General features: G+C 40.0%; 1 protein-coding gene across 1 annotated transcript; it reads left to right on the plus strand.

Annotated features, from left to right (window-relative positions):
* Positions 1-5,946: 5,946 nt before the first annotated feature.
* On the plus strand, positions 5,947-53,424 carry MRPS9 (mitochondrial ribosomal protein S9). The gene is made up of 11 exons (XM_032762520.2): positions 5,947-6,096; positions 13,902-14,081; positions 25,454-25,516; positions 25,593-25,623; positions 28,334-28,413; positions 36,430-36,515; positions 44,840-44,915; positions 47,421-47,589; positions 48,689-48,797; positions 49,639-49,808; positions 53,209-53,424. Exons 1-11 carry the CDS (start codon positions 6,013-6,015, stop codon positions 53,298-53,300), a joined length of 1,140 nt encoding a protein of 379 aa, XP_032618411.1. The 5' UTR covers positions 5,947-6,012; the 3' UTR covers positions 53,301-53,424.
* The last annotated feature ends 15,026 nt before the right edge of the window (positions 53,425-68,450 follow it).

Genomic DNA, 68,450 nt, shown 5'->3' on the forward strand with positions numbered 1-68,450 from the left:
CTAAGTTGAAGAAAGTCACATCCTTGCTTGCATCTAAATTGCACTAAAACAGTGTAATATCGGGCTATTAAGAAGGCACTCCTGTCCTAATAGTACCCACCATCACCAGACAAAGAAATAGATCTCAAGATGTTTGAAGAAAACTTTGTATGATAACATTCTGTCTGGCAAGAAACCACTTATCAACAGTTGTGATTGTGAAATCTATACTTCTGTATTGTTTTGTCTTTATGGTTCTTCTTTTCTATTGTTTATCTGTATGGCCTCTGTCTGATTCTTTAATTGTTTCTGTCTGCTGCATAACTAATTATGCAAGATTTGAATCAATTACGGTGGTGGGGCATGATTGGTTAAAGAATTGTTGCATAATGTTCTGGGATTGGTTAAAGAATTGTTTCGTAATGTGCTAAGATTGGTTAAAAATCCTATTTTGTAATACTTTCATTTAAAATGATTGGTTAAGGTATAGCTAAGTAGGACCCAAGTTTTAACTATATAAACTGGGGTCGAAAAGGAAGATCTAACTCCAGGACACAGCCCAAGATCAAAGCTGCCAGACCTCAACAACCTGCCAACCATACTGTGCAGAAGCTGGAGTCCCCAGACCAGTGGTCCCCAACCTTTTCGGCTGATGCCTGCCAGCCGAAGGACCACTGCGGCAGTGGAGCACCCGCCAAAATGCCGCCGAATTTCAGCGGCATTTCGGCGGTGATGCCTCTCGATGATGCCGCTTGCCATCGACAAGCGACATCATCGAGAGGTGCCCCCCCCCCCCAAAATTCGGGAGTGACACCTCTCAATGACATCACTTGTCAACGGCAAGTGGCATCATCGAGAGGCGTCTCCGCCGAAATTCGGGAGCGACGCCTCTTGATGACATCACTTGTCGACGGCAAGCAGTGTCAGTGAGAGGCATCCCCACTGAAATTCAGGGGTGACCCCTCTCGATGACATTACTCGTTGGCGACAAGCGTCGTCATCGAGAAGCGCTGAAATTCGGCGGCATTTTGGCGGATGCTCTCTCAGGGGCCAGGATGCAGGTGCATTAAGATGTGCCGCCCACGGGCACCGTGTTGGGGTCCATTGCTCCAGATGATCTAATCTTGACTGGCCACCATGAGAAGTTTATCTGTTTTATTGGGAGTGCTGAGCATTGTATGCTTAGCATGTGTATTCTGTTGATTAGCTGTTAATAAATATAGGTTAAGATATTACTGTGTAAGGCTCTCTCATTGGGAAAGGGTCACGCAGACCCATAGAACCCTGAGTCCACCAGGAAGGGGTATTAGCCCTGAGCCCATGGAGGGGTCATGTTGGATCCCTCACTTCCTGAGTACCCAAAGGAGAGGGTAGGAGAGTGAAAGCCCTAAATTGTGCAGGTAACACCTGAAGTTATAGAACCAAATCTAAATGCGAAAAAACAACAACAAAAAGGAAATGGGAAATTCAATTACCTTAATCACGCTCTTGATTTATTTGGCACCTTTCTTCCTAGGATCTCCAAGCACTCTTTAATCATTAATTAATCTTATATGTCCTACATAGTAGGTAAATATTATACCTTCCTTTTTACAGTAATGGTAACTGAGGCACAGACAGATTAACTGACGTGCTCAATGATACACAGCAAGCTAGTTCCAGAGCCAAGAGCAGAACTCGGAGCTGCTAAGTCTTGGTCTTCTGCTCTCACCACTAAGCAGAGCTTTCTCTCTGACTTGGTTAACTAGGGAGGTTTGCATGACAGAATCAATGCACATTAGGGCTTAGCTGGAGTTGGGACACAGAAGTGATGCAGCTAAGTCTGACAAAGTATTCCCCAAATGACAATACTTCCAAATCCAAAACTTAAAATATCAGAAGACAAAACAAAATGCCCCCATGCTTCACCAGCACCTTTTTATAATCTGTAAATGATATTATATTCAAACTTATTGTACAATATAAGGAAATACATGTTTTATCCCAATGCTTTGAAGTAGACAAGTCAAAATTTCATAGAAATTAAAATCAGGATACCAAAAACACTTCATTTAAAATATAATTTATGTGTGTGCTCAAAGGAAACCTCCAATATGTCAGATGCACTTTGCTAGCACATAGGGATTCCACGTTTTAATTAGGAGTTGATGAAGAAAAGTGAATAGCAAGCAAATGGAACAGGTTTTAAAATAAGAGAGAATCAAATACTTGTTGAGAGCTATGTGTGCATGCAGACGTCTAACTACTCCTGTCATCTGGGACTTTCACTGTTTTCTTGATCAAGTTACTCCTCACTTTCTTTCTTACAGCCTTGTAGCTGCTGATGGTCCAGATTCATGGTTGCCCCACACGTTGCGCTGTCATTTACAAAGTGCAAGTTGGATGTAAAACATTGCCATTCTGATTTGGTATTCTTATCAACAGGTCATCTAGACCTGTTCCATGCAAAGGTTACTTAACAGGATTTTAATTATTGTCTTATCTAATCCGTTTCAGAACAGGTCTAGTAATAACACCAGCCCTCAGTCGCACCTCAGGTTTGTCTCAGTGGGGATTTTTGTACTGGTGTGACTATACTAATGGACCTCCTCCGGTGCCGCACGTTGGAAACCCCTACCATATGTACTCCACTGGGTAAAAACCAGGGTAAGTCACGTTGGTGCAAATCCCTTTTACACCACTGCAGCATATCTATACTAGGAGTTGGCACTGGTGCTGCTACGACAGTCTAGCTACACCCTTGCAAAGCTCTAGTGTAAACCTTTTGTCTATGCTAGAGTTCCAACTGTTGCTACCACTGGTGGATCTGCACCAGCGATAACAATCATCATAAATATATGGGGGAGAAGTTTAGGGCAGACAACTGAAGAGCCACCAAATTACATAATCCCAAAATGCTCGCTTTCTAAAATAAGGCCCAGACACTGTATTTGGATCTATATGAAGCACAGCAAATGACTTCAAATAACAGCAAATTCTCCCCATATATCTGCAAATTCTCATTTCTGATGGACTTCATGGGTTCAGACAGGGCTACCCATGTGCATAAACCTGGTGCAGTCCTGAGGACCTAGTACTGAAAAAATAATTACTATTCCCAAGGGAGTTAGAGAATTAAAAAATATTGAAAAAATACAGACAAGGGGAAAAGATATTTTGAAAAAAATGAGATGGAGATTATGGGCCTGATCTAAAGATTTGCATTGATTTCAATGGGTTTTGGGTCACAAGCTTGATGAGGAGGAAAAGCCGTGTGAGGGAAAACACAAAAGAGAGCACTATTTCTAGTAAGATGTTTCTACAGACCTTTTGGCCTGTTTGATTCGCCTTTATAGTTTATGTGCTCGTTTCAAAACACTTTCACCATAAAATAAAATGATGTGATCAGTCTGCATTTGATGTTTTCATGTAAATTTGTTTTATTTTTGTATTTGATAAGTACTGTTGGAGTAATGATTCTTGAAATCTCTCTCAAAACAGACTTGATTGACAGCCCCCTAAGTGCTGAGCCTTTTATAGCAGACATAACTGACAACCCTAGCATGCACAGCCTGTAAATAGTATTGTAGGGTCCACATCTGAGGATAGTCAGACCCACTGGAGGAAGATAGTTGTTCTAATTATTTGTTACAAAGCAGATTAATATACTATGTGTTGTATGCATATTGTTGGGACAACATAACTTGTGGGCAATAATAAATTCATTCCTTTTAATAATCATGAGAAAATAATCAGTACAGAACAGTTTGTATGCCAAAAGGTACATATATGTTGTAAAATGTTTGGAAAATGCCCCAGTGGAACAGAGTTTAAGAACATAAGAACATAAGAATGGCCATACTGGGTCAGACCAAAGGTCCATCTAGCCCAGTATCCTGTCTTCTGACAGTGGCCAATACCAGGTGCTCCAGAGGGAATGAACAGAACAGGAAATTATCAAGTGATCCATCCCCTGTTGCCCATTCACAGCTTCTGGCAAACAAAGGCTAGGGACACCACCCTGCCCATCCTGGCTAATAGCCATTGATGGACCTATCCTCCATGAATTTACAGGCAGTCCTCGACTTTACAACGTTCAACTTATGACAAACGGCACTTACGACGTTTCTGAATTGGCACCCTGATTTGACTTACGACGATTGGTTTAGACTTTATGACGTTTGGTCCCGCACTGGAGTGGATTGCGGTTCTGAGTTATGAGATTTCAACTTAGGATGCAATTTTCAGGAACCAATTGTGTCATAAGTCCGAAGACTGCCTGAATCTAGTTCTTTTTTGAACCCTGTTATAGTCTTGGCCTTCACAACATCCCCTGGCAAAGAGTTCCACAGGTGGACTGTGAGTTATGTGAAAAAAATATTTCCTTTTGTTCGTTTTAAACCTGCTGCCTATTTGTTTGTTACTATTAAATTCCCTACATTCCTCTCCATTTAAAAACATGTATTCTTTTTTCTTACATGCATACCTATCAACTTCTGAAAACACAACACTTTCTATCATGCCCTAAAAAAATGCCCTGTGTTGGGGTGGCATGGAGATGCACTTCCTAGTTGGCACAGTGCTTTACAGAGTTTCAGGGAACATAGAAGTAATGAGGCCTTGAAGAAGTTGTAGGATCTATTCCTTTCTATGCCCAGCCAGATCTGCTGGCAAGCTCAGGACATAAGTCAGTGGGGCTATGACCTCCACTCCTTAGCTTCCCCTTTGAAGAATCAGCACTGGACAAGCACAGGTGCTAGCCAAATGTAGTCCTTACACACTATGAATGCAAGGGCTACCACAAATCCCAGTCCTTGGTCAGGTATGCAATAAGAGGAGCCATTTGGGCTCTCTTCCCTGTTTCCTCACTGCAATAAATGTGTAGAACCTATAAATTTGTCTTAATCTATTCGTATCTCCATATAAAAAAAAAAGTGTGTGCAACTTTTTCACACATCACCAGTCTGTCAGCTCTTAACCATAATAATAAATGTGTCTTTTCACAGGGCTTTCACTAACCCCTCCCACTGCTTGGCTGCCTGCTTTCCCTAGTCCCTCATCAGTTAGTTCTTCTATCCTCTCAGCTGCTTGTATGTCCTGTGAAGGGGACCACATATGCAGCTACAACTAGGTAGGAGGAGACTGTAGCCAGCTACCATCTGATGGGCAGCAAATGGGTGCATAAGGGGAAAGCTGAAGAGCACTGGACTGACCGTTTTGATTCTCCTTGTCTTGGTCAACTGTAAAAGTCATGACAGCAGCTTACTATTGTTTGTGAAGCACTTACAACATGCTCCACACCATAAAGGCACAAGATGAAGAGAATCTGTGCCATAAGGCCTTTGCAACGTGAGGCCACAATCCTCAGCAGATTTATGCACAGGAGTAATTTTATGCCCAAATCCCCTTGTTTCAGAGTAGTTACATGCTACTTGTTTGCAGAATTGGAGGCTTAATAACTGGAACAGGGAAAGGCTAGAGGAATGAGTAAGTAATCCGTGTACACTACAGTCTACAACCCATCAGACCCTCCATGTGAAGACTGTTGAGGTGGGACATCAAGCACCAGCTACAGGGCTGGAGATAAAATAAGGGACAAGCAACAATGCACCAGGTGGTCCCCCTCTCACACTCCAACACCCAGTCATCTCAAGCAGAGCACAGCGAACTGTGCAGCACAAGCTCTGCAATAAGCATTAACCTTGACCACGCCCTTTTAAAGCCAAGCCCACTCCGCATGCGCGCGCACATGCCATTCGGACGAACACCGCAGCTTGAGAGCGACACCGGCCGGTAAAGGGAAACTCGCGCATACGCACGCGCCAGCCCGCTTACGCCACCGCCAAGATCACGCGAGACTAACAAATCCCGCCTTTCCCCGACAGCCAATCTTCAGCGCGAGGGCGGCCGTTCCGTGGCCAAGCTCCTCCCCCTGCAAGTGTCAAGTGTTCCAGTGCGCCTGCCCCAATTCTGGCTGTTTTCACTCCTCTCAATGCGGCCCCTCCCCCCGGATCAGCGCGGCTCAGCGGCGCTGCCAGGGCTCGGGCCGCAAACATGGCGGCCGCCATTAGGCGCGTGCTGCGAGCGAGCCGCGCCTGGAGCGCGGCGCTGAGAGCCAGGGCGGCGCCGGGCGCACAGGTGAGAGCGCGGGAGGGAGGAACCGAGCGGCCCCGCCCCCCGGGCCGTTTAAACGCGAGCTAAGGGGTCTGTGTTTGGCTTGTGTTCGCGAGACCCCGCCGGCCCGCTCTGCGCGGGGGGGGGCTGGTGCAGGAGCTGCCCCCGGGAGGCATCGCTGCTCCCGGGTGCAGGAGGACGCTGGGATCTGGCGGGAGGGCAGAGGGCCTGGCGGCTGTTTTGGGTCCTTGGGGGGTGATCGCAGTGTGCCCGGCGAGCGGTCCCAGCATCGGGCTCGCTGGGGCGGGGGCTTTCTGGCTTCTGGCCAGCCCAGCCCGGGCTACACGGAACAGTTAGATCCAGCCAGCTCGGGGTGTGTGTGTGTGAGAGAGAGCAGGTCACATCCCTGAGCGCAGTGGGTAGGTCACCCTAACCCCGGGTGTAGACACGGCTGGCGATTCCTCTGTCGACCTAGCAACTGCCGTGTGAACGGGTGGATTGAGTAGAGGGATGGTGCTTTTGTCGCTGTAGGCGGTATCCGTCCTAGGGAGCCCGACAGTGTAGTAGCCATGCTCCTGTAGGGCCCTTGGCTTGGGTCTGGGAATTTACCCATGCAGATTAAACCTTTGTCAGCTTGCTTTAAACTAATAGGTGTGTGCACAACAGTTGTGCTGGTTTGAGTAATTCAGTATAAACCAGTCTGTCTCTGTCTGTATACCAGGCTTTGCATATCATCTTCAGTCCCTTTATGATATGCAACTATGGGTACGTCTACCCTGCTCTTTTGTCATTAAAACTTTTGCTGCTCAGCAGTGTAAAAAAAAACCCAAAAAAACAAAAAAAACAAACACACCCCTGACCAAACTTTTAATGATGAAAAGCATGGTGTTGACAGTGCTTTGTGGGACACGCTGTTCTGGCAACGAAGTTATCACCCCTCGGTGGAGGTGTTTTTATTTTGTTGTCAGAAAAGCTCTTTCCTCGCAGCAAAGAGCAGCTACACTGCTTACCTTACAACACCATGGCTGTAACAGCAGACCCATGCTGTTGTAAGGTGCACAGTGTAGACATAGCCTAAGGCTTTGTCTACACTACCACTTTTGTCAGTAAAACATCCCCTCCCCCCCAACTGTGCTGGTATGGACAGTGCTATGTCAGCAGGAGAGCTCTTTTCTGCTGGCAAACAGCAGTTACATAGTGTAAGCACCCTGGTGGGACAGGCCAGTTTGTTTACCTGCTGTGTTAGCAGGTTCGGCCGATTGCGGTTCCCACTGGCTGCGGGTCACTATCCTGGGCCAATGGAGGCGGTGGGAAGCCATGGCCAGCACATCTCTCAGCCTGCGGCATTTCCCGCAGCCCCCATTGGCCTGGGACGGCGAACTGCAATTGGCGGAACCTGCTGATGCGGCTGGTAAACAAACTGGCCCATCCCACCAGGGTACTTACCCTGGTGAGCCGCGTGCCAGAGGTTGCCGACCCCTCATGTAGACATAGCCTAAGACTCTTGATTTTAAGTCTGGGAGGACTAGTATGGTGGTCTGGTTTGGCCTCCTGCCAAGTGTGGCCAAAGAGCTTCACCCAGGGTTTCATGCAGTAGAGAAGGAATTATTCTCTATTATGCAAGCGACTGCTGACCAGCCCAAGAAGTTGGGGCAAACTAGAGCATCTCTTTAAAAATGCCCAAATCTTTGATTAAAAGACTTCAGCGATGATGAGTTGAGAATCTTTTCATTGTTAAAAAGTTGACTTACTTCTAATTTGCATTTCCAGTTTGAAAAGCAAGTATAAATCAACCTTGAGATGTTTTAGGAGCGATGTTGAATACTGTATTATAGATATATTGAAACATACAGTCTGCTCACTAATGATCTAGAAAAAGGGTAGAAGTGGCAGCATTTTCAAATGACAAAATAATTTAGGATGGTGAAAACTGAGAAACTCCTGAGTGACCTAACAAAGCCAAGCAATTAGGCAACAGATGGCAGATGATTCAGAATAGGCAAATGCAAGTTAATGTATATTGGAAAGAGCAATTGGATCTATTTACATACATTGCTTGTTTCTAAATTAACCATATCCATTCAGGAAAGAGACTTGGTGTCCTTGTGGACACTTCAGTGTGCAGCAGTGGTTAGAAACACAAACAAAATATTAAGGTGTATGGTACAGAGAATGGAATAAAAATAATACTCAGAATATTGTAACACTATTATAATGATGGTACACTCTTAGGGTATGGCTACACTTGGAATTTCAAAGTGCTGCCGCGGCAGCGCTTTGAAGTGTGAGTGTGGTCGGAGCAGCAGTGCTGGGAGAGAGCTCTCCCAGCGCTGCACGTAAACCACATCCTCTATGGGTGTAGCGTGCAGCGCTGGGAGCCGCGCTCCCAGCGCTGCCGCCCTGATTACACTGATGCTTTACAGCGCTGTATCTTGCAGCGCTCAGTGGGGTGTTTTTTCACACCCCTGAGCGCGAAAGTTGCAGCGCTGTAAAGTGTGAGTGTAGCCATACCCCCAGTTTGAAAATAGTGTCTGGTGCTGGTCAGCCCATCTCAAAAATGTAGAAGGGCCAAGTGACAGGTACTGAGACTAATTACAGGTCTGGATAGATCTATGTATAAATAGGATTTTCAACCACTGGTTCCAAAACCAAGATGTCATTTATTTTCTAGACTCAGGCAGGAAAACTGAAGAACCTTGACTGCAAACTCTCTTATTTTCTAGGTAGCCCTGTAATTGGAACTTAGTTAACAGTTCTGTTTGGAGAAAAAAACCAATTCACTTCAGTGGTGTGTTGTTTCCAGAGGGCTGACAGTAATGAAAAGTAATATAATTTTTTTTTCTGTTTTCACTGACTTAAGGAGATGTGACAAAATACAAGGAGCAGATAGACTGAGCAGGTTCCATTTTTAGTCACCTTTCAGAGAAGCACTTCGCTTAAATAAATACTGCTCCTTGTGAAGTGGCTTGGAACAGCCAATGTGAAAATTAATATAAAAGTATTTTTGTTGTTGACTCATTGTGAAGGATCCTAAAGTGCTTTACGAAATACATGACAGAAACAAAGACTTGCTATTGATACCCCCATAGACACCCTGGTAAAATGGACAGTATTGACTTTTGGAGTCTGGTGTAGTAAGTCAACTTGGACCATGTTCCAGGGAGCTGATTCTCTACTCAGTATTAATCACTAATTTTATGCCCATTTATCCCCACTGACTTGAGTGGAGTTCGATAGGTGAAAATTGATTTAACAGTAAATAAACAGGCCATAGGTATTTCAAACTTGATACTTAGACCTCTGTGCTATTACTTTCTAAATGAAAATAATCTAAAAGCAATTAGTTTCTGAGTGCTAAAGAATTGTGGTAGGCTGGAGGAAAGGCTGTTTCTTTTCTGGTGGAATATTCTATTGTTTCAGGAGTTTCTTAACTGTTGTTTTAAAAAATGGTAAGAATACTATCTGCAAGAACGCTTTATGAAGTATATAATGAATACAAGCCTCTGATTTCCTTTATGTTATAAAGGAGTATTTTCTAGTTTGGCTTAAATACGAGAAGCATTCAACTTCACTTTGTAGTTCTTACCCAGATGACCCATGAAATTGTACTCTTATCACAGAAAAGGTACCCTATACAATAGGTATTAATTTCCATAAGAGGCTGTTTTCTAATTCTGAACAGTTTGTGTCACGGACTTTTGATAGTGATGAACTTAAACAAGAAGAATGTGAATAACTTGAGGGAAAAGAAAAAATGGGAAAATTACAATAAAAAATTACAGGCATAATACAAAAGTATCCTGTTTAAAGTATGGCAGAGAGAAAGCAATCTTGGGCCTAGTAATGAGGATTCTTATGTTCTTTAAAAAGATTTATAAATAACGAATATACATGGAAAACAAGGCTGAGTGAATAGCATTTTCTCCTGAAGTAAGTGTCTAGGAGATGATGTGTAGAGATACTTCGGTGTTTCTCTCTCCCAGACGTTCACTAGAGCTTGAAACATAGAGCAGAAACTGGGAATAAGCAGGATTTCCAGTACTAAAATTCAGTGCTTGTCTCTAACTCCTTTTTTATCATCTTACTATTGGCAGAGATTTTGTAAGAAACCATGTTCATATACCTCATTTTAAAAAACAACCAAATACTTACATTCATATCATCCTTTTCATCTGATTCAGTATATACAAAGGTTAATTTGCCTACTTCAGGGGTTCTCAACTTCATTGCACCACGACCCCCTTCTGACAACAAAAATTACTACATGTTCCCAGGAGGCGGGAACAAAGCCTGAGCCTGCCTGATCCCTGCCACCATGGATGGGGAGGCCAAAGCCAAAGGGCCTCAGCCCCAGGCAGGGGGCCTGTAATCTCAGCCCCACTGCCCAAGACTGAAGCCCTCAGGCTTTGGCCCCAGACAGTGGGGCTCGGGCATTGGCTTTGACCCCTGGCCCCAGCAAGTCTAAGCCAGCCCTGGTGCAACAGGGTCATGACTCACAGTTTGAGAGCCACTGACCTATTTTATGGGACCTGGGCTGAATTGCAGTAGCTATTTTGAATCACACAGCAATGCTACAAAGAAGTTTAGCACAGGAAATAAAGAATACTATATCCAGTTGAAATTGCAGGTAGATTTTGGGTAGGCAGACTGTAATTACCCTTGTTAGAATTTGGCTTGAGTTAGCAGTGCTGCAAAGAATGTAACAGAAGGACAGATTCTTCCATCTGCTGAAAGCAACAAGGAGTCCTTGTGGCACCTTAGAGACTAGCAAATGTATTTGGGCATAAGCTTTCGTGGGCCAAATAAATTTGTTAGTCTCTAGGGTGCCACAAGGACTCCTCGTTGCTTTTGCTGATGCAGACTAACACAGCTACCTCTCTGAAACCTTCCATTTAGTGCAGCATTTTGTACCACAATGCTAGCACCATATGATCCTGTGAGCTTTACTCCAATGCAAAGTGGTATTGAGCTGGTATAGATGCTCCTGTTCCAATCCCACTTCCTGTTGTCAGCATTGCAGGGAAAAGTGGTATGCCCAGCGGAAAAAGAACATGACTAGTAGATCCCTACTCTGTGCCAATAGCCATTTGTAGTTTCAGCCTGTTCCTGCCATTAGCAGCCAGTGAAAGCTAGAATAGCCTTTAGGTTCCAATTTTGCAAATAAATGTATGTATGTAGACTCATTATTTCAGTGGAACTATGCACATGTGTTTGTATTGGGTGTATAGTTTGTAGTTGCCAGTTATATCTGAACTGTTTAAGCTATATCTAGTCATATATTTTCTAGTTCATATATGTTTTTAACTCAACATGCTGAATTTAAATGTAGACTTTTAAACCCTGACCTGGAGAGAAGACTCTTAGAAGCGAAGGGACAAGTCCATTCATTCTTTGGTTTCTCTTCTACAGCTGGCAATAAGGCTGCTAACTAGCTACCTTTAAGGTTTTGTTAGTTTTATTATTTTTTTAATGTGGTCACATATACACCAGAAGATACAGTGAGACCACAAGTTCACACAGTAGGCCATTGACCAGCCATCAGATGATAACTGCTTCAGGTCACTGTTGAACGTGGCCTATTGAATAGAACTCTGATATTTTCCCTATTCCAAAGTGTTCCCCCTCTGCTCTTTTATTCTTGTGACTTCTTTCTTTCCACAGAGACAACTCCAGTCATCAATTTTCAGTTCGGTTTATGGAATAATTTGACTGCAGCAAGGCTTTGTTAATACTGACATAGGACACACAAAGTAGTGCATAAAAAATTGGCCTTAAGCCAAAAATGGGACGTTCCTGCTCTGTCAATGATGCTTCTGTTTCTCTGGCAGAGTGCTTGATTGAAATTACAGTTGTCTTACTCACTGATTATCTTGGTGAAAGAAAAACAAATCAGTCTAGCCATATCTTATAGTCTTCCACAAAAGCCAAAGACAAGTGTTCCTTGGATTATGAGCTGGAACCATGTTTGCTACTATTTGTTGATAGGAATTCCCTAGAGGTGAGAGGCAAAGGGATTAATTGTTCAGTCAAAATATGGTCAGTGTTCAAACCTAAATATCCGAAAAGTCCTTAAGATTTCTTAGGAAGTGCAGATAATATCTTACAATGGGACGCAATGTCCTCTACAGACTTCGAATATTCATTATTTTTATTTGAAAACAGCAACCTTGTGTAAATTAATGAATTTAGTAGCTTTTTGCCTCTAGAATGATGGCTGACTGTACCTAAAAATTCATGTTAGTGTTCTTAGCATAATTCTTGCCCTGCATGGTGCATTAGGACATACAGTATGTGCCTGGGTACTGATTAAGCTCCATGTATGTACTCTTTTGTGATAGCATTCTGTACATGGTGAACTGTTAAACTTACCTACTGTAAAACTCCATCTAGGTCTATGGACACTAGCTTAAGGATAAGGATTGCAGTAGCAGTCACCTCATACCATGATTTTGTGTGTTTAGGGGGGAGATGTGAGATGGGTATAACAAAGAGACTGAATGGTTCCAAAGTAACCGGTTTATATGGAATGATACTATGCCAATTGCAGTAGCTATTTAGCATCACACAGCAAAGGTTTAGCATAGAAAATAACATGATATCCAGTTGAAACTGTAGCTAGATTTTGGTAGGCAGACTGTAATTACCCATTAGGCTAGTGTAAAGATTTTCTCTTCTAGAAGTTCTAAAGATTTTTGCCTAGAAGTGAGGGGAGAAACTGAAGACTTTAGTAACTTAGTCTCCAGTATTAAGCCTGTTGCATAAAACAGTTTTAATATCTGCTTGAAAAGTTGCTTCATCTGCCTTCATATCTGCATATCTCTGTTGTAGGGAAGGGACAGGACCAAGTGCGTTTGACATTTGTAATATTAATATTAACATTTAACATTTGTATTACAGTAGCACACAGAAGCTCCAGTTTCGGTTGGGACCCAGTTGTGCTGGGTGTTGTAGAGAAACACAATAAAGATATGGTCCTGAAGAGTTTATAGTGTGTACAATTCTGTTATCAACACTAGGACAAGAAAGAGTTCTGTTGGACACAGACTTTAACTTCAATCCTACATTGAAAAACAAACGAGTGTACCCCTGAGCTTGTGGCTATAAAATTAAAGTAACTAGTGGGCTCTGGGGTGCCCCTGTATGGTTCTCAGTGCAAGAATGGGTCCTAGGCTATTTCACTGTCCTAAAAATGCATTGTGCCTAATTTCCCTTTCTTTGTTTCTTTGACAGGGCAACATGGAAAGTTTATACCTTAGTAGTTTCATTACACTGTTGTATAGCGCTTGGAATAGCAGAATTAAGTTTGTAGTTCTTTTCATGCTTCATATAGAAGTTCTCTCTTTGTGAACATATATGTAAATATATATAAACCCTTTGAGATTATTTGTGTGCAGAGAGAGAAAAGAATACAGTCACTGTTTACTTACAATGTCTAAGCAGTTGATTTACCTAAAATTTGTTGTTTTGTTTACATCAGAGACTTCTTCACATGTAATATTACATTTCATTCTATTAATGAAATCTGAGTGTATGTTACAGAAAACAAACGGAAATTGATTTAACATTTTTAAACATAGGTGCATACATTTGATAAAAAGACAATCCATTGTTCACAATTTATTTTCTCATATGAAAAGGTTAAACTGTTTGAACACGTCTGTAAAAGGGTCTTCGGCAGCTAGAAGAAATCAACTTTCTGAATAAGAGTGCCTTTTCTTAGTTTCTACACTACTATGCACAAGTCACATTTCCCTTTTTATGCCAATAATTTTGCTTAGAGTTTGCTGTATCAATTTTTTTAATATTCTCTTTTTTGTTGTTGTTGTTAGACATTAAGACTAATCTATACTACTACAGCAGTGCAGAAGAGAAATGTTGCAGCCTCAGGACCTGAAAAGTATACAGAGGCTTTTATTAAAAAACAGATTGAAGAGTTCAACCTAGGAAAAAGACATTTAGCCAACATGATGGGGGAAGATCCAGAAACTTTTACCCAAGAGGATATTGATGTAAGTACAGTTGCTCTGTTGGAGAAGTAATTTAGTATAGAGTTTCAGATATTGAAAGCACTTTACTTCAGCATGAGCCCCTCAGCTCTCTGTGAATTTTAATCAAACTGTCAGAATAAGAAAGACTACTACTATACATTGCAAACATTGCAACTGTGGCTGTGAATAGAGATTCTACCCCTGCTATGTGTGCGAGGTCAGACATCGCAGTATAGAACTGTATACCCATATCCCACTAAAGCGCAGTAGGTTCTTTTTAAAGCTACTAATGGATAATCCCCTTGATCTGAGGCCATAGGAACCACTATAAAGGTTTATATAGCACTTGAAAGCATTTACTCATCATTTGACCTGCTGTGTATATTTAGGTCAGGTTTTCCTGCATGATACCACAGCAGTTGATGATGCAAATGTAAATTTTACAGGATATTTCACAACAAGTACTTGGTTCAATTTTACTTAGTAATTTTAATATAACCTCCTCCCCCAGCACAAACTCCATTCTCCCTTTATTTGTGGCTCCATTCTTGTTCCACCACTTCCTAGAAGGTTGATGATGGGGAGAAATGTCCTTTTGGGTGGCCTTGTGTGATGAGGCTGCATGAAGTCTCATGACTGAGCAGCATGTCATGGAACCAAAGAAGAGAAAATTGAGCTCACTGCATTATGGCCACTGTGGGAAGAGGGAAGTAAGATGGTTTTCGAGGAAATGCCCACTACTTTACCTGTAGCAGACTTACAGTAGGAAAGCAGGTAGACTTAAGGTTAGGCAGCTTTTTCTGTCCTTCAGTTTGAGAAACACTGGTTAAAATATTTTGTTGGATATTTTCTTACCTCTTCTCTGCTAATATAAACTGTTTAGGCTGCTATGGGTGCTAAGTGTATATTATAAGCGATTGGGAACTGTTTTTGACGACTTAATCATAAAAGTTATTTCTGTGTAAACAAATGTCTAGATTTACAAGTAGTTGCAACCAACAAAGAATAGTCCAACCTTTTAATCTTCCAACAAGTTAAAATCCAATACTAGGCAAAATTTTATGTTCAAATAGATATATTAATTAGAACATCTTGCCAAATAAATTCTAATCCCATCTATTTTAAACTTGATTTTGCTCACTCATTGCATGCCTGGTAAAAGAAGCTACTGTTTATGTAATAGCTGATTTTCACACAAGACATAGAATGCTTGTTTCTCTGTATGAATTTTCCTCAGTAAAAACAATTAATATAAAAATGAACAGCATGCTGCCAACAGTTAGTTCTCTCAACAAATGATAATCCTTGGCTTTCCAACTTCTGTTATAAAGATCACAAACTCAAAAAGCAATGTTCCCAGCTAATCTCTTGGACAGCACACACTTCACATCCAGCTCACCTCAGGCAAAGGCCTGAGCAAAGAAAGGGAACTTACTCCTTGTCAGTAAGGTTAAAAGTCTTGAGCTCTGAGCCGTCATATGCTTACAGCAGAGATGAGCCCCCTTTTTTTTTTTTTTTTTTTTTTTTTTTTTTAAGGACAGTAGTACTCTGAATCCATATTGAGGCTTAGATTTGAGACAGTGAGAATTTAATATTTGTATTTATTTTCATAGTTTACATTTTATTTGCATTTGAAGCAGTGGATAAGCATGTTTTGATATTGATATCCTGATAGTACCCCTGGAGATAGAAATACCATTGCAGACCTTTACACCTGTATGTATGTAGTCTTACTGACTTTGGTAGGACTCTGTCGAGGTAAAAGTATGCACTGGTGAATCAATTTGCAGGACTGAGGCCTTAATGATTAACAAACAACTTACTTTACTTTGCTTGTTCTGACTTTTATTAAATGATAAAATTTCCTTTCCTTAAATATTTTATCTCAATTTGACAAACAGTTCTCTGTACTCATAACAGAGCTTGTCTTTGTTTATTTGCATAACGTGCATGCGCAAACCAGTAAAAACCTGTTAGTACAGCTCACACAGTGTGGAAGTTGTATGAACTTCTATGTTGATTGCCTGCAAGGGTTGGTGGTAGGAGGTTGTGCGTTGACCCACAATTCAGCTCCCTCTCAGCAGTCCAGGTTTCCTTTCCACACATGGGCCTGTTTTTTGAGGACAGGCCTCTATAGGAGCTCAGGAAGCGGGCAGAAGGACCGTTTGATTAGAGCGTGGGTTCTTTTCTCATGCATGCATATATGCCATGAATACACATGTAGAAGATGGAAGATCGCTCTGCACTCAGATCCCCAAGGGATACTCTGGCCATTTGTACAAAATGACTGAGCTCCACCATAAAGAAAAGTAGGCTTACTTTGGAAATGAGCTTTTGTAACCCACGTACCTTCTGGGTATGGTGTTCTGTCCTGTCTGGTGGCACTGAGACCACTTAAAGAGAGATAAAATGGGTCTGCTTTACAGCCTTATCTAAGAGCGAGTTGGCTTTTAGCTCATGCAGTAAAGGCTCATGCACTAAGCTCCAGAGGTCCCCGGTTCAGTGCTGCCCACCGACGACCCGGGAATGTCGGCATTACACTTTTCCTTACTGAAGTTCAGGTGAAATGTATGGGACCAGTTCACAAATTTTATTTCTGAAAAAATGAAAAAAATAAAAGCGCAGCATTTTATTTACTATTACAGACTATCTGCTGTGCATGTTTAAGTTGCTCATATACCATCAGGTGTTGAAAATACTTTGAGTGCATAATATCATCTTTTATGCATAATTAAATTTCTGTTATAAAAATATAAAAGCTGCTTAGCAGAATTATAAAGCTTTACACTTAGAATAGTAATAGTTCTTTCTGATGAGTGCTTACATACCTCCATGTCTTCTACTATTAATCAATCTGTACAGTGCATTTCAAAAGTAGACATGACTCTCTTTCATTGGCATTTTATGTGTATTTTATTAAAAGTTAAACCTTGTGAATTTTAAAACAGGTGCTACAGGGAAATAAGTTTACTATGTTTTAATCCTCTTGCTGGATGTTTCAGATGCAGAATTGCCTCTTACTGATGCTTTTATTTAGGAATGAAAAGTTAAGCTGTATATTACATCTAAATTACTGGGGGGAAAAAAGTCCAGCAAATTGATATATAACTGCAGAAGTCTACCAATTGCTTTTTAATTGGTATTATAGACCTTGCTCTGGAACCAGGATATTTTATTCTCCTATGTGTGAATATGTGGTATGAAGTTTCTCTAATTGATTTGCTTTGCCCATTCCTTTTGATGTATCATTTTTCACAATATTTCATAATTTGTGCTCATTTCTAATGAACAGAGTCGTTAGGACAGGCATGTCTAAGTACAACTGACAGCTAACATTAGGTGCCAGATGCAGTTTATAAAGCTATGTAGAACTGCAGAGAACAGTTTAAATAAATTAGCACCTGTACATTAGTCTCACTTGCTGGTAATTTATAAGCGAATCAGTAGAGATGGCATTTAGGTAAGTCATTGATCAAGTTAACAGCTGCATACCCACTGCCCAGCTGGGATACCTAATTAATAGAGATTGCAGTCCTGACCCAGTGCTTTTTCCCTGGTCAAGTCTGTAATCCTTTTATTTTGTGATTTACCTTTAACTTACAGACATAGTAAACAGTCTGCCTTCATTTCAAACTGTCAGATCACTGATATTCTAGTTTAAAGCCAAAAATCTAAGCAAGATTAATGTAAAAGCACCTTAAACCCTGTGATCTATTTATATCCTAGTATTTTTATTTTTCCTTTTATGGACTTGCTAAATGCTGTACCAGATATCTGAGCACAATATAAAGCTGCTGTTGTTCAGTAGAGTTAGTTTAAAAAAAAAATGTAGAGCAGCTCTTGTATTTGATCTATAGATAAATGTTAAGCATCTTTTGGTGAGTAGGGCATAGGTCTTAAATGATAATTGACATACAGACTGACTTATGTTTAAATGTAAAACAAATGTTTTGAGGAAACTAGTTTCACTTGCAAACATCTTTGTACAAGGGTAGGAGAGTTGTTTCCCACAAAGAATTTTGTGGCCTAAAGCATATTGATTAAATGAGAAACCCCTGGCTGACAATAATATGCTATTTGTGTGCCACAGAAGTTCTCCTTTGGGTAAGGAGTAAGACATTTTTAGTCCTATAATAGTGAAAAATGTATGTTGGACTTGGATTGGTTTTTAAAAACAACCAAGCACATTTAACTTTTAGAGGATATTCAGATTTTACCTAAAGAAATGCTAAAACTGTGAGTGCTATTCTGTTTAAAATGCTAGTCCCAAGGGAGTCAAATCTTCCTTACATAAGCAAAATCCACAGAGAAATCCACTTGGACTGGTGACTTCTGTTTGTTTGTTCTCCTCCTTTTCTAATATAAAAAATAAGCTGTTTAATATTTTGAGAAGTTGTTACTATGTAAATAGAAATAGTTATTTTTTCTCATAGGATGCAATGTATTCATTTTTCCATATGTGGTGGTACCAGTTTTTTAGACATAATGTTGATTTTAAATGTTGATAATTGCACCAATAGATTATTTTCAGATATGTTAATGTTTTAATTAGTGTAGAATTACAGCAGTCCCATAGATGAGGTTTCATTGTTACTTGACTTTCTTCACATATCTCTTTAGCTTTGTATAAGAGTTTGTTGTCCTCAAATTATAGTAGGGTTTAGCAGAATTTTTTGAGGAAAGTTAAGTGATTTGACCAAACATCTGCGATATTTTTGTTTTTTTGAAGGGGTTTGTAACTTTTTAAAGTGGCTTTTATTTAACACTTCAAACTTTCACTGCACATAAATCTCCACTAAAAAAACTTGTATGGAAGTTCTTTTTAAAAAGATATTGGAAACAACCACCATTATTAACATTCTTAGTCACTGCTGACTCAGTGAGAGCAACCGTTCCATTAAACATTTTAGCCCAAACGAATATAGTATTGAAAACGGTCTGAGCTGGAGTTGGTATTGGAGTCTGGTTCAAGAACTCTAGATTTCCCAGCATAACATAGTTGGAAAGGGAAGCGGGAATCAGGCTGAGGAGGCTGGAGAGCAGAGGGAGTTGATTCAGTAACGTCAGTTAGGGAGCATGGGGCCCTACTGAAATGTTTCAAATTTTATGCCCTGAAGCATAGTCTCAGAACTGAACTGGTTTAATACTCAGTGCTTAAAGCTTTATGTATGTAAAAGTAGAGTATAAACATCTTTGTGTTTGATTCTTTAATGTGCTTGGTACCTTTTGTGTCAACTGTGTTGTAGCAGAGGCACCATAGGGAAGATTTAAGACTCCCCTAGAAAATACCCCCATTGCTGGGGGCTTCTCCGCTAGCCCTATGCCACCTCCATAAATGGTTTAAGCACAGGACGCATTCCAGAGTAGGCCATGGGTGTAAAGGAGGAGAGGTGTGGGTGAATTGAAGCAGGAAGAAGCATGGCTAGAGTAGACTTGCACCATAACAAAGCTCCATAGGACCATGGAGGCAGGAGGACAGCTTAAGGGCTCCCTGGCCTGTGCTGGGGAGATCCATTGGCTTTGTAGATTCTGAAGACAGCAGACACAAACTGCCTCCCCTCTATCCCTTTGCTGACTTATGAGTCTAAGCTAATATTTTTTTGCCAATCCAGTTTGAATTAAGGCATGGATTTCTAAATGCCTGAAGATACAATTAAATGTGCATCAGATGGCAATAAACTGGGCCATCTGAGGTAAAAATTGAGGCCAGATTTTCTCTGGCCTTTGAGAAAATGAAGGGACAAGAATCTTTGGGTTGCAAATGGAGGGAAAATGTGCTTTAAACCCAGGCAACAGAAGAAGGATAATACTGTAAATGAGGGTGCAGCGTAGCTGCTAAGTTTTTTGTGTAGCTCCATGTCTGAGCTATTCTGCATTTTTGCAGGTAATTGGTTTGAGGGGCCACCAAACATCCACTGGATATGATGGAAACAAGTTTCGGTCCCTTTTGAGCAAGGGTGAATTCAAACTGGTAACCTACTGGTGAAAAGCCCACTAGCAATGTTTAAAGGTATCCAGTACCTTCCCGAGTGATAAGTTTAAAAGTGGGTCCCATGTATAAGTATGCTGAAGGAACATTAGGGTTACCAACTCAAGCACTTTTTTAAAGAAATGCTAGAATTAAATGCAACGCTTGAATATATGCATTATGATTTGTTCTTTAATTATGTGATCACATAATATTTTTTCCCACATGGGCCATCAGCAGTTTGAACCCAGGACTCTCAGATCCATAAGAGAGACCTCTTTGCAACTTGAGCTAAAGGAGTGACTCATAGCAAAAGAAGCTGTTATCCTAGATGGAGCTCTCTCTAGAGTCTCTTTGGCAGTGGGTTACAGAATTTTTCATGAGACAGAAGTGGTATGTTGGATTTCAGGATTCTTGGGGTGCAGTTATTCTGAAAAGTAATGTGGTACAGGGGGATGAAACTTTGTCATACTAAAGAACTGTATTCTATTCCCAGGAGCAATTATAAGGCCTGTTCCCAAGGAAAATTTAATAGGGTTGTGAAATATTTACCTGCTATCTATAGAAGTTTGGTGGTGGGGGTTATAGCTATCAGATATCTTAACATATTTGTCACTAGACGTTGACATTATCCTCAAGACATTGTTCTCAGCGTTATTCATATTGGGCTCCACTTCCCACTGGATTACCCTTCCCATCCAATCAGTCTCCCTCCCATTTAGCATTAGGGGAAGGATAGGGTGGTCATGACTCCCAAATACCTGTTCACGACCCTCAATTTGAGAATCCCAGTCCTAAAGAAAACTTTGCAATTTGGTCTGGAAAAGTCTGTTTGGAACCTTTCGTGTGTAGTGCTCTCTGTACCACAACTATTTCGGGCTTAGTAATGGAATATCTTAGAATTCATTGGTTTGCGTTTCTATTTTCTGGGATGTACAGAATATTATTGTCTTCTAGATCTTGGTCTGATTCCTGAAGGGATTCTTGCATTGAAACTCTGTTGCAAGTTTGAAGGAAATACATACTAAGTTAATGAAGCCTTCTCTTGAACTACACTAAAATGCTCTAGTTTTAAGTTTTCAGAGAGATTTGTTATCATGGCAGTCTAGAGACTGGTCCACCTTCTGTTTCTGTTGTTAATAAATATGAAACTTGAGCACAAGAGCTGCTTAGAACATTTCTCCCCAAATATGCTGTTTCATCAAAGCTGAAACATTTTGTGACGATGTATTTATTTCTTTGAAGCTTTCAGAGAGGGAGGGAGAGATTCTGTAGCTGGATGGTTAGAATGCAGGCATTGGATGTGGGAGACTCAGGTTTGTGTCTCTGTCTAATATGGAGTGAACTGTGATGAAAAATTCTGCTCTGAATCAGGCACAGTAGGAGTTTGAACCAAGGATGCTCCATGTCCCAGGCCAGTACCCTAACTACTACTAGGGGATAGAGACAGACACATCTTCCCCTGACATAATTCTGTTTTTCATGAAAACATGCAACATCGATTGGTTTTATTCACGTTAGAAGGAAAACAAACTTCAAAACCTCTGAAGTTGCAGCAAAACAGAATGTCACGTTTATATTGAGTTTTCAGTGTCATACTAATAGTTACTGGTTGAGTCAAATCCTTGAGAGCTAATATACAGGATACCTTTTAAGTACACACACTGTCAGTCTCAGTAACCCATAATATATTCCTCTAATATGTTATTATATAAGGTGTTTGTTTAACATCAGTTGGCTCACAGCAGATTTCTCTATTGTCATTGTAATTAATCCCCATTTGTTCATAAGTAGGTGTTCACCTATTCTCTGTATGCACAAAATGCCCATCGACTAACAAATGGGAATTCAGCAGTCACTAAGAGAAACAAAATTACTGTTTCATAAAATCGAGTTAATCTTTTTGTTTGCTTCAGAATTCTGAAAATTTCTGTTTGGAATACCAGTAGAGGATTAATGAAAATAATAGGCTAGGTCTTTTTTCACTCCATGCATATTAAGTAGCTTGAGGCACTGACAAACCAATCCATGGACATGGACTCAATTATCAGCCTGTAATAGCCTTAAGGTAACCTAACCAAGAAAGAGGCATAATTCTTGAGAGAAGATTTTAACTAAAATTCTTATAATTTCATTTTTCTTCACTGTCCACTAAAAATGCAAGCAAGTCTACTGCAGTGTTTTGTTGTTATTAGCGCTATTGTACAAATATATTGTATCTTTCTAAAAGCACTAGACTTTTAAAAGCACTGTTAATTTTGTGTCATGACTGAAATTGGCCATATTTAGTCCCACATTTACCAAAACATGTGTATATATATATTTTTTAATTTGGAAAAATTGGGTTTCTGATCTAATACATTATTTTTGCTTCATTAATCGACATTTTTTCAACCATTTTGGGAAAAAAGTGCCGTAGTAATAAATTACTGAATAGAAATTGCATCCAATTGGATTTAATATTACTGCAAGCTACTTTGTCTTCCAGTAGTGCCAGAAATAGTTTATAGTCTTTAATCTGCTTGCTAGAGTAAGTGATGTTACTTATTAACAGGGAGCACACACCACATTAAAATATTGGTTGAGTGGATGAAGAATAAGTGTCATGTACTTCATATAGCAATAATCTTAATGATAAACCGTGGTTTGCAAAAATGCACATTCTAATGGTTTCCTGACTTGTAAGTGTCTCATTGATAGACCTTTAAATATCTTTAAAGGGAGACCTCATTGTTTAAGGTTTAGTAATTGGATTAGAGTTTTTCATCTGCAGGTTGCTGGTTCAAATTGAGCTTAGGTTATAGCGACCACCAGTTGTTCCCAGGTTATAGTTGTTCAGAAGCCTGTGTATATAGATTTCCATGACATCAATCTTCACTCTTGACATTCCTGAAAAAGTGCTGGCTCTAGGTGGAATGGAGATTCTTAGTGGTCTGCAAACCTTTAGTTATCGCCTGTGCAGATTGGCACTCTGTGGCAAAACAGTGTTGGGAAGCTTGTGCTGCCTCTGTCCATTTTGTCTATACTCTATTCCAGTGATTCTAAAACGGGGGATCGTGAAATGTTACAGGGAGGTCTTGGGGCAGGGGCTCCCTAACAGCGGCCACACAGAGTTGTCCCTAGGGCCCTGGCGGGGGGGCGGGGGGGCAGCAGCCCAAGCCCCTGGACTTCCAAGAGCTAAGCAGATCAAAGCAAACATATCTATCACACTAAGGAGATTTAAACTTCAGGACTTCTTATAAGAAATGGAAAGGGAATTGAATATTTTTTGCTGTTCTTAAAATTAAATAGGCGGCTAGTATTGTTTTTAAAATTATTATGAAGAACAAGTTTAAGCTTTTTTGTAATGTGTGCTGTTTGCCTGGACTGCTCAAGAGCTGAATGCTTGTGTAGGAGGAACTCTTTTGAGTGAGATCTTGGAAGATTGTTGCTGTTTTCATGATGTAATAAAAATACTGTAATGATAAATAAGTATGTAATAAGCATGTCTTAAAAATAAATTTTAAATTTCCAAGATCACTGCTTTTATAATTTATACTCCGGTACAGGAGAGAGTGCCTGGAAATACTAATTTTTAAGAGGGGGTTTGTGAGACTTGACATGCTAGTGAAAGGGGTTCACAGGCTGTTAAAGTTTGGGAACCACTGTTCTATTCCTAGAGGAGTTCTGCACCACCATGTGCACACACAATTAATGTGCCACGCATAATTTTTTTCCCACAGAAAATAACTTCTGCTGTGACACTAGAAGAGAGCAGCCACTCCCAGGCGGGAGCAGCCCCAACTATATCATAGAACTGGAAGGGACCTTGAAAGGTCATTGAGTCCAGTCCCCTTCCTTCAGTAGTAGGACCAACTACCAATTTTGCCCCAGATCCCTAAATGGCCCCCTCAAGGATTGAACTCCCAATCCTGGGTTCAGCAGGCCAGTGCTCAAACCACTGAGCTATCCCTCCACCACCAATAGGGAGGGGAAGAGGTTGCCTGCCTGGCAGTGCCGTGCCTGTGGCACCCAGTCAGAAGACAGGGGATATGGGGGAACAGATAGTGTGGGGTTGGGGGTGGGGTCACAGACTGGGGTTCCTAATGGCTATTGGGGAAGACAGACTGGGGCAGGGTCTGTATGGAAGTGGAGGCACTGGGCCACATGGCAGTGGGAGGAAGGGGCGCAGGGCCACATGTGGGTGTGGCTAGGGGACACAGACACATGGAGACGGGGAAGGGGTGCAGAGCCACATGGGGAAAGGGCGGTGGCTGAGTGGGGGCTCAGAGACACATGGGGATGGAGAGGGAGGTGCAGGGACACATGGGATGGGGAGGTGGGATGGCTGGGGGGTGCAGGGACACATGCTGATGGGGGGAGTGGGTGTCTGAGGATGCAGGAATACATGAGGACAGGGACAGGGGTGCCTGACTGAATGGGAAGGCTAGGGGTCAGCCAGGGTCTGCATGGGGGATGCTCCCGAATAATCCCTCCCTGGCCCCCCAAAAACCTATTCCATATTTTTCCCACCCACATCCAACAACCCTCCAGGTTCACTCCCAGGCTCCTCCCCTTCCCTTAGCTCCTCCTTTACCCCTGACTCCCCCAAGCCTTTGCCCTGCACTGAGGGGTGCAGGCAATACCTTTCTGTATAGTCGTTTAAATGAATTACTCAACATTCTGTATTTACATGCCTAGTAAGGAATCTATGTGATAGAAACATTTCCTGAATTTTTTTCATTGTCTGTTTTGTTACAGACATACTTGTTGACAGGTATTTTGAAATACATTACCAAAATAATTGAAACTAATGTGATTGTACTGTATTATTTTGACAAAATATGCAGAATTTAAAAAATTTTTGGTGCAGAATTCCCCCAGGAGTAACATTCTTTGAAAAAATAGAGAACTTATTCTCAAGAGCTGTCAAACTGGCATTTTCACAAACACTGATGTTTGCAGGAAGAAAATTAAGAGAATGATAAATGAAATATAAAATCCATTCTAAGTTACAGCATTAGGTGTTTTTGAGATGGGTGAGAATTACTCTTTAAAAATCACTGTTTAGATAAAATAAAATGGAGGTTGTATATTACTTGAACCTTGCAACTGAGTATTTCTTGTAATAAATTGTCTGAATTTAAAGTTAATCTTTAAAGTAAAGAAAACAGTTCACTTATTGTAAACCCACTAGATTAAAACTACAGAATTAGATTTTTCTTGTTTTTTCATGCTCTCTAAAGAATCCTGAGAAATTTACAGTTGCTTTTATTCTCAGAACAGCAGATAGGCACATGACATTTTTTGTTGTTGTTTTGTCTGTCTCTCTGTGCTGTCTAGGTTTTTATAGCATGCTCATAGTAAAAATATCTGTAAGGAATTTGATTATTTTGTTGTTGTTACAGAACAAATATATGTCTGATCTTTGTGTGTTCGTTTGCAGAAAGCTATTGCCTACCTCTTCCCCTCTGGCTTATTTGAGAAAAGGGCCAGACCTATAATGAAGGTAAGAACAACATTCAGTGAATTCGCTGAGTGCTTTTAGCTTGGCATACTAACTTTTTTTTCTTGGTTTTCTACAGCATCCCACTGAAATTTTTCCAAAACAAAGAGGTAAGTGTACATAGCTATTCTTTCCAGGCTATAACAAAGTTTTTATTATCAGCCTCTGTTGTTTTCTTTCCTGCAACCCTTTTACAATTCGAATTTGTACTTCAAAATGGTCCTTGAGCCGTAATCACTGAGAAGCTATACCATTACCAGCCAATATATTATCAGGTAGCAACATGAACATATATTTCTCACCCTATTTTTTTTTCAGTTTCATAGTTTTGCAGACTGAAATACCCAAACACTGTCATAAATTTGGTCAATAGCTGCATCTTTTAATAAAAGTTGAGTCTAACTTTCACATTGACTGACTGTGTTTTAAAAAAACAACAACGAGGAGTACTTGTGGCACCTTAGAGACTAACAAATGTATTCGGGTATAAGCTTTTGTGGGCTAAAACCCACTTCATCAGATGCACCAAGTGGAAAATACAGTAGGAAGATCTATGTAACAGTACTTGAAAAGATGGGGGTTTCCTCACCAAATGGAGGGTCGAGACAATGTGATGAAGTGGGTTTTAGCCCATGAAAACTTATGCTCAAATAAATTTGTTAGTCTCTAAGGTGCTACAAGTACTCCTCATTGTTTTTGTTTTTGCTCATACAGACTAACACAGCTACCACTCTGAAACTCCTGTTTTAAAAGAAATTGACCATGATGAAAACAGAAGCCACTTGATTGATTTAGTTGCAGTTGCTTATGTGATGTCTGAATTTGGCACAGTTTTTACCAGTGTTCCTTCTGTCTTTGCCAGCTAAGTTCTTTTCCTACCTCTAGTGCCTCTGCCATTTCCCTCCCTTAACTTTTCTTTGTAATGCATATTATGCTTATCAGGTCTGTCAGAACTTGTTTTCATCTGCCTCTGATCTTTTACAGACTGTTTCTTCTTCATTTGTGATGAGATGGTTGGGATTTATTAACTTTTCAGTTCATAAAAAAAGCAACGTCAGTTTCCTATTCCTGCTGCTTTTTCTATGTACATGGTAAGGGCAGAGGGGAAACAAAAACGTTGTTTCCATTTATAAGATAGGATTTATTAGTGTAGACCAGCAAGCTTCTACTCACCTCAGTTTTATCTGCAGCATCCCATCTTAGCCTCTTAGTTTGGTATAAACTGGGCATACCAAATTACTTGGAAGTTTTGTAATGTGTGCAAATGTCCACAAGAATCTGGCTTTGACTTTACTAAATTAATCTAACATGTTATCTAAACCAGGTATAGCTTTGGTGACCGGGTTTAATACCTCAAATAAATCAACTCACTAAGTCAAGTACTCCTCCTATTGAACAATATTTGACAAAAAATGACTGATAAATATTGTCAGTGCTTGAAATGGATATCAGTGAAATCTTGGCTCTGTTGAAGTCAGTGAGAGTGTTCCCACTCTAGAAAGATTTCACCCTATATATACCTGTTAGATTTGAATTTCTACTATTAAAACCAGCAGAATTTAATACAAATAATATGCTAAATTCATTTTACTAAATACTTTTTCTAAAGCTGCTTATAGTTCTGAACCTGTTACTTGCACATTTTAGTTATCTTCTATAAAGTTAGCATAGTGTTGTGCTACTTAAGACCCTTGAATCAAGAGAACCGATTTTCACAGCTGGGCAAAATTATGGATTTTAAGCATTGTTTTTTAGTTTTTATCTATTTAAATTTTTGCAGTGGTAGGCAATTATGGGGAGTTGGACAATAATAATTTAATGAAAGTAGACATTGAAATTCAAAAAGTTAAAGCTTTATATAGTTAAAATGCAAATTGTCAACATCACATATCAAAATATACAAAGGAAATATCTTTAAATCAAACTCTAGGTTCCGAGGCTGCATTTTCCTTATTTTGCCGATTTGAAGAAAATATTTTTGTTCGTTTGTGAAATCGACATTCACCCATAAAAATCTAATCCATCCAAGTCTAACTATAATATCTTCTGTACATCTTCTCTGCCCAGCAGTGGCACTGGTAATTGCTTTAGATTCAATTTGTAGATTAAGATGACTTGTCACTGTAGGAGGTAAAATGACAGAAAAGTTTAATTTTAAAATAAAGGAAATTTTTATTAAAGTATCCTTAAATTATAAATCTGTTCACCATTTTTTATATTGCTGAAGCATCACATAAACGTTTTGGCTCCTGTGATTAGACGGATGAAATTGTTTTAACTGTTTTACCTAAAAATATCTGCGTTCTGCATACTGTTCCCTCTAGAATATAGTTAAGATACATTATCAGGGCAATTTCAGAAAGTTTATTCAGGGGCTGCCCATATAGTACTACTATTTCTAGAAGACTTTATTTTCTGTAGCTGTCAATCTGGCACTTTTCATAATCATGATATAGTGTATAATTATCTTTTAGTGTACATTTCTGTCTAGTCTAAGTTTGCCACCTTTTGCTGTAATGCTATTACATAGACTCCTTGAGATTTTATTTAAGATATAGAGTAGGGCTTCCGTTATGTAATGAGAGATTTAGAATGTTATGTTAAAAAATATCTGGTTATATTAGCAGATTGAAGTGGGTTATAACAAGGTATGTTAAAATACTAGCTCTCCAGACTGGTTGAAAACCCATGAAATGTCTTTACTCTCTGGTATTTTAAAAGGTAATTAGTATTAAAAAAGAGGTTTATAACTGCAGTTTAAATACAGTTATTTAATTGCTGTATATTATTGCTTTTTTGTCTAATTTTGCTTTTCATTAGCAATCCAGTGGGGAGAAGATCACCGTCCATTTCACTTTCTCTTTTATACCGGCAAGCAGTCATTTTATTCATTAATGCATGTAAGTACATTATCGTCTATGATAAATAATGTTAACTCTAAGCCAAGTAAAACATTGCATCAGAACTACATTGCAGAAGCTTCTGAATTTACCTACTGATTTCATAAGGACCATAACACCACCAGAGGTGAAACATAATGTGTTTTGTTAAGTCATAATATTTATTCTTTCATTTAGAGAGAAGTTGTTGCCTAATTTAAAAGCGAATACTTTGTTTGCATTTTTTTTTTTGGTTTGGTTTTGATTATGAATTAGGTATGAATATTCTGAACATTTTTCATTTTATACTGTAGTTTAATTTAGTATCGGTAAGGTTTAGCAATGGTGAATGTCTATCCAACAGAGATGACCAGATTTAGGATTATTCATTGTCATATCTAAAATACATGGTTTTCGTCTTAAAGAGAAGAATTGCAGAAATGTGCTGACATTTAATGTGAAGGAAATTTGTATTAAGTAGCTCAATATATTTATATTTTTAAAAAAAAATTAAAGGTTTTTTTCATGTTAACTTAATGTGCACTTACGTTAGTATGGTGCAAGACCATGGGATGTCTGTCCATTTACTTTTACGATAAAAGCTACATCTGATAGAACACTGCTGGTCCCGACTTCTTTATTGTGTGTTATGAAGAGCCCTTATATAAATATGCTTATTGGTAGCACATAAATTCTTTGACTTCCTAGAAGAGCCTTATGGAGAGATGCGTAGTATTTTAATGTATGGTTAATGTAAAACCAAAAAAAACCACTTTTGTAGTCAGGCGCTTTCAATTTGATGCTCCTGTCAGATTCTGTTTTCCTCATTATAACTTTTTCAAGAGTACATAACAACATTTATTGGACTTTTCCCAAAAATCAAATTCTGTACATAGCTTTTCTTTATTTTTGAGAATTATCTGGTATTTGTGCTCTATGAACCCAAAGGACAAAATCCCCACTTGTCAGGTACATTTATTTCTTGGAAAAAACCCTTTTTTCGTTTTTTGTTGACCTTGGGCAAATGAGCTTCTTGCCCTGGCAGAAATGAAATGAATGATAAATGTAGAGTGTGTCTTTGCTGAGTAATGGAGCTGCAGCATAGACTTTCCACAGAGGTTTTCTCCTGCACAGCCTGAGGCAGCCCGAGAACCCCTGCTGTTCATTTAAATAGGTATGTCAAATCTGCCTCGAAACGCCGCTGGTTTGATCTGTGGTAATATTTGTGAAGGTTCCATATGGACTTGAGCCCCCTGCAGTGCTAAGAAATAATGTACAACGCTTCATGGTGCAGACGCAAATTTTCTCTGAAAAGGGATGCAATGCTGCGTTTTAGCTGTCTGAGAGGATGATGGAGCTGACGCGCTAGGCCTGTCAACTTGTTACACGGATGGGTTGCACGCAGCGAGGCTGTGGAAAATCTGTGCCTTTTAACTTTTCTACTTAATCACGGTTGTAGCATCGCCTTTAGACTGTATGCTACATTAATTCTCTTCCTGCCTTCTGCCTTTCATCCCAAGTTTCACGGAAAAAAGTAAAGCATGCAGGTCTTGTAGAGGAGCCTTATCAAACAGCTGTCATCTGACAAGCCATTTGCATTTGTTTTGGCTGAAACAGAGCAACCCAAGGGCAAGATGTTTTGTTGCATTCCATCATAATGAAGAAATTACAAATTTTACAAGGACCACAATTTTATTTTTAGCTCTTCCTAGCCTTTTAAAGAAAAGGTATGTAAGATTGCCTAAGAAATAGTCATACAAAAGAGAGTGTGTATCCTGTTACAATACGACTTGATTAAATCTTCTTCAAGTGAAATCTGCTTGACAAACAAATTTCATTACTGTAGGATATTTTAAAGTACCTGAGTGTTCTTGGGACATTTCTAAATGTGTCCATTAAATAGAATTATATAAAGCAGAATTAAACAAACAGGATTTAACATCCTTTTAGTTAAGCAGCTGCAAAGAAAAGGTGAAATCTGTATATAATGCTTAACATTGTTCTAATCTCTGATCAGGCTAAATGTGTTATATAAGAATTATAGATTGATTTCTTTTGAACTACCAAAACTGTAATTCATACAGCTGGGAGAAAGAAAAGATTGCATGTTAATGCAGTATTTGCATGAATGACAATACTTTATATGGATTAAAAAAAAAAATTGCTACATAAAGAGTGATAAATACAATAAAGAAATGATTATTTGGCCTAAATGTTTGTCTGTCACAACTCCATTTACTGACAGGGATCTCAGATTTTATTAATTGCAGTTGAGACAGCCAGTCACAGCAGTGCCATTTGTTTAGGTAATGCTAATCAAAAATGTTAGACATCTATTAAAAGTAGTGAATACATATATTCACCGTACATCTTATAAGATCCAGTTTATATGTGAAGGTATGACTTGAATATTAAGTAAGACTTCTATAAAACTTGAATATCCTTTGTATTCCCATTTCTCTTTGTTCTGCTTGTTAAATATAGTTTAGTCTTGGGGCCAGGGTGGTTTATTCACCTCTTGATGTGCAAGGGATTTGTTGCATGTAACTCTAACGTACATTGAGAGAATTTAACCCTTTCACATGTGTTGTGGCTATTCATCTCATTCAAAATGTTGCACTTTGAATACGACATGGAAAATTGCTTTGTTAGCAAGTAATATAGTCAGGTTTTGTAATGTGATGAACAAGACTGAATGTCCTTTTTTTATACATTTTTTGTTGGACAAATTTTGTAGCTTATGTAGTCCTGATCATTATTCCCTTCCAGAAATCTCAGTGAATGGAAACATCATTGTGGCCTCATGCTACATTTATCAAAATTGTATTCAGTGAAAATCATTTATATTGAGTGTTTCGATTAAAAAAAAAAAATAATATATCAAAAAATATTCTTTTTCAAGGTAGGCAAGTGACCTTAAAAATTTAATTCATGATAATCTGGGTGCTCCAGGCCCTTAAAATGTGCCCTCTTTCCCCTCCTCCCCGCCTCCCCCCCCATAAATAAAAACTAGATCAAAAAATATACAAAGATGTTTTTCATAAGCTGCTCTGTACTTTGAGGATACTTTTCAAAGATCCAGTTCTCACTCATTCCTGTCCTCAGTTTATTTAGTAATAATAATAAATCCTTCTTTAAAAGAGTGCATCCTAATGCAGATTAAGGATTTGATCCTTCCATTAGATGTGGGAGCATTTATGGCTGCCTAGTGTCTTGTAAAATCAGCTATTTTGTTTGCGTAATAGCTGAGTTTACAAGACAACAGACATGTACGTTCATGAGTTTGACTATTGCATCTTGAAGTGATTAATAAAATCTTCTGACAAGTGAGAGTCTCTACAGTAGTTTTCTATAATTTTGGGGAAATGAGGATTGTTAGGTGTAATTGTTTGGCATTATATATGATTATTTTGCAAAATAGTGTTTAACATCATGATTACATTTTACCCTCTTAAGTCCTGAATCTTGCGAAGTCTTATACATGTGCTTACCTTACGCATGAGTAGTCCCATGAAGTAGTAGAACTACTCCTGTCCCTAAAGGTTTGTAACCTAAATTTCACCCCATGAGAGAAATGAAAGTTGGAAGCAAAACCGAAAGGTACTGGCAATTGTTTTCGATGAAAAGACCTCTCCTAATGTAAGATGTACACTGATTGTAGGAGAAGTACTTCTTATATGGCATTCCATTTTTTTCCTGGTCTAGATTTTTTTTTCATGTAGACAGTAAGTTGCTCTGATAAAACCATTCCAGAAAATAGGAACTCTTTCTAATAACTAGAAATGCACGTACATGGAATTTCAAAACATAAAGAGGATCTGGCATTTCCAGAAATTCTCAGGAAAACCCTACTTTTTATGCCGATTTTTTTTGTAAAGGAAGCTTCAAAAAAAAATAGTAGTTTCTAGTAATTTTTAGTTGCGACTATGAACTTTCCAAGTCTATGAACAGGCAGGGTGAAACAAAAGAAGTATGAACTATACTCATTCATCTCAGTAGAGCTTCTGAGCCTAATATTATTCAGGGTCTCCCTCTACACTTGTTGCATATTACCCAAAACAGTTGTAATTACAATTTAAAATTACTTCAGACTAAGGCCAGTTTACAGTAAATTTACAACTATGTTTAGTCCCTTTCTTTCCTTACAGCAGCTCTCATCCCAATTGTCTTTGTACTTAGCCCAGGATTCTAGTACTATCTGATAACCTTCTCAATAAATTATGTGCAGATTAGGATGCAGTGAGTAAGGCATTCCAAATCTTGGTGGTTCTCTAATAATCTCACTTCAGGGTCTGATGTGCTCCAGAATCCACTTTGCTCTTGCTTCAGTAGGGAGGTAGCTAGGTGTCCCAGCTGCCTCAGTGCATCTGCTTTCTCACCAGATGGCCATACAGTATCTTCCTATACAGGAGAAGAGAAGAAGCTGTAGATTCAGGAGTCAAGCAAGCAGCCTTCCCATATATTTACAAGGGCTGCCAATCCAGCCCCTTTCCTAATTGACAAGCTCTAGCTGGGTCAAACTTTTGAGTGGCCAAAAATCTCTTTTTGCATTCCCAGCTTTACTCATTCTACTTCCAGAAGTCTTAGGTCACTCATAGGAACCCACTTCTTCATGTCCTCTGTTCTGTTGGGATAAGCCTCAAAAAGTATGTCTACACTGCAAAGAAAACCCCACAGCATTGAGTCTGTCAAACCAGGTCAATTGACTTGGGCTCTTGGGGCTCAGACTGTGAGGCTATAGTAGTGTAGATGTTCCCACTTCAGAGTGGCATGAGATGCTCGCTCTCAGAGTAGCACTTTCCATATCTCACTAGCCTACAAAATGAGAGACCAGACCGGGTAATCACACCGAGGTATCTCACAAGGTATTGCGATGTAGGAGCAGTTTATTTCAGTCTTACAGATATTTTGAGTAATTATTTCCTATGTCTTAAGATACCAGATGTTAAAATATAGAAGTAGACACACACAAATACCACAGATTGGGAGAAAATTCTACACAGATTTGATCATACTTAGTTGATTTCTTCTGTGCCTACCCCAAAATTAAAAAGTTAGTGGAAGGCTTACTGCTACAGTTCAGTCTGGTCTGTGCTGTTTCTAAGGCAATTGGTGTTTTTTGTACTTCAGAGGTTCTATACACTTAAGTTGTGTTCCAAAAATATTTATTTTGCTTATTACATTATTATAAATCTCAGCACCAGCCTTTTAAACTGATTCCACAGATTCCTTTTAAACTGATTCCACAACCATTTATTTAAGTGCTGTGAGTGCTACTACTTTAAAAAAAAAAAAATCAGTAAACCTATGGTTAACTTATTATGATACTTTTAAATATCTGTATATTTTTATTGCAACCCTACTGGGAATGTATATTTATAGATAAAGAAACTTTTAAAATCATGATTGATGGATGCTTACTACTGTAAGGAAGTTCTTTATTGTTTAAGTGTTAAGTGGTATTTAAGTGTTGCATCAGCATCTTTGTTCACTTATTTCAAATTATGATATTGTGTATTTTAACAATTTAGCACTTCATATTGTGGTTATTACTAAAAACTCATAGGCTTTCCTACGTTTCATCTTTCACTGTTTTAAATGTTTTGCTTTTTGTAAAGTAGTCTATAAAATGTAAAAATTTAATCCTTGCCACTCCACAGTAATTGCAGAACTATAGTATCTCCTGTTCTAAGTATAGGAAGATACTGTTGATGCTGCAGATAGCTGGGGCTGTGAATGTTGAGGTTTTTATTAGCACCCATTGTATTTCGTAAAATAATTGAAGGGAGTACACAGTACTCATCCATAAGGCTTTTGTTGTCAGCTAATTTAAGTGGGTTATTTGGAATTTGCAGTATTTAATTGTAATACCACCACTTCTGTTTTTCTTATAAATATTACTTGTTGCCCAAAGTCTTCACTTATTTTACTTAGGATTAAGTTGCTGCTGTAACTCAAAGCATTTGATGTTTCTTTTTAGCATGAACACTAGACTTGTGGGTAATTTAGCTTCATCAGAAAGCTAGATTCTTGAAGAAAACAATTAAGATTGAGAGTATGTACCAATAACCTCAGGGTTTTAAAAGATTTACAAAAATGTTAAATAATCAAAAAACAAACACTAGACACTCAGGAAATTCAGAATTAAATTTAACCCTAACATTTGAAAGTATGGAAATACACATTTATGGCAACCAGACAGCCTTAACTCTGCTCCTACGGGTATGCGCTGGGAGGAAAGGAGAAGGGACTCGGACTCAGACTCAAACTATCTATTGCTGCAGGTGAACGAGTGTTAACAATGGGGGGAATTTTTTACAAAATTTTCCTAAAGTAGAAGTTTTACTAAATGAGTAAGAAGTCAATTAAGGAAAGCTAAAAACCTGTCTAAATGTGTTTCCTCAATCCCTCATTTCATCTGTGCAAGAACTCTGTAGATAAGCATAGAGTATTCCAACAAACAAAAGGGCTAAACTTACATAAATAATAACGCTGAAACTGAATAATTTTAAATCCTTTCACCCTTGCAATACCGTTTTTTTGTATGTATCAATATATAACCTAAACTAACGAATGCATTATTACACATTGAAAGACATAAATCCACACCATGTAGAGGTCAAGCATAGGGATTTATTACACACAGTGCTGGCGGAGTGTCACCTTGGTTATTAGGCTCAGAGACACTGTCAATCAATTGATTACAATAGAATATATAGATTTTTCCATGGGGGGGGGAAGTGACGGAGTAGGCAATTCCACACCCCGGGATAGGTTTTGCAGCAAGACAAGATAGCACATTAGCCTGTGGTTAAAAGGTTACATAATATCTCCGCCCATGGTCTCAAGTTAGCAAGTTAACATTTAATTAATACTTTATATATTTTATACTAATAAAATTTTATCATATTGAATTCTGATTTGGGGTCCATAGGAATGGAGCAACTCCTTTGATTGTCCAACAGATACATTCCTAGGAGTTAAAGCAAAGAAACAGTGAAAGTATATGACAATACAGATTGTCTCCTTTTATGTGTTAAGGCAGGCATTGGTCCCTGTGAAGAGAGGTGGAAGGATGCCATATCTTATACTGACATGTGCCAACTTTTCATAAACTCTAGGTTGGATCTGTGGGAAGAACATTCCCTACAGAAGAGACTGACACAATAGGAACAGGGATCCTTTGTTCAATCTGAAATACTGGATGAAACATAATTACTCAGTTATTGCTTCAACATCTGGCATTTCTGTTGACCAAGCATATCTTAGCAAAGGCAGTTATCGTGTTTACCCCAGCTTTCTCTTAGCTAATCACTTTTTGCTAGGCCTCTGGTCTCTTGACCAAACTCTAGACTTTGGGTCTAGAGAAGAGCTGGCACAATCCATATACCAGGTGATTATATAAGATGCACATGGATTTTAACCCTTCACACATCATGTTTGAAAATACCAGTGACAAAAATGTACTTGCTATACTGTATGTGTTGCTTCCTGAGTTTTTGCCAGACTAGTATTTTAAAAAAGCAGATTTACTTATGCCCTTCCCCAAGCACAAGGAAGCCGTGATCTCAGTTGAGGCCTGTAAGTGCTACATAATACAAATGTAATAAATATCATCACCAAAATTAACAGAGTTGCATGGAATACACTATATAAATACTTACTTTTTCTAAAAAGGCAGTTCAAAGTTCAAGCCAGTAATTGTGTTATTTATATATATAGATATATTGCCACCTCCTTTTTAGTTTGAAGAATGACTTAAGCACCAATCCTTCAGACAGTTACGCACATGTTTAACTTTACTGCCGTGAGCAGTAGTGAGTGCAGGATCAGAGTCTTGTATATATTTTGAACCTGCAGTGTACTTTTAACTGTTGTTAAATACTGTAGCCAGTTTTACAATCATCTTTTTGTACACTTCAGGATGTTTGGATAATACACCTACATAGATAAGTAATGTGTGACTATTTTGTTATTTCAAACCATATAAACAATAAAATTTCTGTATCCTTTAATGCATATTTCTGTATATTTTAGGAAGTCTGTGGGAAACTGCTAGACATTCAGAAATACCAAGACCGCTTGAGAGCCCAAGGCTTACTTGCTGAGAACAGAAAACTAATGTGAGTTTCTGGCTTGCACTAATATTGGTATCTGTTTTCTTAAATTGCTTTAATATATTATTTTAGCACTTCTTACCATTTTTGTTTCAAACATTTTTTATTTTATTTTTGGAGAGACAATTTTGAAATAATTCATGTGAAGTAACACATTATTGCCAACCTCAGGAGATCAAAAACCGTTAGTCAGACCCAAAAGAACATGAGATGATTAAAAAAAAAAAATGTTTTTAATCTTTATAACACCCGTGTATTCATCTACGTCTCTGCAAGTGTGTGCATGATAATTTCTAGTTGGAACGTCAATCTTAAGGCACAAAAAATGCACACCTCTCCCTGACTGCTCAGATGGAGACTGCACTTAGCTTCACCTCATTTCTAAAATAGGGAAGCTGCCATCCATTTCCTATTAGTGTGTCCCCTTCTTAGTTTCCCACTATATTCCTTCTTGTACAAGGGCCATAGAATGGAGTTCAGAAAGCAATGAACATCCAAGAAACACAAAGCATTCTGACTGTAGATCAAGTGTTTCAATGATTGTTCAGTAAAGATTTATATGAGCTACAAAGACAGGAGATGCTGCTGAGGTGGGGGGCCATCCATACGTGAAGGCAGGGCTCAATGGCAAGGCCAGGTGTGTCTCATCAGCCCCACAAGCTCTTGCACTAGGTTCTGCCTGGGAGTTTAGCCTTGGAGATAGCAGGAATGGAGGAGTGTCTTATATCATGTGAGCTTGTCCTGCAGGTGCCAAAATCCCATGACTCATGATTAATTCCTAAGAGTTGGCAATATGGTTAACATAAGACCAGTCATTTCTGACCATAATTCCTAATTATGGATAAGTGATTCAACACTCAAGGAATCTATTAGGTTCCTTATTGTGTTTATATTAACCATTCCATTATTAACTTCCCAGTGCCAACATATTTAAATAGTTTTACTTTCCCTTACCCCTTTTCTTTCTCTTCCAAAAGGGAAAAGAGAAACAATTTCCCCCTCCTCTCTCTTAGCTTCTTGCCTTTGTTTACCACATAACAGAGACTAGAAGAGGATGGAGAACAATAATTAAATATTCTTGTTGGGTGAAGGTGTTTTGAGTTTTTTTCCACAGAAAGTTTTCACAGTAGATGGTTCTATGTTCAATGCCATTTTCCTTGAGGATTTTATTGAGTGGGTTATTGGTTACTCATTTCTATTGAAAGTCAACGGAAAATTCCTGGAAGACCATAATGGTCACTTGTCTGTTAATGAGCCTTTTTAATGGCTGCAGTCAGGATTGCTTGTCAGGCTTTGAAATTAGTCAATAGACTCATAGGTCAGAAGGGACCAATATGGTCATCTAGTCTGACCTCCTGCACAAGGCAGGCCACAAAACCCTGCCCATACACATTTATAACAACCCCGAACCCATGACTGAGTTATTGAAATCCTCAAAATTGTGATTTGAAGACCTCAAGCTGCAGGGAATCCACCAGCAAGCGACCCGCCCCACGCTGCAGAGGAAGGCGAAAACCTCCAGGGCCCTCTGCCAATCCGCCCTGGAGGAAAATTCCTTCCCGACCCCAAATATGGCGATCAGCTAAACCTGAGCATGTGGGCAAGACTCACCAGCCAGCACCCAAGAAAGAATTCTCTGCAGTAACTCAGTTCCCATCCCATCCAACATCCCCTCACAGACCATTGAGCAGACTTATCTGCCGATAATCCAAAATATCAATTGCCCAAATTAAACTATCCCATCATAACATCCCTCCATATACTTATCAAGCTTAGTCTTAAAGCCAGATAAGTCTTTTGCCCCCACTACTTCCCTCGGAGGCCCGTTCCAGAACTTCACTCCCTAATGGTTAGAAACCTTCGTCTAATTTCAAGTCTAAACTTCCTAATATCCAGTTTGTACCCATTCGTCCTCGTGCCTACATTAGTACTAAACTTAAATAAATTCCTCTCCCTCCCTAACGTTAATTACCCCCTGATATATTTATATAGAGCAAGCATATCCCCCCGGAGCCTTCTTTTGGCCAGGCTAAACAAGCCAAGCTCTTTTGAGTCTCCTTTCATAAGGCAGATTTTCCATTCCTCGGATCATCCTAGTAGCCCGTCTCTGAACTGTTCCAGTTTGAATTCATCCTTCTTAAACATGGGACACCAGAACTGCACACAATATTCCAGGTGGGGTCTCACCAGCGCCGTATATAACGGCACTAACACCTCCTTCTCCTTGCTGGAAATACCTCGCCCGATGCATCCTAAAACCGCATTTGCTTTTTTAACAGCCATATCACATTGGCGGCTCATAGTCATCCTGCTATCAACCAATACCCCAAGGTCCTTCTCCTCCTCCGTCGCTTCCAAACTGATGCGTCCCCAACGTATATCTAAAATTCTTATTATTAATCCCTAAGTGCATGACCTTGCACTTTTCACTATTATATTCATCCTATTACTATTACTCCAGTTTACAAGGTGGTCCAGATCTTCCTGAATAGTATCCGGTCCTTCTCCTGTGTTAGCAATACCCCCAGCTTCGTGTCATCCGCAAAACTTTATTAACACATTCCCGCTCTTTGTGCCAAGGTCAGTAATAAAATAGGTTAAATAAGATCGGTCCCAAACCGATCCTTGAGGGACTCCGCTAGTAACCTCCTTCCAGCCTGACAGTTCACCCTTCAGTACGACCCGCTGGAGTCTCCCCTTTAACCAGTTCCTTATCCACCTTACAACTTTCATATTCATCCCCATCTTTTCCAATTTAACTAACAGTTCCCATGCGGAACCGTGTCAAACGCCTTACTTATGAAATCGAGGTAAATTAGATCTACCGCATTTTCCTTTGTCTAAGTAATCCGTCACTTCTCAAAGAAGGAGATCAGGGTGTTTGGTTGGCACGATCTACTTTAGTAAATCCATGTTGCAATTCGTCCCAATTACCATTGACCTCAATGTCCTTAACTACTTTCTCCCTTAAAATTTTTTTTCCAAGACCTTACACACGGACAGACGTCAAGCTAAACAGGCCTATAATTACCCGGATCACTTTTATTCCCTTTCTTAAAATAGGGAACTACTACGTTAGCAATTCTCCAGTCGTACGGCACAACCCCCCGAGTTTATCCGATTGCTTAAAAATTCTCGCTAACGGGCTCGCAATTTCATCGCGCCAGTTCCTTTAATATCCTCGGATGGAGATTGTCCGGCCCTCCGATTTTGTCCATTAAGCTGTTCAAGTTTGGCCTTTTCTACCTCAGATGCGTAATATCCACCTCCATATCCACATTCCGTTGTCATCATCCCTCCATCACTCCCTTAAACTCCTCCACACTAGTCTTATTAAAGACCTGAGGCAAAGTACTTATTTAGATATTGGGCCATGCCTAGGTTATCCTTAACTCCGTTCCATCCTCAGTGTATAGCGGCCCCACTTCTTCTTTCTTTGTTTTCTTCTTATTTATGTGGCTGTAGAACCTTTTACTATTGGTTTTGATTCCCTTCGCAAAGGTCCAGTTCTACGCGGCTTTTAGCCTTCCTCACTTTATCCCTACACGTTCTGACCTCACTAAGGTAGCTTCCCTTGCTAATCCCGCCTTTCTTCCACTCCCTGTAAGCTTTCTGCTTTTTCCTAATCCCCTCTCTGAGTTGGCTTGCTCATCCAGCTTGGCCTACAACTCCTGCCCATGGTTTTTTTTTTTCCCCTTTCTTTTGGGATGCAGGCTTCCGACAGTTTTCCGCAGCTGCGACTTAAAGCAATTCCAGGCCTCGCTTCCGCATTTAAATCCACAAGTTCCCTCCGTCCAATCCACTTCCCTAACTAATTTTTCTTAACTCTTTAAAATTAGCCCTCGAGAAGTCGAAAACCCTAATCCCAGATCTACGTTTGTTTATCCTTCCATCTAATTTGAATCTGAATCAGCTCATGATCACTCGAACCAAGGTTGTCCCCCTACCACCATTTCTTCTACGAGGTTCCTCACTACTCACTTGCGAGCCCGTTAGCGAGAATTTTTAAGCAACGTAAACTCGGTGGGTTGTGCCTGTCACTGCGAATTTGCTAACGTAGTTCCTATTTTTAGAAAGGGAATAAATGATCCGGGTATTATAGGCTGTCAAGCTTGACGTCTGTTTTGTGTAAGGTCTTGGAAAAAATTAAGGAGAAAGTAGTTAAGGACTTTGAGGTCAATGGTAATGGGACAATTGCACATGATTTAACTAAAGTAGAATCGTGCCAAACCAACTGATCTCCTTCTTTAGAGGTGGAGGATTCTAGACAAAGGGAAATGCGGTTAGAATCTAATTTACCCTCGATTTCAAGTAAAGGCTTTGACACGGTTCCGCAATGGAACTGTAGTTAAATTGGGAAAGATGGGGATTGATAATGAAAGTTTGTAAGGTGGATAAGGGAACTGTTAAAGGGGAGACTTCGAGTGGTCGTACTGAAGGCTGAATGTCAGGCTGGAAGGAGTTACTAGCGGAAGTCCCTCAAGGATCGGTTTTGGACCGTCTTATTTAACCTATTTTATATGACCTTGGCACAAAGAGGGGAATGTTTAATAAAGTTTTGCGGATGACACGAAGCTGGGGGTATTTGCTAACAACGGAGAAGGAACCGGTACATTCACGAGAATCTGGACCACCTTGTAAACTGGAGAGTAATAGTAATTAGGGATGAAAGTATAAATGAAAGTGCAAGTTCATGCACTTCGGGAATAATTAATAGAATTTTAGATATACGTGGGGACGCATACCAGTTTGGAACCCACGGAGAGGAGAGAAGGACCTTTGGGGTATTGGTTGATGAGCAGGATATATGAACCGCCAATGTGATATGGCTGTTAAAAGAAATGCGGTTTTAGGATGATCAGCGAGGTATTTCCAGCAAGGAGATGGAGTGTGTAGTTGCCTGTTATATACGGCGCTAGGTGAGAACCCCACTTGGAATATTGTGTGCAGTCTGGGTCCCATGTTGAGAGATGAATTCAAACTGAACAGTCAGAGACGGGCTACTGGGATGATCCGAGATGAAAATCTTGCCTTATGAAAGGAACTTAAAGAGCTTGGTGTTTAGGCCTGGCCAAAAGAAGGCTCGGGCGGGATATGCTTGCTCAATATAAAATATATCAGGGGGTTAACGTTAGGGGGAGGGAGAGGATATTATTTTAAGTGTAGTACTAATGTAGGCACGAGGACGAATGGGTACAAATGGATATTAGGAAGTTTTAGACTTGAAATTAGACGAGGTTTAACCATTAGGGGAGTGAGTTCTGGAAGACGGCCTTCCGAGGGAAGTAGTGGGGCAAAAGACTTATCTGGCTTTAAGACTAAGGCTGATAAGTATATGGAGGGGATGTTATGATGGATAGTTTAATTTGGGCAATTGATTTTTGGAATTATCGGCAGATAAGTCTGCTCAATGGGTCTGTGAGGGATGTTGGATGGTGTATGGGAACTGATTAACTGCAAGAATCTTCTTGAGGTTGCTGGCTGTGAGATCTGCCCACAGTGCTCAGGGTTTAGTGATCGCCATATTTGGGGTCGGAAGGAAATTTGCTCTCCAGGGCGGATTGGCAGGGGCCTGGAGGTTTTTCGCCTTCCTCTGCAGCGTGGGGCAGTCAAACCTGTTCCTGAGTTCTATTTCTCCGTCGCTGGCCCGTCTTTTCCTCTGCCTGGTTCTCCTAGTCACATGCTTCCACCTTCCACTTTCCTCACCCAGCAGTTTGACCTGGGTGCAGTTTGCTTCCTTTGAGGAATCCAGAAACTAGGATGCAGTTGCCCCCAGTTGTGTTTTGAGAATTTTTTTGTAGTAATTCCTCCATAGAGTGAGTGGGCAGTGAGGATGGGCTAGCTCAGTGGTTTGAGCATTGGCCTGTTAAACCCAGGGTTATGAGTTCAGTCCTTGAGGGGGCCACTTAGGGATCTGGGGCAAAATCAGTACTTGGTCCTGCTAGTGAAGGCAGGGGGCTGGACTCAGACCTTTCAGAGTCCCTTCCAGCCCTATGACATAGGTGTATTTCCATATATATTATTCAGAGAAGGCTTATAGGGTTGAAGAAGTTCCACTGAAACCAAGGAACCTGTGTCATATTCTCACAATGCACTCCCTTTTTCTCCCAGTTAAATGGTTGCTTTTTCAGGGCTGCAGTTCTTTCATGATGCACCTGCTATGTGTCTTCAATCCAGCATTATGTAGTATTCCAATTCTCCATAATGGTGATCTGCGATTTTAGCCGTTAATTTTATATGTTGATTTTTTTATGGGTAAATTGCAATGAAGAGTGCATATATCTTTTTTTTTTTTTTCCTTCAGCACTGTAGTTTGGGGTTATAACTGTTTCAGTGTACTTTGCTATGCTTTTCTACTTTGGTAGCTGGGACAGTTGTGTTAGCATGGGACAGTTTTCTTTAGCAGTGGTCCAGTAGTTTTTTATCTTTGTTTCTTAGTTGACTGAAGTCCACATCCTTTATGATTAAAGTTTCCTATGGTGTGTAGAGTTTATTCATCATACCTTTCTAGGAGAGACCCTTTAGGATATATGTGCACAGCCTTTTGGAGCCTGCAGGAGTGAGCCTTCCTGCTCAGGTGGACAGACTCAGGCTGGCATTCTAAAAATAGCTGTGTAGAAAAAGCTTTGAAGTTGTGGCTTGGAATCTGAAGCGCCAACCCAAGCTGCAACTTCAAAGTCTACATAGCTATTTTTATAGCACTAATATGAATCCCTGCTTGCCCAAGTCTGTCCACCGGGCCAGAAGGCTCAGTCCCGCTAGCTCCAAGATGCTACGTAGACATACCTAAACCTGAGCAGGCAAGGGGAGAATGGGATTGGAGTTCATAGTGAATACTGCTGAAAAATAATCTGATTTAATGCGATTCCTTCCAAAATTTTGCCAATTGTTTTACTCGTGAATAATAGTGGTCAACATTTCTTTCATGTTCTAAAAACCCAAGTGGTTAGAAGGATTTTTTTCAAGTTTTCCAAAAACATGTGCCTCTTCCACTGGGACAAGAATAGATAGTTTAACTCTAAAATGAAGAAATACTTTTTTCAGAGAATTGAGCATCTGAAAACGGGCTGTTATATAGACGTTTTCCAATCTTAACTACAAGGTTAGGCCCTGATCCTGCAGAGACTTAAGCACACATATAACTTTTTACCCATGTGAGTAATCCCACTGACTTCATTGAGGCTACTCATGTATAAAGATAAGCATGTATTGAAATCTTTGCAGGATCCTGACTTCAGCTGCCAGTGAAAACAGTAATGTTGTCAGGCAGTAGGAAAGGTAATTTTAGGCCCTGATTCAGGAAAGCACTTAAAGACATGCTAAAATTAAGTATATCCTTGAATAATGATACTTCCTGGGATTGGGACTCTTAATTGTGACACTAAAAATATTAATATACATTTATTGTTTCTAACAGTTCTACAAAAGCAAAAAAATAAGAGTTAAGGCTTCATCCTTGGGTCACCTTGTAATCTCACCCCCATTACTGTATGAAGTATGCTGTTTCAGCAGCCAGTGTTTAGAACACTTTTTGTATAATACCTACATGAAAGGGGCATATTTGGGACAGTGCTTTGAATTTCCTTTTTTTTTTTATTGGCTTAACTTAATTCAGACCTTAAGGCTGTCTCTCTTCACTGGACTGTTCTCTTTAAAATTTCCACCATTGCTACCACTAGCACACTTCCTCTGTTGGTAGCAACAGTGGGAGTACTGATACAGAGTCCAGCACTGTCATGTTGTCTAACCTAGCTCAGAGTTGGTCTAGATGACATGGTTAAAATGTCAGTGGCTACTAGTTCCCTTCCTACATAAGCACCCCCACATTGCTGCCACCAGCCGAGCTGCACCAGTAAGAGCACGGATTCACAGGGGAAGATCTAGTGTAGAAAAGGACTTGTTGTTGTCTTGAATCTAGTTTTGTGTGCATTTTGTTTTGCTGAAACCTTGTGGGCCAAGTTTTTAGAACTGAGTTATAAATCTGTGGCAAAGTTTTTAGAACTGAGTTATAAATCTGTGGCAAATTAGCTTATCGTGGAACTGCTGATTGACTTTTAACTTCAGTAGCAATAATGAGTGACACTTAAGTAAAATTCATAATTAACTCTTGATGCAATGAATTTAACAAGTGTAGTTACCATTCCTTTCATAAGAAAGAGCTATTATAACTAACTTAAACTTTATAAATCATATTTCCATAGTGAATATCATGCTGTTTTGCAGTAGAAAATATATTTTCAAACCAAGCTTGACTGTATGTATGGTCCTTTGTGATATAACTCAAATTGCATGGTTAATTAAAAAGAGAATATATGTGATATTTTAAACAGAAACCTGACTGGCAGCAGATGGCTGAGTAAGGAAGAATTGGAAGAAATGTTAGTGGAAAAACTGTCAGATCATAATGTGAGTAATTAATCTTTTTAATTTAAGGGACCTGTATTTTAAGAATACAGACTCCGGCTGCATCCCGAAAAAGTATGTCTTGGAGGCGGGTGCTTTTTTTAAAAAATATCATCCATTTTCCCCCCTCCAGCTCCTCACCTAAGTAAATGTTTGTCATATTGTCCTCATGCATGCTACAAAAATTTCCCACTATTGTTAATGTGATCCATTTCCATCAGTGGTAACATCACTGGAAGACCTTGTGTAGATGTGCCATCGCTGGGTCATATAACCCTGCTCAGAGACGGTCTAATTAACACAGTGCTTAAAACCCATTGGCACTGAATAGGGCTCATCTATAGGGCTCACAATGTTACTATTATTGATAAAATTGAACTGATGGTAGTGATTGTGGAAAATTTTTTGCAAAATTTCCATACTATAGACAAGACAGACCATTATCTGCAATATTCTTGCATCATATGAAATTGATTCTGAAGAACTCAGCATCTGGCACCTTACTACATGCGTCTCCAAGAATAAATCCATTAACTCACTATTGCAGCTGGTTTCCAGGGGTGAGGAATAATGCTGATGTTTCTATTACACTGAGGTTTTCCAAATAAGAACAGCAGCAGAGAATCCTGTGGCACCTTGTAGACTAACAGACATTTTGGAGCGTGAGCTTTCGTGGGTGGATACCCACTTCATCAGACGCAGTATTCACCCACGAAAGCTCACGCTCCAAAACGTCTGTTAGTCTATAAGGTGCCACAGGATTCTCTGCTGCTTTTACAGATCCAGACTAACACGGCTACCCCTCTGATACAAATAAGAACAGAGGTCCAAAAATCCAGATCCAGTCTTCCTGTATGACCATCTAAGTTATGTCTTACCTCTGGAACCTTAATTTCCCAGTGGAATTTGAAGTTTGAATTGGGCTGCACCAGACAGGGTTGACAACCTTTTGTGTAAGCATTCTAGATATTTTATCCTCTACTTCCTTCATTGCTGTGTATTCCACTATCCCTTGGAGATTCAGACTACAGACCATCTCACTAGCAATGGAAGCAGTCCTCAATTTCAGTATCTCTTGTAATACTATGATGGTCGGTATGGATTTTCCTGTTTATTTTCCCAAAGCCCCAGGAATTGTTCCGCATTCACAAGCATAGCCACACATTTTAGTGTTCCTCCCAGCTTGTCTTTCTACCGTACCGTATGGGCTAGAAAATACCATACTAGGGATTGGCCTGTGAATAAATACAAAAAAGCGCAAAGGCTCAGCCTCTGGAAATAAATTGAAATGCTTGCATGTATTGTGTCCTTTAGATATTTGCTGTACTCTTTTGCCTGCTCCATTTATCTTATGTTTTGTTTTGCAGCAATGCTTTCTGTGGTGCTTGCATTACGGTACTAAAAATGGAAGCAATTGATTTTTTTTTTTTTCCTACATGCTCAGAGAACTGTCGGAGGTTTTCCTTATTTACAGCTTCCACAATTTGATTTTTTCCCCCCACTTTTAAAGGCATTTGGCACATACGTGTTATGCTAATGTTGTTTTTTCCCAAAAACCATTGCCATAGAAATCTGCATTAGAACACTGGACTGAAATAAAACACAAAACTGAGTGATATCAAAATATCTACTGATACTGCTAATTTATTTGTAAGACAGTAGCCCGCTGCAGAAGATGCTGGAAATACAGCATAGGTAAAAAGTATTTCTAAAATTACTTTTGAGAATTCCCTATAAGTAGGAAAAAAACGTAAAAATTTTCTTATACACAATGGCATCCTTATATTTCTTTGTTACCGGTGGTCCAAAACTCCTGCAAGTAATGCCTTGTAGCAGACCAGTTCAGCTTTCAGCACAAAGGGGTTAATGCTAAGGTGTTTAGTTTCTAATCACATGTTCAAGAACTAGGAAAAAAAGCCCACAGGAGCAAAGGATAATTTATTTCAAGAGGTTGCCCTTTAAGTCAAGTGTCTCTTGAGTTTTTAAATATCTTGATTGTTCAGTTTTAAAGGAAATCATAAACATTAAAGTAACTCAGCTTGAACAGCCGAAGAGATGTTTCCCATACGTATTATGAAATATAATCATTGAGGTGCAGTTTAGTAAAATAAAATTATTTCCATTTCTATAGACCTGTTGGAAATGAGTGGGAAAGCTTTTTCTCCTCTATTCTAATAAAAAAAAAATTCAGATCCAAGGCCCAGTAGAAGTTTTCTTTTAAAATTGAGATGAACTTACTTCTAATATAATAATCCTGTATTACAAAGAGGTTGGGTGTACTCTGAATTCAAGATTCATTGTTGTCTGAAGAAAGGATTAGATGTCTTTAGTCACACAGAAAATGATGCATCTGCATGCTGTTTTTGAAGCAGCATGTGGATGCAAAAGTGTCATCTTGTCAAGAATCATCAATAAAAGCAAAGAAGAAAAGATCAAGTATATAAAAATAGAAAGTTTTAGCAAATATAATTTCACCTGCATCTCTTAATGAATTTTTATTCTCTACAGTATTCGATGTGTATTCAGCTGCTAGAAAGATTAGTGACATTGCCATGTTGTGGCATCGAAGAAGAGTATGTGCTAAAGTTTCGCAAAGAACTAGCTATACAATTAAAAAAGATGGTGATTGAGCCCCTGCAATATGATGAGCAAGGAGTGGCCTTCAGCACTGGAGAAGGTAATAATTTCAAGTTTGTCTGTCTGGTTGAAGTGATGAAGGTCTTCAGCTGAGACTTAGAAATTTCTTTTGTAACCCCAACACTCAGTAAAGTCTTGTATTGGTTGGTGCATTTCTTTATTTCATACACTTGTATTGATATTTTACAAGTCTTTCATGGATGTCTTGGTATCAAAATTGAAGTGTATGGCACAAATGTCATTATCTAATGATCCATGATGATCTACTATACAGCCTTCAAAATAATAGTAAATCACTAGTTGTTGAAATTACTAGATATGGGTACTCGGCATTGCATTATAGCTAGTTTTCATAAGTTCAATAATTATCTTATTTTTCCTTTAAATACACAAAAGCACAGATCTGTTTCACAGGCTAACAGGTTTCAAAATAAATTAATCAAACAACATTTTTAATATTACCAGAGCTCAGAGATGTAAACCAGACTATTTCTTCTGGGTTGAGATTTTGTATGTCATATTTTAGGTCAGAGCTAATGTTTTCACAGAGATATAAAACTCTGTAGATAGTTTACGATGAAATCTTGCTAAATGTGGACAAAAAATTGTAGCAGCACTGTTCATACCGGTATAATTAATTTGTACGTACGGATTCATAAGAACATTCTTTATTAAACTGATATTCTACTGTACATTTTTTAACAAAGTATCTTAATTTTTTTACAAAATATGTTTATTATTAGCTCCTGCAATGATGCGTCATATGAGATAGTAGATACGGGACATGCACAAGTGCAACAAACTGCTTTAGCACCTCATGTATCATTACCACATTCAATCATCTTTCACAGTTACTTTTTAGTGTTCAGAATATTGCTTCCATCTTCTTCTAAAGTAAAACTGTTCAAAGTTGCACTGATGGTTTTGTCCTTTTTCTCTTATTTCCATGAACATTAACAAAATGATCAAAATCTATTTAGTGCAGTAGCATGCTGAATGTTGCTTATATTTACCGCCCCTACCCACTTTACCTCATTGCTGCTGTATGAAAATATAAGATCTACTTGGCGCTTTTTGCATATGATATGCCGAAAAATAACGACCCCACAATAACAAAAGGATGCTTTGTTTATTTTAAGGCAAAAGAAAGACTTCGCGAGCAACCTCAGTAGTTTATGACAATGGAAGCGGAAAAATTATAGTGAACGGAGTAGATTATTTATGTTATTTTCCAGTGATACAAGACAGGTGAGAGCACCATGTATCTGTTTTAACATTAACAACCTAAACATAAACCATCATGCTTTGGTAGAGCATTTCAAATATTCAAAACATCAAAAAGAGCTAATATTGTTAATTATTATTATAATTATTGTAACTTGATCACTGATTTTTTTCTTGAAGTTTCTGCATGGATCAAGCTGACACTGTCTCCTGTTCCTGTAGAAGTATCTAGTTTAAGAAGACTCCACCTTGTTTCCATTTTTTTCACATGATCACAAGAACTCAAAGTGTATCAGCTGAGAACTGTCTGTCATCTGCCTTTTTTCAAGGAGGGTTGCAGAGAATAAGAATACAGATCATTTTGGTACTTTGGTTATGGGATCTGCTCAGCTCAGAGAAACTCTTGTGTTTACTGAAATACATTGGTTTCCTGAGAGTCCCAGGGGTAGTAGTCACACAGTCGTACTCCAGCATATATCAATAGAATACAAACAAAACAATGTAATTCAAGACACTTCACCTAAAATTTCAGACTGCACACACAATTTCAGTTCATCTTACACTGACAAGATTTCTGAAGATAAGTTATAAAAAGTTTCCTTAGAACAAGCCAACGTGGGTTTCTTTTATTCCTCTTGTTGGCTATACAATTCAGACACCTTGTATATTCCAATAATCTAAATGCATAATAGGCCTTTCACATCTGTTTTAATGTATTGACAAAGCAGTACAGGGAAGCTTGCATTTCTTTAGATTACATATGTCAGGTCATCATTTAACACTCTCATAAACTAGCAATGTTATATATATAATCTGCAATTTATAAAAATTAAATACTGTGTGTATCTTTCTTATATTTTTCCAGAGAACAGCTAATGTTCCCATTCCAGTTTCTTGATAGACTTGGAATACATGATATGGTCTGTACCGTCTCTGGTGGAGGGAGGTCCTCACAGGCTGGAGCGATCCGTTTAGCCTCTGCAAGAGCACTATGTAGTTTTATCACTGAAAAAGAAGTGGAATTTATGAGGCAAGGTATGAGCATAAGTAGGAAAGAATGCATAATTCCAACAGTACTATGTTTACATGCTTTTCCAGTAACTGACTAAGATTAATAAGATTGTTTAAGGGCATGACTCTCCGGAAACACAGAAGTAAGTAATTCCATTGAAATCAGTGGGACTACTCATGTGCATAAGTATTTTCAGGACTCAGACTTTAGTCATGAATAGTTTTAATAGTCAGTCTTCCTGACATCTTTCAAATGACCCAACTGTATTTCCTCTTTGAATAACCTCTGTAGCTGTTCATGAGATGTTAGGGTCACAGTCCCAGCCTGAGAACCTGCTTAGGCTGCATCCTGTCAGTGCAGAAACACAACATGTAGTAATATATCAAGTCAGAAAAAAACCTTGAGTCCAAATTTTGTTGGAGGAAAAGATTCCAAGATTGCTAATCAGTTGAATAGAAACAAATCTCATATATTCTAAAGGTTCTTGACCCTGCATTCAAGCACCAAATGTTAGGGCTACCAGTAGATTAGTTTCAACTTGATCTGAAGGGGATGACAAGGAGCATAATTATAAGTAGGTTACTTTAAATAGGCCAGATTAGAGGTTCCTCCTCTTTCCCTTATTCAGAAGGCACCATTAAAACAACCACCACCATAAGTAGCTGCAGTAACTGATATCTTCCTATATGTAGAAAATATCACACTATTACAACAATGCAGAGTTAGAAACATAGAGTTTTTAAGTACACTGGAGGAAAATACATTGAAAACTCCTACTAATAATGAAGGCAGCATAATTCTAAGCAAGCTTTTGTCTCTGCTTAACGTGCTTCTGAATTACTTATTCATAGATTCCAAGCCCGGAAGGGACCATTTGGATCATCTAGTTTGACTCTCTGTATAACACAGGCCACAAAACTTCCTCAAAATAATTTGTAGCGCATATCTTTTAGAAAAACATCAAATCTTGATTTAAAAAATGCCAGTGAAGGAGAATCCACCACAACCCTAATAAATTGTTCCCATGGTTAATTACCCCCATCATTAAAAATTTATGCTTTATTTCCAGTCTGAATATGTCTAGCTTCAGCTTCCAGCCATTGGCTTGTGCTACACTTTTCTTTGCCAGATTGAAGAACGCAGTAATAAATATTTGTTCCCCATGTAGGTACTTAAATATGGTAATCATGTCACCCCTTAATCTTCTTTTTGTTAAAATAACTAGATTGTGCTATTAGAGTCTACCACGAAAAGGCATGTTTTCTAATCCTTAAATCTTTCTCATGGCTCTTTAATTAATCAACATCCTTCTTGATTTGTGGTTTCACCAGTGCCAAATACAGAGGTAAAATAAATAACCTCTCTACTCCTACTCAAGAAACCCCTGTTTATATATGCCAGGATTGCATTAGCTCTTTTGGCCAGAGCATCACATTGGAAGGTAATGTTCAGCTGATTATCCCCCATGACCCCCAAATCTTTTTCAGTCACCACCACTTTTCAATGTGGTGGGGGGTTGACCCTCAGCTGTGCCCTAGGCCCCGTCCCCACTCCACTCCTTCCTCTAAAGCCCCAACCCCACCTGCCTTTTCCCATCTCTGCCCTGCCCTGCCTTTTTTCCTGCTCCATTCTGCCCCGTTCCTCGAATGCACCGCATCCTCACGCCTCCCCCACTGCCCCCCGAGTCTCCCACACAGTGCGAAACAGCTGATTGCAGCAGGCGGGAAACGCAGGGAGGGAAGGGTTGGCACTGATCAGCAGCACCCAGTAGCGGGCAGGAGGCGCTGGTGGGAGGTTCTGATGGTGCATGCTCAGCACCAACCATTTTCCCCCGTGATTGCTCCAGCCCTTGACCACCCATGGAGTCGGTGCCTATGAGAATCACTGCTTCCTATGTTAGTCCCCCATTCTATAAGTGCAGCCTACATTGTTCCTCAATGTATACACACATATTTAGCCATATTAAAATGCATATTTCTTGCTTATACCCAGGTTTCCAAGCAATCCTGATATTTCTGTATTAGTGAATTGTCCTCTTCATTATTTACCATTCCACAATTTTTGTCATCTGCAAACTTTATCAGAGATGATTTTATGTTTTCTTCCAGGTTATTGATAAAAATATTAAAAGGTGTAGGGCAAAGGAACAATCCCTACAGGACCCCACTGGAAACATACCCGCATGATGATGATTCCCCACATACAATTATATTTTGAGACCTTATTAGTTAGTCCGTTTTTAATTAATTTAATGTGTGCCATGCAAATTTTATATCGTTCTAGGTTTTTAATCAGAATGTCATGCGATACCAAGTCAAATGCCGTACATAAATCTAAGTATTTTACATCAACACTATTATCTTTATCAATCAAACTTGTAGTCTCATCAAAAAAAGATGTCAGGTTAGTTTGACAGAATCTATTTTTCATAAACCCATGTTGATTTGTCCCGTATCAGCCACTCTGTTATCTTGCCTGGGATCTATATCAAGCTTGCAGGCCAAGACTTAGCCAGGTCATTCCATTTACCCTTTTTAAAAATTGGCAAGTTAGCTTTCTTCCAGTATTCTGGAACTTCCTCATTTCTCCAAGACTTGTTGAAAATCAACATTAATGGGGTACAGTGAGCTCTTTATCCAACTCTTTTAAAACACTTGGATGCATGTTATCTGGGCCTGCTAATTTAAAAATGTCTAACTTTAGTAGCTTCTGTTTAACATCTTCCAGAGATGCTAGTAAAATGGAAGGAGTATTATCATAGCCATATAATGAGTCTATATCATTTGTTTTTCTCCAAATACAAAACAGAAATATTTATTGAACACTTCTGCCTTTTCTATATTATTATTGATAATTCTCCTAATACCATCTAATAGTGGACCAATACTATTGTCAGGATTCTTTTTGTTCCTAAAATATTTAAAAGTTCCTTCTTTTTGTCCTTAACTCTGCTAGCCACAGATTTCCCATTGTGTCCCTTTGCTTCCCTTACCGATTTTTTTTTTTTTTACAACTCCTAACTTCTGATTTATATTCATGACTATCAACTTCTTCTTTCTTCTATTTGTTATATATAATTTTTTATAGCTGTCTAAAAGTGAATTCAAATATTTGAACAAATAACATGTCCTTTACATCACTAGGGTGATTTTTGTAAGATTTGTAATGTATTGTGATGTGCAAAACTCAAATACTGTAACCGTGTTAAAATTCTGTGGGGTTTGACTAAACTAAATTCCCTTTTGTTGGGTTCAAGCTGTACCTTTTGTCCTCCTTTTGGGCCTAGATGATGCAATTCATGTGGTATGCAAAGTCACCAATTGTTCTGAAGCCCTCTTCTCTCTCTCTCTCTCTCACACACACACAAAATATATTAATGAGTGCTGTACTTCATAAAATGACTGTCTTCATATTGTCCTGTAGCTGGACTACTGACAGTTGATCCACGTGTCAAGGAACGAAAGAAGCCTGGTCAAGAGGGAGCCCGTAGGAAGTTCACCTGGAAAAAACGCTAAGTCTAACTGGAGCAGATGTTAAAAGTTTTATGTGTTACAACAGTTTGAAAACATCACCAACCGTATGATTTCTTTATGATCACTATTGTGTAAATATATCTGGTAATAAATTTTTTGTTTCTAATTACTGTTTTTTTCCTCTTTTAAAAAAATGAATTTCTTTTAAGTTGCAGTCAGTTGTTAAAAGATTTTAAAAGTGGCAAATTGTTAAGTCTTTTGTCTGAACTATGAGTCTGAAGTGAAACTTTAAGGCCAAAATAATTAGACCTCCCAACTGCTGTGTAGACATACCCTTAATGATGGACATACCAGATGCTTACTGTGCCTGGGTGAGGAGCACATAACAGAGAGAGATGCCATATGTGGAACCTTTTCTAAGAGAATCCAGAGAGCTACTGAGTCTTCTCTGAAAATGTTCCTGATGAAGAGATGCATCCCTCTTTAGACCCCAGAATGCCTGGGGCAGAAACTTCTAAGCACTCATCATCAAAAACCGTGCCCGCTAGCTCTTCTACATAGGAAGTAGAAAGAGTTGCTCCTAAAAACCTATCCTCCTCCCCCAGTAAAATCTGAGGGGATGGGAAGGAAAAAGCACCGAGCACACAAAAAGAAATCTGTTTCTTTCACCAGTTTCTTCCTCTAGGAGCCACAAATCCTCTCGATCCTCAACTGAAAAGGATAGTACAAGGTCCCAAAAGGGTCCCTTTGGCATACAGACAAGTAGCAGTCACCATGCCTCTAAACCGACTTCCTTGGTACTGCAAAAGTTGCCCAGTACTAAGATCCCCAGTACTGTCAACTCTTGTACCAATGCTATCCTCCTGTCTGACTTCAGCACCGATTCAGTACCAAAATCCTATATGGAGTCCAAAGACCTACTGGTATCTACCAGATTCCTCACTGTTTGCAGTAATAGAGGTACATCCTTCAGTACCAATCACTGGCCCTACACTGATGCAGAAGCAGCCACAGGCAGTCTGAGGCAGTATTATTCATTCTGGTCCTCAGGTTCAGAGGGCAGTAGTAAGATTTCACTAGTTTGTTCCCTGGGGTCTTAAGTATTCAGGCCAGTAGAGACTTGAGATGGAGTTGAGGGCTGAGTTTTACTACCATGGACGTGGAAGCTCAAAGAGGGAGAGTACTCTCTACTATCTTCCCCCTTGACCTATCTGTCCCTTATACTTTTGAACACCTGGGTCTTTACTGGGCTATCATGTTAGAAGACCAATGTCTACATTCCAGTCTAGCACTAGGTCCCCTTCACCACCACCTCACAGGGGAGCTTTACAGCCAGCCCAGTCTGCTCTTTCTGTCAGCTGAATAGACTGGTAATGGCTCTTATGAGGAGTCACAGACAGAGGAAAATCTTGTCCTGGCTCCCATATCATCTCCTAATTGGGCTGAGACATCAGAGATTCCAGTGGAGGTGGTCCAAGAAAAATACACAAGCTCCTAGACATCCTGCACATCTTTGTTCCTGGATCTCTTGCAATGTCCATCGCCAAGGGACGTTTAGAGCCAGCTAAATTGCTCAGGCAAATGCCTGCTGCTTTGGCACCAACATCAAAAGGGGCAGATCGTCACTATCAAGTGCCTTTCTAGGGCTTCGGGGAACTTTATGTGCACCCCACCTCAAGGTCATTAGTTGTCACCAATTGGGAGGTCTTAGCAAAGTCAACAAAAATCAACTCAGACAAGGAGCCCAAGAAATTATACATAAGAAAAGAGGTATCTCTGAAACTTTCCGCCTTCTGGGGCAAGAAACACAACTGCAGATATCTTCAGCAGGGATTTCATATACCAACCTGCATGGTCAATCAGGAAGGAAATACTCTTCCAGATCTTCCACCAGTGGGGGTAGACAGTAATAGATTTATTTGCAACCAACCTGAACAACAGAGATTTTGTTCCAGGTTGGTCTGCAGCCTGGGTTCCATTACAGATGCCTTCTTTCTCCCCAGTCCACTCTACCTCCAATATGCATTCCCACCAGCTCAGCTCATCCCAAGAGTACTGAAAAGGGAGAAGGCAGACAATTCCAATGGCAGCAGGTTGGCCAAGACAGTACTGGTTCAGGGACCTGCATCAGGTCACGAATATCTTTGCCCCTAGTCAAGGTTCTCTTGTTCAGAACCAGGGTAAGTCTGTATCCCAACCTCCAATCTTTGTAGATAATCTCTGTTGAATACTCATGAAAGATCATGCTTCCAAAATGTCTAAGCCATCTTAATGAGCAGCAGAAAACAATACACTAGAGCTGCATATGTAGCAAAGTGGAAGAGGTTCTTCAATCCGGGCACCATCTCAAACACTTAACATGAGATATATAGTGATATAATTAAACAGGGAGGCAGCTTTTATGTCCTCAACTCAGCGCACAAAAAGAGTAGGGACACATGCTATCCATTGGTATTGCTGGCAAAAGTCCCCCTCGAGAGCATTGGGCGCCCACATATCTGCAGTGCACAACACATTGAGGAACAACTGTTACTGTACAAGTAAGTAACTTTTTTGTGTGTTCTCTCTTCCCCCCTCCCCCTTCCCCATTTCAGCACCACCACTTCAGACTTCTGGGCCCTGGAAATCATAGAGATGAAGTATTACCTCCAATTCCAAACCTTCCCCAATGATCAGCCACCTTCCCTGTCTCTTTTCAGAGATCCCTCTCACAAGAACATGCAACCTCAGGAAGAGCAGCCACTTCTAAATCTCAGCTCAGTAGAACATAAGAACGGTCCTACTGGGTCAGACCAAAGGTCCATCTAGCCCAGTATCCTGTCTTCTGACAGTGGCCAGTGCCAGATGCCCCAAAGGGAATGAACAGAACAGGTAATCATCAAGTGATCAATCCCCTGTCGCTCATTCCCAGTTTCTGGCAAACAGAGGATAGGAACACCATTCCTGCCCATCCTGACTAATAGCTATTGATGGACCGATCCTCCATGAATTTATCTAATTCTTTTTTGAACCCTTTTATGGTCTTGGCCTTCACAACATCCTCTGGCAAGGAGTTCACACAACACACAGTCTGTGGAAGAAATACTTCATTTTATTTGTTTTAAACCCACTATTAATTTCATTTGGTGACCCCAGTTCTTGTGTTATGAGAAGTAGTGAACAACACTTCGTTATCTACTTTCTCTCTTGATTTCATAGACCTCAATCATATCTCCCCTTAGCCATCTCTATTCCAAATTGAAAAGTCCCAGTCTTGTTAATCTCTCTTCATATGGAAGCTGTTCCATACCCCTAATAATTTTTGTTGATCTTTTCTGAACCTTTTCCAATTCCAATATATCTTTTTTGAGATAGGATGACAACATTTGCACATAGTATTCAAGATGTTGGCGTAGCATGGATTAATATAGAGGCAACATGATATTTTCTGTCTTACTATCTATCTCTTTCTTAATGATTCCCAACATTCTGTTTCCTTTTTTGATTGCCGCTGCACATTGAGTGGATGCTCTCAGAGAACTTTCCACAGTGACTCCAAGATCTTTCTTGAGTGGTGACAGCTAATTTAGACCCCATCATTTTATATGTATAGTTGGGGTTATGCTTTCCAATGTGCATTACTTTGCATTTATCAACATTAAATTTCATCTGCCATTTTGTTGCCCAGTCACCCAGTTTTGAGAAGTCCTTTTGTGGCTCTTTGCAGTCTGCCTAGGTCTTAACTATCTTTAGTAATTTTGTATCATCTGCAGATTTTGCCACCTCACTGTTTACCCCTTTTTCCAGATCATTTATGAATATGTTGAATAGAATCGGGCCCAGAACAGACTCCTGGGGATACCGCTATTTACCTCTCTCCATTCTGAAAACTGACCATTTATACCTACCATTTGTTTCCTGTCTTTTAACCAGTTACCAATACATTAGCCTTTCTGAGTGTATGGATCTAAGATTAAACAGTTGGGCTCTATAATAAATGGGACATATTTAGTCAAAATCAGAGACGAGTGAATGGACAAAATATCTGTATTGAATTGCACAAATCCTTTTTTTGTTGTTGTTTGTTAAATTTTGCTATCTAAAAAAAGGAAAGAAAGCCTCAGAGTTCAAAAACCAGCAAAAAAAAACCAAACAACAAAAAACCAGGAATTGGTCAATCTGATTTAATTATATTATCCTTATAGATGTGGGAATATCCCTAAAAGTTGTTGTATCCATCAAATTCAGTTGCTTCATAGCAACTTGTTAGAGCTCTAAACAATTTCTGCTATTGGAGTGGAAAAAGTTTGAAAAACAAAAATATTAGGTAGTATAAATATACAATAAAGAGAATAATAGTTTGTATTTTTATTTGTACTAGGTCATTCTAAACAACTCATTTATACCTCCCATTTGTACCAAAACTTCAGAGTTTTGTGATCAAACTCATTCAGTTAAGAAGGAATGTTACATCACTAGGCTGAGTCCATTTCCTGGAATTGAAATGAGGCTTCTCAGTCCAAGATCTGGATCAAAACAAATCAACCACAATTCAGACAGAATTTTCTATGGTCCTGAACCTCAGAAATGCTGAGCACTCAATTGCTATTAACTTGAGTGAAAGTCATAGGTGTAGGCCTGTTGTAAGCCTGAATTCGCAGCCCCTGCTGACCCTGAGCAAGACACTTGACCTCTATATGCTAATCAACTCTACTCAGAAAACAAAACACAAAACGTGAAGAGGAAACCCCAGGATCTTACTGCAAACTAAGGGCTTGATCCTTCTTCCACCGCTATTGGTGGCTAAGCACTTCAGTGAAAGTAGGATCTACTGCCAGATGACACACATGGATGCTAGTTTTCTGAATACATTTTCAGGAAAGCAGTGTCTGTTGGGACCATGCCTGTGTGTACTCATAACCACTCACCTCAGGACATAAATGGCAGAGCAATGCCAGATGCCTCTCAGTTCCCCATGGTCGGTTACCACCCACAGTAGTGAGACTGCACTCAGCAGTATCCACCTACTACCCTGTCATACCCTTTCATTGAATCAGTTTTGTAAATATTTGTAAATACTAGAAATAAGTTTAGTTTTTAAAAAAATCATTTATTTTGTGTACTATTTGTCACCGAAGTGCCTTCCAGCCTAATCACCAAACCTAAACCCTCCAGCTTCAAACTATGCCCATTGTACAATGGACTTATTTCATCTTTTCTGGGCGAGAACCATGTCACATGCTGTTGCTTTGTATACTGGCCCTTCACCACCACAACTTGCTGCCCTGGAGATACTTTGCTAAAGCTCTACCTACTGGAGCAGTCCATGAGGAAAGCATCAGGTACCTAAAGAAGTTTCTAATGCCAAAAAGGGACTTTCTTCCCAGTGATACTGTTCCCTCAATGCTTCTGCAGGAAGGGCCTCTCCTGCTGCCGGTACTGAGAAGGGGCCAGCAACTTCTTTAGGCAGCTATCTTTATGCTTTCAAACTGAATTTGGCCTTGACTGGGAGTTCTGTGTCAAGGACTGGTGCTGCCTCCACTATACTGTGGCAGGGAAAATCTAAGCTGTGCTCTAAGAGTGATCCATGGCACCAATCCTCTTCCCCAGAACTAGGAAGAACAAAAGTTTTAAAGAGAGCCACAGGCCTTCCAATTCTTTTAAACCACAGGTCCTGAAGCCTGGTCACTGTGGACAGATCGGTGGGACTGATTCTTTGGCTCGCCTGCTGTGTGTGGAGCTAAGTTCCCTCTGGCACCAAAGGACCCCATCTCATGAGGGACAGCTGAGGGGAGAAATGGGTAGTTTACATTTTCTGTGGTTCTTAGATGAAGTACCCCAGAAGTGCAGAGGGAAGGTTTCTATTGTCACTACTCCCTTATTCCCAGAAGAAAAGAGAAAATGTATCCTATCCTTGACTTGAGGGAGCTAAACAAATTTATACATGACTCAAATGGAGGCAGGGGATGATAGACACTAGCCTCCATCACCTGCTCACAGAAGCTCAAGGATTAGTCCATGGCTTTTGACCTTCAGGAAGCTTATTTTCACTTTTAGCTATTAATTCAGCCAGTTTCTAATGGGACACTACCAAATACAGGGTGCTGCCTTTCTGCCTGTGTAACGCCTCAAATATATTCACAAAATGCTTAGCAATAGTGGCGGCACATCTGTGATGACAAGTCTACTCATACCTGGATGAATGGCTTCTGAGAGGGAAATCCACACTGGAAGTTTCCAGTGTGCTGCCTACAGTCCTCAAATTATTCCATGCCTTAGTGCTGAGAGTCACTCATCCCCTTACTTCAACCCATTCCATAGGATTTATAGGGGCTCTTCTAATTTCAAATCAGCAAAGGCATATCTTCCTTTAGACACAGGACCGACTCTAGGCACCAGCAAAGCAAGCATGTGCTTGGGGCGCGGCACAATTCCCAGGGGCAAGCATATCTGCATTTTGGCCCTTTTTTTTTTTTTTTTTTTTTTTGCTTGGGCAGTTGCATTCTCGGGGCTTGGGGTGGCAAATTTTTTGCTTGGGGCAGCAAAAAACCTAGAGCCAGCCCTGTCGAGACAGGTTTCAGACAATCACGTTCCTGGTCTCCATAGTCAAGGAGAACCCAGCAACAATAGCAAGAAAATACCTCTAATTATTACATCACATGGTATTGTGACACCTCTTGCCAGACTTCACCTCTGCCTTCTCCAATGCCGACGAGCCCACCAAACACCATATGGCCACTCATCTCATGAAACAAAATCCTATTTTATCCTCCCTAAACTGCTCGACAAATCCCTGGATAGTCTACCAAGGGGTACCATTCTGTACCCCTAGCCCTATGGTGATACTTATTATAGTTGCTTTCACAGCAGGTTGGGGAGCCAACATAAGCCACCTAAAGACTCAATGCATATAGTCCTTCAAAGAGTCTGAAGATCTGAGGGTCAGATAGCCCCTTACTGGCTGAGACATTGACTCTCAGACTTGGTCTGTCCACACAGTTGCTGATTCTCTCCCCAGTCTACCAGAACTGATGACAGGTTTTCCATTCAGATCCCACATCTTTACACCTGAATGCTTGGAAGTTGGCTGGCTGAGTACAATGGACAGGGATTGTTCCACAGAGATCTCAGAAATCCTTATAGAGTGAAGGAAGCCCTCTCCAAGATCAATCTATTTTCCAGCGGGGCTTCAGAACAAGGTCTTGCCCCATTTCAAGCTTCTATTCCTAAAATTCAGGATTAAATATTCTAGTTCAAGATATCAGGCCGTACCACCAGGTCGATCTGGGTCCTTTTGGTTGCCATTTCAGCATGTCTCACACACCCCTTCAAACTTATGCAGGGTTCTTTTATCCCACAATTTAAAAAACTCTAAAAGGATGGATTCATGTTTGTCTCCCCTTTCCCCTTAATGTTTTTCTTAAGGACCTCCCCTCTCCCCATCCCCATCTGCCCCTCCCCGCCCCACAAACACTTGCCCATGTGCTCTCTGCACCACCTCATACTCAAAACCACGTTTCTGGTAGCTATCTTCTCCGCTAGGAGGGTTAGCAAAATTCAAGCACTAATTGCAGACTCTTTTTACACTGTCACAGAAATAAGCAGTGTTTAACTTGTAATGAAAGAAGTGCTGGGGCTCAAGCAATTTCTTTTTTACATTCATAACTGATGTAACAAGCCCATAAGTGCCAGGGCTATGAACTACCAAGCCTAGAGGTGCCAGGCTCAGCCCTGGCAAGTCCTGGCACAAATTAACCAATGGAGATAAGGTAGTGCTGAGGCCCAAGGCTAAGTTTCTTACCAAGATGGTGTCTGATTTTCATTTAAACCAAACCATCAACCTGTCCATTTTCTTCCCCAAACCCCATTCAAATCTGAGAGCCCACTTTGGCTCAAGACCCCTTCATTAGTGTTTAGGCAGGAAAAACCTATTCAGGAAATTTGTGTGTGGCATTGGGGAAGGCTATGAAAGTCAGTTTATCTCTTCCCAGAGGTTGTCCAAGACCTGGCATATCTGTGAGTGTTCAGTAGAGAAGGGGTTGGACACTACAGAGGAACACTTCAAAGGGCTCGGAGACTGGGGTACATCTACTGCTAACTTGCAAAGCAAAGGAAGAGCTGGCATTGCCCAGAGGAGAGTGTTTGGGTGGCTAACAGGCTGGTGATATCAGGGAGCTGACACCCAGTTAAACACAAGCAATTCTCTGTTTTGCTGGTGGCAGCAGGATAACAAGGTGTGTCTCAGTCCTGGGCTCCCTGAAACCCATCAGACACACCCCCCATCTTTGCTTCTTTGGAATCCATGTCTCCTGGGATTCTGAACTGGTGAAGGAACAAGAATGTTTGTGCCTGCTCTGCCCATTATGCCCTTGGGGGGCTAGGAGGACAAGTTGGCCACAGACATGGCCCCAATGGACACTGCTATTCAAAAGACTCCAGTTCCATATGTATGAAGCACATGCAGGGCCTGCTCCAGGCACCAGCATTCCAAGCTGGTGCTTGGGGCGGCATTCTGCAAGGGGCGGCAGTCCCTGTGTTTTCACCCCAAAGCAGCGCACTGAATTGCTGCCGCGGACAGTAGGGGCAGCCCGTGCGCCTTTAGGGTGGCAGGCGCGTTTCCACAGTGGCAGCAATTTGCCAGCAGCTTCTATGTTCAGTTGTCCGCGGCGGCTTCAGCTAAACATAGAAGCTGCCACCGGGGAAACACCCCTGCCGCGCTAAAGGCACAGGGATTGCCCCCGCTGTCCACAGCAATTCGGCCACTGCGTGGGGCGACGAAAACTGTAGAGCCGGCCCTGAGCACATGCACACCAAGAGTGGGATCCATGCAGACACAAACCTCTCAAAGAGCCACAGTTACTGACCGGCAAGTAACTATTGTTTTTCCTTTGGCACAGATGCACATAGGTAATGGGTAAGGATATGATTTGCTAATAGAGGTCATGGATTCCATTACTTTAACAGATGTCTGCAACTGCTTCGGCTTTGGCTTCTGCCCTGCTCGGGCTCCAGCTTCAGCCCCACTGTGACCATACCCGGATTTTGTACATTTTTACCATGACTGCTCCATGAATTTTGCCTAATTTTACTGTGACAAAATTGTATCCGTGGTAATGAGGAAAACTCCACTTCAGAAAAAAGCCTATTTTCTCAGTGTATGTAACTCAGCATTAAACTTTCCCATGGTATTCGATCCCTCCCCTTCAAATCCATGGAGCCAGTGTTCCTGCCTCTGTCTATCTTTTCCTTGCTGAACTAAAATCACAGAGTAAAAATATTTTAAACTGATGGGAAAAACAAGAAGTTTTAATTCAGGAAAAGCATCCTTATTCAGGAAAGGTGCTTCAACAGATGCTTAAATTTAAGAATATGCCTGATGGTTTTCCTGACTCTGGGCCTAAAAGTATAAATGTGCTTGGCATGCCTTCTGCTTAACAATGTATTGGTAATAAACATCCTTTTCCAACCCTTCCTGAGCCTACCCTCAGAAGGTGTGTTGGGGGGGGGGGGACAAACAGATGTTGACACAACAAATATTAGCTTTACTCCAAGACAAAATGGATGTTCATTAGAGTCGAGTTCCAGTAACTTTCACATTTCTTTTTAGGGAACTACTGATTCCTAATGCAGAACTCTTATGAGGATGAGACATATTCTGCTCTCCATTAGTACCACACTTTTGCCACAAGATGGAGCAATTTACAACCTAATGAAACCAAGGCTATTTCCAAAAGGGATGTTTATGTATTCAGGAAGAAAATAATGATGAATTTTCCACTTACTGAAAGTACAATGAAAGATTAATGCAAATGTAAAAATCTCTTGAAGATATTAATGGATTAATTCAGTTTTTGTTTCTAAGGCTTTTGGCAGGTAACCTTCCCTAATTGTTGAAATAATGTTGTGCAATAAGGTTAGTTTTCAGCAGACTCATTTCCATTTATAAATAATTTCTTTAAAGGTACCTGAACCCATGAAATCACTTTCTCTTCTGATATTAGAGGAGTAGCTGTGTTAGTCTGGATCTGTAAAAAGCAACAAAGATTCCTGTGGCACCTTATAGACTAACAGAAGTATTGAAGCATGAGCGACTGATGAAGTGGGTATTCACCCATGAAAGCTTATGCTCCAATATGTCTGTTAGTCTATAAGATGCCACAGGACTCTTTGTCGCTTTTCTCTTCTGAGAAATATGTAGGTTGATGTTTGAAACCTGATGTTGGAGCAGTAGTACTGTAAGAACCACCACAAAATTAAAAGAAGTAATCTCTTTTAAAACTGAAAGTAACATCAGCCTGCTGGTGAGCAGACATGACCCCAATGCGGATCACTGGCGTGCAGAGGGCGCTCCTGGGTCAAAGAGCTAATTCCGAAGGAGGACCAGCAGGAGGTGCCGCAGGGGTGAGTCTGCGCTGTGCTACACCATTTAAGACAACAATGAACTTGAAGATGCCAATCCAAAGCTGAGCCTTCCCAGGAATGTGTCTTGACTGGTTAAAAACTGAGTCATGCATGGACATGTGACTTGCCCACATGACTCCAAAACTCCGTCTTGGAGCTGGACCTTGCATAGGAGAGAGGAGGGGGTCTCCACCTACAAGAGAAAGTCTACTTAAACCCCTGGGACACCCCTCCATTTTGTCTTCAGCTGGCTAAAGAGGGAGCCTCTCCACCCCACAAGGATACCTGAAAGAAACTGGAACAAAGGACAGTAACTACAGGGGATGTGAGTGATTGCTGAACCCAGAGTAGCAGGAGACTAGTCTGTAAAAGGAAGTTTACTGGAACTGGTAAGGTTTTTATTTTATTCAGTTTCTTAGACGTAGATTTGCATGTTCTATTTTATTTTACATGGTAATTCACTTTGTTCTGTCTGTCCCTACTTGGAACCACTTAAATCCTACTTCCTGTATTTAATAAAATCACTTTTTATTTATTAATTAACCTAGAGTATGTATTAATACCTGGGGTAGCAAACAGTTGTGCATATCTTTCTGTCAGTGGTAGAGAGGACAAACTATTTATGAGTTTACCCTGCATAAGCTTTATACAAGATAAAATGGATTTATTTGGGGTTTGGACCCCATTGGGAGTTGGACATCTGAGTGTTAAAGACAGGAACACTTCTCAAGTTGCTTTCAGTTAAGCCTACAGCTGTTAGGGGACCTGGTTCAGATCCTGGGTCTGACTTTGCAGCAGGCTAGCGGGTCTGGCTCAAACCAGGCAAGGCCCTGAAGTCCTAAGCTGCCAGAGCAGGAAAGCAGGGGCAGAAGTAAACTTGGCACATCAGGTGGCAGTTCTCAAGGGAGTTTCTGTGATCCAACCCATCACACCTAAGTCCAGGATCTAGCCTTTCAATCAGGCACCTAAGGTTCAGATCAATAGGAGTTCAGGGGATCTGAGCCTAATTCCCATCCCTTTCCTCTGCATTTCACTCCTGACTAGCTTAGAGCTCCATGCTCAAGTTTTCTGGCCTCCGAGAATCCCTACATGCCTAACTCACTGTTGAAAATTCCACTAGACAGCAGGGTGTACAAGTCCATTTGTGGGTTCTAGCCCATATGTCTAATATGATAAAGAATGTTTGAATCTGCTGTATTTTTGTGGAATATTTTGATTTTTATATAAACAGATTTGCAAAATTTGTTTTAAAAAAATGGCACAAACTTAATTCAGAATTTTGTGGTTCTATATCATGACAGACTTGCAAAACAAAGCTGAGTACTAATTTCTGGCAATTTAGCTAAGTAATAAGATGCATCAACTTTTTATCTCACTAGCGTAAGGCTTTTAATGTTGCCCTAGGATGTGGAAAGTTCTGAACTTTTACCTGTACAGTTTATTTCTTTCATAAAATGCTCACGCATATAGAAATTAATCATTACTGAAAGTATTTATTTATAAAAACACTTTTGGAGGCAGGGAGAGGAAGCAAGTGGGACAATCAATTTTCTCAGCACAAAAAAAATGGTTTTCAAATCAGAATGCAAGAATATAAGAACGGCCACATTGGGTCAGAGCAAGGGTCCATCTAGCCCTGTGTCCTGTCTTCCGACAAAGGCAATATGTAGTATTTCACTGACTATATTTTTCAGATATCACCTTTTCATTCCATTCATGCTGACCTTTTAATCTATCACCAAAGTAGCTAGGTGCTATACATAAAAGAAAATTGCATTGATTCTACCTAAAAAAAAGCTCCACAGATTGTGTGCAATCCTGAATGGGTTCAAGGTTTGGGGGTTGGCTGCTGAGACGATGTTCCAGTCATTCTGCAGCTCTTTCACTGGGGTATCTGCCTGTGCAAAGAGGTGAATTTTGCACCATGTCCGTACATTGGCACGCCTTGGCCACATCTTGATCTCCACTGGTCAGGAATGGCACAGCCAAGGCCCTCCACTCTTCCCACTGATGCCTGCAAGTCTCACTCTTGAGGTTGTTGGCACAGTCGGTTGCTTGTAGCTGCTGTGATTTGGTATGGAGGGAAAGACCATCACAAGAAGAAGTCAAGCAGGGTCGGCAACCTTTCAGAAGTGCTGTGCCAAGTCTTCATTTATTCACTCTAACCTAAAGTTTCACATGCCAGTAATACCTTTTAATGTTTTTAGAAGGTTTCTTTCTAAAAGTCTAGAATATGTAACTAAACTATCGTTGTATGTAAAGTAAATAAGGTTTTTAAAATGTTTAAGAAACTTCATTTAAAATTAAATTAATATGCAGAGCTCCCCTAGATTGGTGGCCATGACCCGGGCAGTGTGAGTGCCACTGAAATCAGCTCATGTGCTGCCTTCGGCACACGTGCCATAGGTTGCCTACCCCTGGTCTAAGGGCTTTAACGCCAGAGCCAGCACCATGAACTGAATCTGAAACTGATTAGAGATTCAGAGCAAAACCCAGAGTGTCTGGATCAACCTCTCTTGTTCATTCTCCTTAGTAGAAGACCAGTTGCAATTTCTATATTCCCTTCATGCCAGTTGCAGATAGTGCTCATTGCTGTAATCTAGGCTGGGAGTTTCAGAAACGCCTATGGCAATTAGGCTCATTGAAAGTCAGTGGGAACTGGTCGCTTAAATTCCCTTCAGCTTGTCTACATAATGGAGTTATTCAGGAATAGCTATTCCACATTAAATTCATACCCTACCCTATTCTGTGACTACATTCATTTGTAGACAAGTCACAAGGCTCTTTTGAAAATCTAGTCTTGAAATGACAAAAGCATGGATCCCTGTATCAAGATCTCCGTGTGTGAGGAAGCGGGGTGCGCTCTTTGGGTGGTTGAAGAGAGAAGCTGTTCCAATATCAGTGGAGAGAACTCCAATATAATCCTGCCACTGCACACTATCTTGACAATTAGGAGAAGATATCCTCAGCAGGTAACCGCAACCACTTCCTCAAAATACGCTCCCCTTCATAGTAGCACCATCTCCACCTTGTCTGGATTTAGCTTGACCCAACAACTTTTTTGTTCAGCCTCCTGTTCCCCTCCTCTCACTGGGACAGCTGACAGCCAATATAGTCTGTACTTAAAGCACACTGCAAGTAAAGCTGTTAGAATAACTGGTTTTTTGGTTTGCTGGCAGTCCTAAAAAATCAGGAAGAAAAGAGACATTTTGGGTTAACCTAAAATAAAAAAAATTGAATTTTTTCGCGAACTGAAAAATAAAAAAAAAATAATCATATTGGGTTGAGTAAAACATTTCATTTAATTTTTGAGCTTTTAAAAATATTTTTTAAATAAAATTCAATAAATTTCTAATGAAAGGTAATTCAGAATGGAAACATTTCATTTAGAAAATATTGAAACAAAGTTCAGATTTTTTTGGATTCTTTTAGGGTTTGGGGTTTTTTTTACCCAAATAGTTTTGTCAAAATAAATGCGTGAAATGTTTTAATTGACCCAAATCTGCATTTTTCAATGAAAAAAGTTTCAGGCAAAAATTTTTACCTAACTCTAATAGTGAATACTACTGACAACAAATAAATATGCAGTGTTGTTGTAGCCCTGTTGGTCCCAGGATATTAGAGAGATAGGGTGGGTAAGGTAATCTCTCTTATTGGAGAGAGACAAACTTTTGAGCATACACAGAGCTCTTCTCCAGGTGTAAGCTCGTCTCTCTTACCAGCAAAAGCTGGTCCAATAAAAGATATTACCTCACCCACCTTGCCTCTCTAACCAGGAGCGGCGTGAGGCTTTTTGGCGCCCTAGGCGCAGGGCCGGTTCGCCGGTCCCACAGCTCCGGTGGACCTCCCTCAGGCGTCCCTGCGGATGGTCCGCTGGTTCCGCAGCTCCGGTGGACCTGCAGCAGGCGTCCCTGCGGATGGTCCGCTGGTCCCGCGGCTCCGGTGAACCTACCACAGGCGTGCCTGCAGATGCTCCACCGGAGCTGCGGGGCCAGCGGACCGTCTGCAGGCATGCCTGCGGGAGGTCCACCAGAGTAGTCTGCCGCCCTCCCAAATCTTGGCGCCCTAGGCGACCGCCTAGGTCGCCTAAATGGAAGCGCCGGCCCTCTCTCTAACAGATAAGCAGGAATGAATATAGATAGGGTGTGCATCATGGCAGAACTAATATTCCTGAGAAAACATTAACTTTTTGAATTTCCTAACTTTCAGGTGCTTGATATTATAATGTCTTATTATTGACTTAGACGTTGGCATAGAAAGTACGGTTATTAAGTTTGCAGATGATACCAAACTAGGAGGGATTGCAACTGCTTTGGAGGACATGGTCATAATTCAAAATGATCTGGACATATTGGAGAAATAGTCTGAGGTAAACCAGATGAAGTTTAATAAAGACAAATGCCAAGTGCTTCACTTAGGAAGGAACAATCAGTTTCACACATACAGAATGGGAAGAAACTGTCTAGGAAGGAGTACAGCAGAAAGGGATCTAGGGTTATAGTGAACCACAAGCTAAATATGAGTCAACAGTGTGACGCTGTTGAAAAAAAAGCAAACGTGATTCTGGGATGCATTAACAAGTTTGTTGTGAGCAAGACATGAGAAGTCATTCTTCCGCTCTACTCTGCACTGGTTAGGCCTCAATGGAGTATTGTGTCCAGTTCTGGGCACCGCATTTCAAGAAAGATGTGGAGAAATTGGAGAGGGTCCAGAGAAGAGCAACAAGAATGATTAAAGGTCTTGAGAACGTGACCTATGAGGGAAAGCTGAAAGAATTGGGTTTGTTTAGTTTGGAAAATAGAAGACTGAGAG

Source organism: Chelonoidis abingdonii, chromosome 1 (assembly GCF_003597395.2).
Source record: "Chelonoidis abingdonii isolate Lonesome George chromosome 1, CheloAbing_2.0, whole genome shotgun sequence".
NCBI classification, from domain to species: domain Eukaryota; kingdom Metazoa; phylum Chordata; order Testudines; family Testudinidae; genus Chelonoidis; species Chelonoidis abingdonii.

Excerpts from the sequence above, each read along its gene's own strand:
- MRPS9 (XM_032762520.2), top strand. The coding sequence starts at position 6,013 with ATGGCGGCCGCCATTAGGCGCGTGCTGCGAGCGAGCCGCGCCTGGAGC. Across the intron at positions 36,516-44,839 it reads GCTGAGAACAGAAAACTAAT|AAACCTGACTGGCAGCAGAT; the intron begins GTGAGTTTCTGG and ends TATTTTAAACAG. Across the intron at positions 44,916-47,420 it reads AAAAACTGTCAGATCATAAT|TATTCGATGTGTATTCAGCT; the intron begins GTGAGTAATTAA and ends TATTCTCTACAG.